At 38.8% G+C, this 66593-nt stretch overlaps 2 protein-coding genes across 2 annotated transcripts; both read right to left on the bottom strand.

Annotated features, from left to right (window-relative positions):
* Positions 1-26446: 26446 nt before the first annotated feature.
* Positions 26447-36832, bottom strand: LOC114669555 (extracellular calcium-sensing receptor-like). Its single transcript, XM_028825745.2, has 6 exons — positions 36625-36832; positions 36199-36490; positions 35198-36016; positions 31638-31862; positions 27833-27956; positions 26447-27410 (listed from the first exon to the last, which is right to left on the bottom strand). Exons 1-6 carry the CDS (start codon positions 36711-36713, stop codon positions 26500-26502), a joined length of 2460 nt encoding a protein of 819 aa, XP_028681578.1. The 5' UTR covers positions 36714-36832; the 3' UTR covers positions 26447-26499.
* A 14147-nt stretch (positions 36833-50979) lies between these two features.
* On the bottom strand, positions 50980-60162 carry LOC114669609 (extracellular calcium-sensing receptor-like). Its single transcript, XM_028825790.2, has 6 exons — positions 59952-60162; positions 59228-59519; positions 57275-58105; positions 54587-54814; positions 53126-53249; positions 50980-52112 (listed from the first exon to the last, which is right to left on the bottom strand). The coding sequence occupies exons 1-6, from the start codon at positions 60155-60157 to the stop codon at positions 51202-51204; spliced, it is 2592 nt and encodes an 863-aa protein (XP_028681623.2). The 5' UTR covers positions 60158-60162; the 3' UTR covers positions 50980-51201.
* Positions 60163-66593: the final 6431 nt, after the last annotated feature.

Here is a 66593-nt window from a genome sequence, read left to right as displayed (position 1 = left end):
CAGCATTAAAACACTTTCTTCGCCTTTGCTTCTCTCTCTTGTTACTCCTTCTCTCTTGTCCTTCACCTACACTACTCCTTCAGTAAGCTTTGTCTCACTCACCTCCAACTCTGGCTCCCAGAGTAGTGCCACCTCTTTCCTTTTGTAGAGCACCCAGAAGTGCTCCAGGTGTCCCATGATCTCCTTCAGGCAGCACTTCCATTTCCACAGCCTCCATGGAGTAATCCACAGAACCCAGCAGGGTTGTAGTGGACTCCAACACCCAGCATGCCCTATGGGAATCCATGGAGCCAAAGCAACCCAGGGGACCTACCCTCTAATGTCCCAGGGGAGATAATGGCCTAACCACGCTCTCTCCCCTGGTCGTTCCATCCAGCTGGCACCCTGGCCGGAACAGGCCTCTGGCCATACATGACACTATCTACTTTTATTTAAAGTAACTCACTGGACCAAGTTCAATTCCAATCATTGATACAAATCAGTTATCAGTATGAAAAATAATTATCAATCCACCACACACTAAACAAAAATAATATCGTCTGTGGGGCTCTTATAAAAACCATGTATCACATACTAGATGTATATAGCAAAACCAAAGTTGAATTATTTCTTTTACACCAATTGAAAAAGAGAGCGTCATGGACCCCAACAGCAATGGGTCACATCAGAAATGCAGCCTGAAATCAATAATCCTTCTTTGATCATAAACAGACAGAACCACATACACTTCCTTTGAAGCAATCAACCATAAAACATGTCTTTCAACTTTAGTAGAAAATCCTTCCAAATTTGAGGTAGACATGTCTCTACACAGAACACATTCCAGGCTGAAAGTTAATAAATGTCTGCATATAATGTACAATCTGTACTAATAAAAGGCAAAGCCCTGACTGACTGACTGACTGACTGACTGACTGACTGACTGACTGACTCACTCACTCACTCACTCACTCACTCACTCACTCACTCACTCACTCACTCACTCATCACTAATTCTCCAACTTCCTGTGTAGGTAGAAGGCTGAAATTTGGCAGGCTCATTCCTTACAGCTTACTTACAAAAGTTAGGCAGGTTTCATTTCGAAATTCTACGCGTAATGGTCATAACTGGAACCTCTTTTTTGTCCATATACTGTAATGGAAGGCAGCAAGATGGCCGTAGGAGACGGAGTTGCGTGTCGCGTCATCATGCCTCCCACGTAATTACGTGAACTGACTGTGAACTCAGTACGTAGAAAAGAAGGAGGAGCCCCAAAGAGCACTGAAGAAAACATTCATTACACAATTGACAAGGCAGCGAAACAATAAGAAGCGAGTGAGTGACGCATACAAGCATCTTCATAAGACACGAGGTATAAAAAAGCACGGTGTAAACCGTAAGTTTAAATTAAGTTTATAGAAACGCTCCCGCTGCCGTTTGCAATACCATATTCGCGAGATACAAGTTTAATGAGAAGACACGAGTTATAAAAAAGCACGTTGTAAACCGTAACCTTAAATTAACTTTATAGAAACGCTCCCGCTGCCGTTTGCAATGCCATATTCGCGAGATACAAGTTTAATGAGAAGACACGAGGTATAAACGAGAGTTTGGATCACTTTGTAACAGAGTTAAAATTGCTGTAGCGAGAAACTTTTAACTGCCGGGCACGGTGTAAACCGTAAGTTTAAATTACCTTTATACAAACGCTCACGCTGCCGTTTGCAATGCCATATTCGCGAGATACAAGTTTAATGAGAAGACACGAGGTATAAACGAGAGTTTGGATCACTTTGTAACAGAGTTAAAATTGCCGTAGCGAGAAACGTTTAACTGCCGGGTCTTAGCTAACATTAAATAAACCTGTGGACATCGCAACATCACACAAGAGAGCGGCTCACGTGAAGTGACTGAACGCAGCAGGAGTGATCATTTCGATGAATCAAACCTGTTCAAAAAACACATTACACAATTGATAAGGTAGGAAAAGAATATGAAACAAAGCACGGTATAAACCGTAACTTTAAATTAAGTTTATAGAAACGCTCCCGCTGCCGTTTGCAATACCATATTCGCCCCTGCGAAGCGCGGGGATTTTGCTATATATATTAAACTATTTCAACCATTCTATGATCTGCTTCTCGCAACTGAAAGAGGGCACCGTGGCAGAAGTTAGCCGACTTGCTGACCAAACACAAGCGTTACCTGGTAGGTAACCACCCATACAATCAGATTGTGAATCAGACTATGAATGCCTGCAATGTAATTACCCCGATCTACATGCTGTCAAATGAACGAACCACACGCCGTGGCACAACGTTAGGGGCTTCGCCTCGAGCGCTGACGTCTGAGGTTCGATTCCCGTAAGGGAGTGCAATGAGTGTGTACGCCTGATGAGCCCACAATTACGGCGAAACATGTGTCGCGTACTATGCATCTTCAAAGCACGGTGTAAACCGTAAGTTTAAATTGAGTTTATAGAAACGCTCCCGCTGCCGTTTGCAATACCATATTCGCGAGATACAAGTTTAATGAGAAGACACAAGGTATAAACGAGACTCTGGATGACTTTGTAACAGAGTTAAAATTGCTGGAGCGAGAAACTGCCGGGTCATGTCGCGTGTTCTCGGGTAGGTACACCAAAAAATATATACATTTATGCATGTAATGGGCAAATAAAAAATGTACTATACCCGAAAGCACTGCAGTAGTACTCAATGTATCTTTACTTCTTAAATGTTAATGTTTTACTGTTTAATAATTTATACGCTTCTTATATGTTGTTCAAATTCTTTTATCAAAATACCAGTAACAGCGCACTGCACGATAACGTGGAGTGAATACACTTGACATGAGCATTCATGTTATTTATCCTCTTTCTCTGTACGTTTACCATTCGTTTGCTCAGAGGTTGATGCGCTTGCTGCTTAATGAGCAGCTCTTCACCCTAGCGTCACGTTGCTTCTCTTCTTTCGTCGGCATCTTTTCCCGTTAAAACTGATTAAGTTAGTTTTTGTGTTGCGATAACTTAGTTTGTTTTCTTTAATTTTTCAGTTAAGCTGGCACTTAAGTCTTCAATCTGCCTGAAGAATGAATAGCAAAGGTAGTAGGGAATGAAAACGGCACCAGTACGCATCCGCCACGGCCGCACTGGTGCGCGCAGCTATGAGTTGATTCTACAATAAAATAAAATAAAGATAAAAAGAGTAATAAAATCATCACCCCGAAAGCGAATAGTAGACGTGACGTAGTATATGTGTACCAAAGTTCCACCTGTTCTAAATGGTAACATTTAATAACAAAACAGTGTTATAGTGAGATGTTTTTCAGTAAAATTAGACTGACAACTTAATGCATGCAATTTTAAATTTAGGAGAAGCATATTTTTTATAAACAGACTGAAAATAAGTATACATCAATCCAATAATTTTCTCAAATAATAACCCTGCTTTTCGTCTACAGTGTTGCAGAAAATAAGAACCTCTGCCAATGGCAACAGGCACAGGAAGCCAGTCATGGATGGGCACACTCATACAACCAGTGGCAGTTAGTTTCACCATGCCAATTTAAAGTCATTAAGTAACTTCGCATATGCTACATATCTGGAGATAAGAGAGGAAAATGGAATACCTCGAAAAAACAATAAATATACAAAAACATGAAATCTTCATACAGAGAGTGAGCTGGTCTAAAAAAAATACTTAAATTTGGCCCACTTTCAAAAACTGGTATGTTTACTCAATCTTCAAGGAAAACCACACTTTAAGAGGTCTTTGGTAGTTTCGCTTATAATTTATTTCATAAATGTACTGTTTTCAATCTAGTCACAAACTGGTGGTGCTTCTTCCTCACAGCTCACACAGAGTTTGAATCTTAGACAAATCTGTCTACGCTGTTCTATGTTGAATTTGCACATTCTCCCTCTAAGCAGATCTGAAAATTCATAACCATATGTTTTATTTATTTACTGCCTAGATACAATACAATTCCTGATTCTGAAGAAAACCCAACAATGACTTTTACTGTTGATTGCTTAATTGTCTTAACTATTTGGATTACCTTCAACTTTTCATTTACTTTGGGGATCGTTTCTGAAAAAAAAATGCAGCCAAATTTCTTTACTTCCTCATCGAATGTTTTAATAGCATACTGCCCATAGTCGTCATCAATTGCTATCGCACCTATCCAAGTCCATCTGCAATGTTTAATTATTTCAATCATAGCTTTTACTTGGAAGTTGTCACTAGGGATTGTTCGAAAAAATGATGGATACTCCTTTCTGTTACTTAAATAGGAACATGAGGCATAATAGCTTACCTGAAAAAAGCAAAATGATAAATATTAGATAGATAGATAGATAGATAGATAGATAGATAGATAGATAGATAGATAGATAGATAGATAGATAGATAGATAGATAGATAGATAGATAGATAGATAGATAGATAGATAGATAGAACCGGGCAGTAAATTAATACATTTAAGAGTAATAATAGAGTCCACCTTATGCAAATGCTTGACATCTTAAAAGATTGGTAACATCCACACAAGTTTATTCTGATTAATAAGCAATCAAATAAATTGAAAAGAGGAGAATCAAGTTTTAAAACGTGCAATATGTAATGTTATTTTTGATTTCACTCTAGGGGTGCAAACGACAGTTTGAACATTCTGTATATCTTATCCAATGCTGCACTTATCCAACCATTTCTTAAACCTCTAGGAACCCAGACACTGAGTATTCTGTCAGTGATGGCAAGAACCAGTTTAACAGCAGGGGCCTCATGTATAACACCATGCGTAGAACTCACACTATAACATGGCGTAAGCACAAAAGCGGGAATGTGCGTACGCACAGAAAAATCCAGATGCAGGAATCTGTACGTATGTAAACTTCCACGTTCTTCCGCTACATAAATCCCGATCAGCGTGAAATGTAATGCACGTGCACGTGCCTTCTGTCCCTCCCCAACTCCTCCCAGAATTACGCCTCTTTGAATATGCAAATCAATATAAATACCCCTTAAACTCAGCCTTGTGTGAAAAGACAATGGTAAAAGCACGGGGGAAAATAAAAGAATTTCAGTGAATACCAAGTGGAGGCAAAGGAACAACGTACTATTTGTTGGTTTAAACAGTGATATAAATAACAAAAGGAAGTTGACTAAGTGACAGAGTGTCGGAGAAACTCGAAAGCTCAAGTTCACAAAGTCGCACAGTGCCTGAAATAAAAAAAGAAGTCACATATCAAAGTCGCTGTGAAAAGGCGTGTCGTAGCCCACTGTCTGAGTGTCAGATGAAAGCTTATTAGGTTACAGACAAAAAAAATAGGCACACAGTGGGAAAAAAGCACGAAATGTCAACTTTAATCTCGAAATTTCCACTTTAATCACGTAGTTTATTTTGCCATTAAAGTAGAACATCATAAAGTTCATCTTAAAATCGTTTAATTTACTAGTTTCTCAAATCCCATCGTAACTAAAGTAGCACGTTAAATGCTTTGTTCCGTATTTGATCTTCTATGTGCTCTGTGTGTGTGAATGACTACCTGCTTCTTAAACGGGCTTTCTCTTTCTCCGACAGGACACATAATCCATTGCATTCGTGATATTACAGCTCTCTGAATAATTAAAATACTGAGATGTATACATGATATCTTGTTCATGATGATAGGAATTAAAGCATGTTATTAAACATGGGAACACGGTGGCACAGTGCTTGTTCATGTCTCACGCAAGAGGCTTTCTGCGCCATGCGCGACCTTCAATGAAATAATTTATTACAGAAGTACTGTCTCTTTCAAACGTACTAACCTCCAATTCATGTCCTTACTTTTCTTTCTCCAAATACCCAATCGCCACACAGTCAGCTCTGTAATAGACGTGAAGCCATCTGTAAACTTAGAACGCCGATTCTTCAAAACTTTTAAGGAACATTGAAATATCTTCGTAGTATGTGTTTAATTATTCTATCCGTCTATCCTTCCAGTGTCGCGTCAGCACCAGCAAGAATACAACACAAAGCAGGAACAATCCCTGAACTAGCTAGCGCTGCGGCACTGTGTCCTCACATGTTTAATTATTAACAATATAGATTATTTAAATGAAGTTAAAGTTTTATCTGTATAATATAATCAACATATTTTGCTGCATTTCATCTTAAAAATGATATCGTCATCATATGTAAATATGCACTTTATAAAGTGGTGCAGGTTGTGCAATATTATAACTGTAGTGCAAGTTTACAGTGGGGTAACTGTACTTATAAATACAAACAGTACTACAAGGAGCACTAAATGGACTGATTGAGTGCATTTATAGTTCTTGGGATGAAACTGTTTCTGAACCACGAGGTCCGTACAGGAAAGTCTCTGAAGCATTTTGCCATGGCTGAGGCAGTGTCTGCTTCATGCTGTATACCGATAATTCTCTTTCCAATCAGCTGCTGCTGTGATTCCCCAATCAGATACAGTGATATAAATACTCCGAGTGGTGCAGTGAGAGTAATATGGAAAAAGATGATCTGCTGTGGCAACCCTTAACGGGAGCAGCTGAAAGAAGAAGAAGATGCAATGAGAGTAACAACGCTAAAGCAGTTATGGTATTTGGAATACTATGGCTATTCCCTGGACCATTATATTGCTGCAGGTTAATTACAATCAGATGCATTACACTAATAAACAATATGCAGTTAGTTTCAGTGTATTTATAAAGCTGCGTCAGGAATGTGGAGCTAAGAAAGAAAGGGTAACCACACAGGAACAGTAGCACTGCTTTGACGCTGGGTGCCGCCAGTCTGCAAAACCGAGCGGAGAAATTGCGTACACCAGGGTATGAGGTACCGTGGAAATGTGCATGGCTTTACGCCAAGTTTAGGTTTTATACATCGCGATTTGAGCATGGAAACGTTCGTATGCAACATTTCTGTGCGTACGCATCGTTTATACATGAGGCCCCAGGTCTTTGGGATGTGGCAAGAAAATTCAATTTCAAACACACACAGAACAAATAAACTAAAAAACAAAGTGCACCCTTGCCAGTAATTAAATCAGATTACAACCTCTGTGGGGCAAGCTCACTGAGTAAATTATACAACTGTTATTATGAGCATTAAATTATTATTATTTCATATCATGCATTTATTATTATGTCTGTTTGATTTAAAAGACATGGCAGATCATTACATATTATATATTCCTGGATGGGTGTTACATGTAATATGCGATTTACTTGTACTTTCTTTAAGCACAATTGCAAAAAATTGAACAGTACCACATAAAATACTAAAATAAAAAATAGGCCTCTAATTAGTCACATTTTAATTTTTTCCAATTCCAGTGTATAACATTTTTGTAAATTTATCTTAATGTATTAATTTAGAAAATTAACAATTGTCTATTTTAATAAATAATATTAAGTTGTTACTTGTTTTATATTATTAAGAAACTTCCAATATCCTTATTACATATAATTATGCTGTTTTTGATGATACTTTTATAAAATCCACTGCATCTTTAAATTTTATGCATGTTAAAAGGTTTATATATTTAGTCAATAAGCAGAGTTGTAAACCAACAAATTAGAAATGGCACCTGCTAGTTAGGAGTTACAGTGGTCGAAATGGGATGTAAAAAAAAGCATAGTAAAGTTTCAAAGCATTAGAAAAATAGAGGAATGAGTAAACAGGAAGTAAGAAAGTTTCTTAATGTGGTTTATGTGGGTACAGTAAGAACAGGAGGAATCAAAAATGGCACCAATATTTCTAGCAGAAGTAGAAGGCCTGATAATATCATCACCCAGGGTGACTGAGAAGGATCTCATGTTCTTAAACTGAGCTTTAGTTCCAATTAGAATGACTTTGGTTTTGTTGCATTTTAAATTTAAAGAGTTATATTCAATTCAGGTTTTAATTTCACTGATGCAAGTTGTGAGCTGAGAAAGCTGTGCAGAACTTTTTACTTTTAACAATGAAATATGTCTAAGTATCATTTACGTAGAAGTTAAAATCCAGTCAAAAGCTACAAATAATACGGCCAAGGGAAGGTATGTAGATACAGAGCAGCAAAGGGCCGAGGACAAAGCCCTGAGGAATTCCTTGTGTGACCAATGTTTAGCTGGGCCTGCAGATTCCAAGTGTAATAAACTCTTGCCTATCAGTCAGATAGGACTTAAACCATTTGTCACACATGTGTGCAAGGGAGGCAGCTTAACTGTAAATATCCACAAGACCTGGGATTTGCACTGTCATCTAATACTTTCTCCTTTTCTCCCTCTGCAGGCTCACAGAAGGAACTTCCACCTGATGACCTCACTTCCAGTTCTGGTTTCCCTGGACCCGCCCCTTCCTGTCTCGCCTCTGTATAACCGCCATTTTGAAAAGTCTATTCAGTTCATTCATGAGCTCCATATGTAAAGACATAGCTGCTAATTTGCCGTTTTTTTTACTTATTCTCAAGTATACAGAGATGTAGGAGACGGCATCCCGGCCAGGAAAAAGGATGGTTTATTACCTGGATGGGAGGCTTGGACGGAGCAAACGTTGAATTGGACAGAAAGATGCCTCCGTGACCAGCCAGTATAAAATAATGGATGGACCATCAGAATCTGGAGTTGGTTTGTGTTCCGTACCTGGAAGAGACAACCATAATGTGGAAGGCCAGGGGAGAGCAGTAATTCCTGCCTATTGTCTCTCCCTGTACTCTAGATGGCAGCAACCCTGGATATTGTTACCCGTTCGGACACCCGCAGAGAATGTCGGGAATTATAGTCTGGTATTTCAGTCCTGCTGGGGTCTGGAGGTGCCGCCAGGGGGTTCTGCCTATTATTTGAGGTTTCTGTATAATCCAAAAGTGCTTCCAAGAGGCGAAGCCCTGACACCAGAAGTACTCCTGTGTCCTCAATAAAAGGGACCACACTGCCTTATCCTGTCGAGCCGGAGCTGAGAGCAGAGATAGGCAACACTCAATTGGAGGGGAGCAGTATGGTGTAGAGAAATAGAGGGAAGAAGAAGAAAGAAGAAACAACCTATTTATTGTTTATATGAGGTATTATGTAATAAGCATCGAGGAGTCATGTGGCCACCTAGTGTGATGTGGTGGAGGCTGCATCGTCACAGTCAGAAGTAACATCGGTCAATGCTGCACTGTCCTGGTTGGAAACTATGCCCATTGAGGTCGACCCTGATCATCTCTATGTTACATTTTCAATTTAGGTGAACTTAGGCTTCCTGTAAATGGGAACAATGGAGCAATGATTGCCTCAACTTCACCAAAAATGCAGTTCTTCTGGAAAATGCCAGGGCATACAACATCTCATGCCACAAGAGCCACAATTTGTCTTAAACAATGATCTCCTTTATCAGGTAGAAGAACATGAGGGGGAGGTGAGGTCATTGCTGCTTGTACCTCAGCCTTTCAGGCAGCAGGTCTGTGAGCTAGCTCATGCCCACCTCCTAGGTGCCCACTTGGGAGCTGACAAGACGTTTAAGAGCATTAAGATCTAATTTTATTGGTCAGGGATCAACGAGCTGGTTTGTCACTTTTGTTGTTCTTGCCCAGATTGTCAATTATGACCTCCTCTGATTCCCATTCCCATTCCCCTAGTTGACATCCCCTTCTAGTACATAGGGGTAGGTATCGACACCTTGATCCCTCAGCTAAGTACATATTAGTCCTGGTTGATTGTGCTACCTGTTATCCAGCCACCTCTGAAAATATTGCACAGGAGTTAGTTGGGCTCTTTGTGAGAGTTGGCATTCCCAAAGAAGTCTTAACAGACCAGGGGAAGCCTGTGTTGTGCTGAATGGCCTGTTCTCGTCTAGATTATTTAAATGTGTGCTGAAGAAGTTGAAACATGAAGCAGAAATTTGAATTTTTTTTTATGCTTACTTAGCTTTGAGTCTCAGAGAATTAACTTTGAGCTTCTGATAACAATGTAAGAAACATAATGTCTATATGCTCTGTTGCCAGTACGAGTTTGCTCATTTTTTAGGCAAGAGGAGGATGAGTTAATGCTATTATAAAAGATGACATTTTTCAGAGGAGCCCACCCTGTTCCCACTATATCTTTCCTTTCTCTAAGAACATGTAATATGCCAGAGTAGAAGACACATGGTAATGGAATTGTCATCAGCATCTTATTTCAACTACTTTCATTGAATGAAGAGTTACAACACCCAGTGTGTATGATTCTTTGTATGAATATAGTTTTTGCTGTTAATGATTTTGATGCAAACATTGTTTTCAAGTAAAACCTTAAAGGACAATGCCTTCTGTCTTACAACAATGAAACAAGTAATGAGGTACACCCAAGCATAAAAAATGTAATGGAAGGATGGATTCAGGTCTAAAATTTTTGATGAGAAAACTAACTTTACAATAATGCTGAGAGACATATTTGTCGAACTGCCAGGTGAATGCATGTATGTGTCTCTCCATTTTCACATCCATTTTATACCTGTCAAAGCAACACGTGAATAAACTCAGGGCTGGGTACACTCAAATACAACCACAAATAAATGCCATTAAGGATAATGTGGTATGTTTAATCATAACAGAGGAAACCGGGGTCCTTAGAGGAAACCCAAGAGAAAAAGGAGATAGGCTAATGGCAATGCCACTTTTTGGAAAGTACAGATTGTCTGTCTTTATATAGAGTGGCTTGGATGAAGATGCTGAAATATTTTTATAACCCAAGCATGGCTTCTTGGATGCAACATATGCAACTAATTAGACAATTACAACCTACAATCTATGTGTTTTTATATTGCAGGAAAACATAGCATTAAAACCCCTTTTTTGTAAAATTTGTAAGAATGAAAATATAAAATGAAATGGAGAAAAGAAACAAAATATAGAACAATGCAAATTACACATTTTTATTTGCAGTATACTATGTAAATTAATTTTAACAGATTTATTTGTCTGCAGTTCCTTTTCCCATTAATGCTTTCTTAGTATTGAGTTCAGGCTTAAATAAAATAACAATGCATTTCAGAGCAAATATCGCAAAGAGGAGGCCAAAGCTGGCAGCTAAAATTGCAAATACCTCCACAGCCACTGTGTGTTTCCCTGGAGAACTGATATAAGCTGGTATAAATGTTATCCAAACAGCACAAAAGATCAACATGCTAAAAGTGATGAATTTTGCCTCATTAAAAGTGTCTGGTAGGTTCCTTGCAAGAAAAGCAATCGCAAAGCAAACACAGGCCAGAAAGCCAATGTAGCCCAACAGACAAGTAAATCCTGCTGTTGAACCAATATCACACTCAAATATAATTTTTCCATTTTGATATTTACTGTTTTTATTTGGAACAGGGGGAGACAAACTTAACCAAATTAAACATATTATGGCTTGAATTACAGTAAACAAGAACACAGTAGTTCTCTGCTGTGCAACACCAAACCATTTCATGATATTATTTCCAGGCAGCGTAGCTTTGAATGCCATTATTACAACAAAAGTCTTTACAAGAATACATGGAATAGCCAGAACAAAACTGATTCCAAACACCACATGCCTTAACCCCTTAACCGCCCTCTGCCGGATATATCCGGCACCGTTGTTTTATTGCTAACGCCATACTGCCGGAATTATCCGGCACATTTGCCTGTGGTTATATGAATGCCTGGCAAGTAGTATAACTGACGGTTTGGCGTGGGTATTATTACTACGTTGTATTTCGACAAGTCTGTGGTTGTTTTGGCCGGTCATGTGACATGATTCGCATGTAACAGCTGTGAATATGGCGAAACGTAAACTGACTTCAAGTGAGGCTTTGCAGGCGATTTTGGACAGTTCTGATCATGATTGTAGCAGTTCTGAAGAAGATTTTAGTGACAGTGATGAGCAGCAACGTGCGCTGCATGATACTGTGAATGAAGACGCATCGGATGACGCCGCTGAGTGGGTGTATCCCCAGCATCTCAGCTGGGCTGCTGCCCGTGGTGAACTACCTTTTCTGCATTCGTTTGAGGGAACGTGTGGCTTTATTGTTGATGTAAACAATTACACTGCTGAGCAGTTTTATGAGTTGTTTGTGTCACCTGATTTGATCAGACATTTTGTTCATCAGACAAATCTGTATGCAGCACAGTTTATTGAGAAAAATCCCAATTTACCTCCACATTCCCGTGTTCGTGCTTGGTTTGACACTGATGAAAACGAAATGAAAAAATTCATTGGGATTTTGATGTTGATGGGAATAATCAGAAAACCAGATATTGAGATGTACTGGTCTACAGATCCTATGTATGCAACACCTATTTTTGCAGCTGTCATGACACGTAACCGATTCTCTTTGCTGCTGAAATTCTTTCATTTGAATGACAACAGAAACGAGCCAGATAAGAAAGATCCAAACCGCGACCACTTGTTCAAGCTACGTCCTTTGATTGATCATTTATTCGAAGCATTTCAGTTGCCCTACATGCCAGGACCGTCAGTTGCAGTTGATGAAAGTTTATTGTCGTGGAAGGGCCGCTTACAGTTTCGACAGTATCTACCATTGAAAAGGGCACGGTTTGGTATCAAGATGTTTTGCTTAGCTGAGAATTCAGGTTACATTTATAGATTTCGTATATACACTGGCAAAGAGGATCCTATGAGTAGTATTTCAGCAGTGTTGCCAGATGAATGTAAGGACTTTGGACTTTCAGAAAAACGCTGTCATGTCTGTTCAAAGAAGGGTCAGCGTAGAGACGTCAAGACCTTCTGCTCAAAGTGTCCCAGCAATCCAGGACTTTGTGCAGTTCCCTGCTTTGGCCTGTGGCACAGCAAACTCAAATACTGAGAATGAAACTATGATTGACTGAACTACTTTTGACTTTTGAATTACTTTTGACTGTTCCGTTTTTGTAGTTGACAATAAATCCAGAAGCCTGAGAAAAGGTACATTTTGTGTTTTATTATGTGTTTGCCCATTTCTAGAACTTGCACAACATTTAGTGGTCAATACTGCTTGAATAAATGTAAAAAATGTAAAAAAAAATGTAAAAAAGTAAAAAAACGAAAATTGTTCAGATTTTGCCTGGCGTGGGGAATATTTAGGGAGTTGGCGGTTAAAGGGTTAACATGCAGTTCAAAGATGTAGGCTTTCCAGTAAAACACAGAGAACAAAGGAAGCACAGGGCTAAAGATACCAGCAAAAGAAAGCTCAGCTCAGAGTTGTTAGCCTTTACAACTGGCGTGTTTGTATAATGGAAGAAAACAATAAATATGATAAAAGATAAAGCTGATCCAGATAAAGCTGTTGTAGACAATGTAATTCCCATTACATTTTCTTATGATAAAAACTAAATGTCTTTCAAAATGCATTGATTCCTTGGTGAATTAGACCAGAAATCAGATGGACACTTTAGACATTCAATGGAATCCTCAAAAATAAAAACAAAGATTAAAATATAAATGTATACACAAACATATAAATTGTATGATATACAGTATATAATCAATAAATCACAGAAAGTCTCAAATTAGTTACAGGCATGACTAGAAATGATTGTTTTTCACTTCTGACATGCAGTTTGTGACATGATCAACTTCTCATAATATGTGCAGCGATTGTTGAAATTTAAATAGACAACACAATCTTCTCATTCAGTGGAATTAGAGAGTATTCAGATCCCCTTCACTTTTTCACATTTTATTATGTTGCAGCCTTGTGCTGAAATCATTTTAATTAATTTTTCCCCCATCAAGCAACACTCAAATTCTTCAGAATAACAAAGCAAATACAAGGTTTTAGAAATTTTTGAAAATGTATTAAAAATTAAACACGGAAAGAGCACATTGACACAAGAATTCAGACCATTTGCTTTGACACTTGAAATTTGGCTCAGGTGCAACCCATTCTACTGACCTTCATTGTGATAGTTCTAACCCTTATTTCGAGTCCAGATATGATCGATTCAATTGATTGGACGTGACTAGGAAAGGCATACACCTGTCCATATCAGGTCCCACAGTTGACAATGTGTATCAGAGCAAATACCAAGCCATGAAGTCAAAGAAATTGCCTGCAGAGCTTAGAGACAGGATTGTGTTAAGGCACAGATCTGGGAATAGCTACCAAAAATTCCTTAAGCACAGAATGTTTCCAAGAGCACAAATACCTAAATAATTCTTAAATGGAAGAAGCTTGGAACAATCACAACACAAAGTGCGTGGATTTACGCCAAGTGTAGGTTTTATACATCGCGATTTGAACGTGGAAACGTTCTTATGCAACATTTCTGTGCATACGCAACGTTTATACATGAGGCCCCAGGACTCTAAAGACTTGGACCTTTGTCCTTTTGCATAGATATCGGGAGTGCCACACACCCCTTTCCAGCGACCTCATGACCGCCCCCCCCCCCCCCCCCCCCCCCCCCCCCCCCCCCCATGCTCTCCCAATCCATCTACTGACTTCATAGGAAGAGTCACCAGAAACATGAATGTCACTGCCAAGGTAAGTAAACCTCTTGACAAGGTCGACACTCCTTCCGCAAACAGACACACTGCTGATGGCTGTGCCCAAGAGGTCATTAAAGGCCTGGATCTTGGTTTTTATCCAGGACACTCACAAGCCCAGACAATCAGACTCCTCGCTCAGTCTCTCAAGCGCTCCGATAAGATCCTCCATTGACTCCGCGAAGATCACAGCATCGTCAGCAAAGTCAAGATCCGTGAACCTTTCTTCACCAACAGATGCCGGACCCCACGACCTTGCCCAACACCCAGTCCATACAAGCATTGAACAGAGTAGGAGCAAGAACACACCCCTGATGAATCCCAGAATCAACTGGGAAAACAGAGGTTCTGCCTCCACTCTGCACAGAACATTTACAGTACCAGTGTACAGGCCGGCCATGATATCCAGCAACCTCGAGAAAATTCTGCGAACTCACAGGATGTCCCACAGGGCAACTCAATCAACTGAGTTGAACGCTTTACGAAAATCGACAAAGGTTGCAAAGAAACTCTGCCGATATTTGCGTTTGCGCTCCATGAGAACCCTCAAGGCCAAGATGTGGTCGATGGTAGATTTCTTAGGCGTAAAACCAGACTGTTCCGGTCACTGGTAGGTGAGCAAGTGATCACGGATCCTATTGAGGATGACCCTAGCAAGGACCTTACCTGGCACCAAGAGCAGTGTTAAACCCCTGTAGTTGCTGCAATCCAGGCGATCACCCTTCCCTTTCCAGATAGGGGCGACAAGTCCCATTTTCCAGTAAGTTGGGATGATGCCAGTCTCCCAAATGGAAGCAACGATTGCTTGCAATGCCAGGAGGACAGCCTTACCACCAGGTTGGAGAAGTAAACTCTGGTTTCCACAGATCCCTGCAGCCTTTCCTCCCCTCAGCTGGTTCACCACCTGTGCAATCTCAGTGAGATTGGGAGGTTCACAGCTAATTGGAGGATCAGCCTCAAGAACTGTGGACCCAGAGATACCCAACGTCCTAGCCGGAGGATCAGCTTTGAACAACTGCTCAAAGCAGCCAGCCCACAGGGTCACAACTGCAGTGTCATCCGTAAGAACCGCTCCATCAGCCATCCTGACTGCGACTCTCCGAGGAACAGATTCGGATGTGCGTAATGCTTCGATTCCTCTGTAAGCAGGACATGGGTCACTAGACCACAGATGGTGTGTGACCTGCTCAGATTCCTCTAACATATGCCAGTTTATCTGTTCTCAGAGCCCTCGCAGCCATCCTTCTCAGTTCCTGGTACAGACCAGTGTTGTCATTGAGCCATGCGCTGCGACTCCTCTTGATGATATCCAGGGTGCCCTGCGAGATGAAACACCTCCTTTTGGGAACATTGTTCATTACTGTCATGTGTGCTGACAGTTCACAAAATCCATTGAAGACTCGATCATCTGTCCACTTCTATGGTGGTTGCTTGAGAAGCAACTAGGACCTTTCTTTGCCTTTTTCCATAAGGACATTAGAGAAGGATGTTGTTCTTTCTGTTGCTGTATCATCCAACTTCAGTTTTTCAGATTCATTTATCAGTTTAAGAAGTCTAGGAATGTCTGGTAAAGGTGGCCACTGCACACTTTGCACTATCTTGTCCTTTGTTACTGCTGAGACTCTGTCATCAAAAAGGACTTAAATACAGTAGAAACTTACTATTAGAATGTACCAGCAAACCCGCGATTCTCGAAAGAATCGCAAATCCAAGAATGGCAATCACTTTCTGTTCCCTGCGATATTTGGAGGGAAGAAAAATCATGGAGGGTGGGTGCGTCTTGGGAAAGTTTTAATTTAATTAAATAAATATATTTGTACTAAAGTGGTTTCTTTTTGGAGCCATGACTCATCTGGTTCTGGTGTTTCAGAAGCATGTTGTAGGCAAATGTGTTCATTGTTTTTATCGATGCTGTCTCGTTTTTGTTTTTCTATGGCTGTGTCGTTAGCTAGAAGTCGTTTGCTGACGGCAGCGGATTCGTGTGCTAAAGTGACCATGGCGGCATATCCGGGCTTACTAAACGAAGGTGGTATATGCGGTGGTGTGCGCGGTCGCATTCGGGTGGAGGTTGTACTGTGTACGGCTTGCTTGTGGCCTCTGGCATCTGTGCAAATATACAACCTGGCGTGCATGCTTTACCTCAAGTTTAGTTTACAGGTCGTGTTGTGTTGTTTGGGTGCCACCTACTGACTCTGGGAAGCCGCTGGGTTTGATTCTGGGGCCCTGAGGCGCAGTGCGGGTGCGCTTTCGGTGCTTCTTCCTTGCATATATACAAACATCACTAAACGAAGGTTGTATATGCGGTGGTGTTTGCGTTCGGGCGGCGGTTGTATTGTGACGTGAAGTTTAGTTTACAGGTTGTGTTGTGTTGTTTGGGTGCCACCTACTGACTCTGGCAAGCCACTGGGGTGATTCTGGGACACTGAGGCGCAGTGCGCGTGCACGTGCGCTGTCGGTGCTTCTGGCCTCTGCAATCTTTCCATATATACAAACATTACTAAATGAAGGTTGTATATGCGGTGGTGTGCGCGTTCGTGTTCGGGCGGCGGTTGTATTGTGACCTGAAGTTTAGTTTACAGGTTGTGTTGTGTTGTTTGGGTGCCACCTACTGACTCTGGCAAGCCGCTGGGTTTGACTCTGGGGCGCTGAGGCGCAGTGCGCATGCGCTTATGGTGCGTCTGGCATCCGTGCATATATACAACCTTTGTTTAGTAATATAGATTATGACCTCCACCTTAGTACTAGAAAGTTATCCGTTTCATTTTTTTTAATTGTTTACTAGGCATTTAGCCAGTTAAAAACCATGTGCAAGAGTATGTATGTAGTGACCATACTAATAAATGTTTCAAATGGAGCCACCTCTAAATGTCTCACAATCAGGCTGAAATTTCACAGGTAAGCTATCCCTAAAGGACAAAAATAAGGCTTATATAGAAATGATTTTACTATCATCAACCCTAAATATATAAGCATACAAAGTATTGTGCCAAAGTCTTAAAATATTCTGTAAAGCAAAAGATGCTTTCAAAAATATGGAAATTATTTTAAATATCAATTTAATTTAAAGAGCAGTAAACAATAAAAGTCTAAATTAAATTAATATTGGGTGGGACCAGCCACCACTTACCTTATATGCACTTTTGTTTAGTTTTCTAAGAAAAAATATGCTGCTGTATAGTTCAAAACATCCTGACCATCTAGCCGTAGTCCTTCTGCAGATTTTGGCTGTCCTGATGGTATTAGATAATGCATGAGAGTCTGCTTGCACTTCTCAGTACTGAGGATTCCATTAATTCTGACCACAATACCTACTACATTTGTAGAAATAAAGAACCAAACATGGAAGGAACTTCTGCAGTGCTTCACTGTTGGCTGCAAACATTCATCCATGGTGTGCTCTACAGCTCTTCTATGAATGAACTGATTAATTTTTGAGTCATAAACTTCAAAATGTGACTTGATAGTGCAGATGACTTCCTGCTATTGTTCTGAACCCCAGCCTTCGTATTTTTGGGCACAAGGTAACTTTCTTTCACTTTGGAGGAATGACTTTTTGGGAGCATTCCATGAAGACCAATCCTGACAAGACCTTTCTCTGGTCAGCAGAGGGTTGTACATGGGTTATAGTGCTTTCTTTGAGTTCAGAACTGATTTTGAAGGGATGTCAGTTTGATGTATTTCTTGTTTCCGTACACTCAGTTTCCATTGTTGACCACTGCATTTCTAGTCCTCATTCCCCATTGCCCATTTCCTTGTGCTTCTTCAGAAAAGTGTGAGCAACGCATCTTGAAACTCTTGTCTGGTTTAAAATTTCTGCTATGTAAATAAATTTGAAGGTGTTAGAAAGAACAAAACACCTCTGTGAATCATTTATAGTTTTCTAGATTCCTGTTAATGTAATATGACTTTATTTACATCATAGTTAAATCTAATTAAAGAAGCAGCATATACACTATTGTATGATCATTTAATATATTGTATAAGAGCCATATCTTTTAAGTTAATGTTAATGGTAAATATATAGGTTTTTGCCTAGTTTATATTTGAATAGAAATAATAAAAAATACTGAAAGATTTCTTTTACCCCATATAAACTATAAATGAATGAAATGTTCTTAATGTTTAGCTCAGTATGACAACAGAATGCATGCAGATTATAGTTAGACAGCCAAAAAGAAACATGAACTGTTAGACAGAGAGGCATTGGGGGCAAACAGTTTTTGGCCGTTATGAAAAGGTGCTATATAGGCGCCCGACCTAACACAGACTGGACACAGAGGCACACGTAAAATAAGTAAACTATTTATTTTTCTTTGCCTGTGGGCGCACGTCTTCCCCGTGTCCCACAGGCAGTACACAGTCCCAAGCACAAACACACAAAGTAAAACACAAAGCAAAGCACACTCTTCTTCCTCCAGCACTCCTCCCAGGCAACCTTGTCCTCCTCCTCCCGATTCTGGCTCCTTTTATCAGGCACCTGGAAGGATCTAGCAGGAGTACTTGGCATTGCCCGGGAATCTATAACTGGTGAATTTCCCAAATGAAAGAAACAGAACATAGAAATAGAACAGTTTTCTGGTTTACATTTTATTGTAAGTTCCTCCATTTTGGATTGTGTCTGCTGTGGCGTTTGAGACGCCTTTGAAATAGACTTTTCTCTGGCATCTGAAGTGAACCGTGGAATTGTACGTCTTTTTTTCGGTGGCATGGGTATATTCGCGTAAAGCAGGAGAATTATAATGTGTTACATGGTATTAGTACGGAATATGCACCACAGTGAGATGAATTTAATTTATTTACACTACGTCGGAAAGCGAACAAATCATAGACATATATGGATAGACGCCGCATTCACTGTGTTGTCCAGTCAACAAGATACGTCAGCGCGTCCGCCCTATTGCGAGTGGTAAAAGTGCCATTTAAACTAATACATGTAGACGTGGAAACTGGGTTTTCTGATGAAAAAACAATAACGTTTAAAACAGTATCGTTTACATACAATGGATTTTGGCGAACCGTTTAAATGTAATTATTTATATCCATTTATACACTAATAAAGGCAATTATTAAATACTAATAATCATAATAATAATAATAATAATTATTATTATTAAATAATTCCTCCCATATAAGTAACATTTCGCGGACTGCCTTCTTCTATCTCCGAAACAGTACTGAAGTACTGATTAATGCCCGAGTCACCTCACATATAGATTACTGTAATGCTATTCTGTCATCCCAAAAAAACTTATTCATCGCTTACAACTTCTTCAAAATTCTGCTGTCAGGATAATAACCTGCTGTTCTAAATCCACTGAACATATTACACCAATTCTCTCTGAGCTTCCCTGGCTCCCTGTTAACTACAGAATACAATACAAAAACCAACCGAACTTACTGTTATCTGCTCGAACCAACACCGACTTACTATACTCGGCCGTCCAGCGGCATCACAGTAGCATTGGAACATTCTTAGCCAATCATGCAATACTGCGTCCGCGTTTGCCACGTTATGTTCTAGCTACAGAGGCCATTTGCATGGTTCTAACTTGTATTGACTCGAGGTATTGACGCGAACACCGTACATACGGGGTATTGACGCGAACACCATACATACAGATACTATCAAATTATATATAAGGATAATTATGCTGTTTCAATAGCACTTTTATAAAATCTACTACATCTTTAAACTATATATATATAAGAAAATGTTTACATTTTTAATCAATAACCAATTTCTTATTATCTGTGAACATTTGTCAGCTTTAGAAGGTACACTCATGAAATAACCTATAAAAAGAGTACACATCATAGTCAACTTTAAAAAACTTTACCATTGGAACATGGAAATGGCTTAATATTCTTGACATTGTGATGGAATGTGTTGACACAGGATATCCAACAATTGCAATGACAGGTGGAAGCCCTTTACAGCTTAAATCTGTTACAGTCTCATCATCTCCACTGATCAAAGAGGTTGTTGCTCTGAGGCCAATAAGTAAATTATTGCAATTATGATATAGCCTGTAGCCCAGTGTTATATTAGGAAGAAGATTTGTATTTCTGTTTATATCCTTGATTGCAAACACCATTGTCTGAGCCCTGTGAAATATTGAGATCTCAAAACTGTAGGGAAGAACAATTTCAGTGAGTTTTGACGTATGCTGTACAAACTAGAACAGATCATTTCTCTCTCTGTCTTTCTCTGATCCCTAGCTGGTGTCTGGAGGAGGCAGTTGGCCACGCAACCGGTACACCACTGTGGGTGCCTCAGGATTTCGGACTTACCCCATGATGTGTTTCCATGTTTTAGTATACAGTATAACTATACTGTAAATGTATCACTGCAATTTAATTTAGTTCATCTTTAGTTCATCATTTTCATATATAACTTATAACTAGATGAATCAATTTACATTTTCATTTAAATTTTCATCATATAGGTGAACAAAATTAAATATATTCGGTACCCACTTTAACACACAAATAAATATGTAATACTCACCCATCACATCTCCACTGATCAGGTTTTAAATTGAAAGAAAGATCTGGAGCTATTGTTTTGAAGTTGACTATAAAAATTCCACCTAACATAATGTCTCCTTTCTTATATAATCCATTAAGTTGAAATTTTTCTTGTATTTTGCATATTAGTTGCACAAAAGAACGAAAAAGAACAGCTAAGCTCAGGAGGGCTGCAACATATTTCATTTGTGTCATGGTTAGAGAATACAAAACTTATAATGCAATGATTTATGAACCTCCCTTATATAGACATCACCTGATTCTTCAGAGATGAGAGAGAAAACAAAGGGATGTAAAACTTTGGCACTGACTTACTCAAATATAGACAATGGCAGGGTTGGCTTCAGTTAATAGACATGTTTCAAAATGTACTGAGAGCAACAGAACTGTTAATAATGCATTTCTTTCTATCCATCCATTTTCCAATCCTAATTAAATTCACCACTAAATTCTCTTTTGCAGATATAGTACCAATTATTTCATATTCAGAATAGACAAAGACAATAAATAATACAGGGGATATTCCATCTACTGCAAATATTTCAATAACTTTTGATTCTGTAATTTCAGAGTTTAAATATGTAGCATGAGATAAAGCTCATGACCTAGACTGAGTTACTTGTTAAAACTTCTAGTGCAGACTATTTAGTGTACCATTACAAAGGCAGTCTAAATAGCAAACAGATAATGAAGTAGTAATTTGGATTGTTCCAATGCCCCAAAACAGTAGATTAAGTACTTCCTGATCTACTTCAGGTTTCTTTAATTTCAGTGCCACTAAAGTGTCTTGACAAGATTTAATTAAAGCACATTCACCCAGAGTTTACACACTTTATGTTTTGTTTGTGCTAGAATTGTTAAAAAAAATGTATATTTGCTGGCCATTAAAAGTGCAACAATGGGAAAATTGTGGCATATTGGTCCAAAACTTGCAGGATTGGTAAACTATGGTAGAGTATGAAAATGATTACAAACAGCACATATACAAGTGATGTGTGTGAGTTATGCCCCCTGAATTTTCCCACATTGGGTATAAAAGGTGTCTGACAAGGGAAGCTCACTGAGTGACTTCTGGCAGTTAATGTACTCGTAGGCAGCAAGCACGCCCCAGTGAAAAGACATACAGTATGTTCAGCACTTTGAGTGAAGGAAAGTTATGAGAGTGTGGGAAGGCAGATGATCTTTCTCTGACATCAGCATTTATATTAGATGGAATGTGAGTACAATGACAGGAGTATAGCATCAGTTGGTAGAGGACAGCCTGACTCTATGAAGTGAGAGATCTACAGCATCGTGACACAAAACAAATGGGAGGACAAACATCTCATGTGCATAGCAGGGATGGATCAAACAGCTATATTACGGACCCAAGCCCAAAAGCTGGGATTTGCCACATGTCGACGGGTGTCCACATGCACTGTTCAGTTCTATTTGCAACAGTAGGATTTTCTCAATCACCACCATTTGCTTTGGATATCCTTGACCCGCAACCAAAGGCATCTGAGGTTGCAATGGTGCCAAGAACACCACCAATGGAAGGATGACTGTCATCACATTGTGTAAGTCCCAGTTTAATTTAATGCAGCTTTATGGACAGACCACTGTGTGAAGCTACCACAGTGAAACGTTCTCGAAGGCTTGCATTTTGCAGAACCATATGAAACCCAGCACCAGGTATTATTGTGTGAGGTGACATTCCACTTCCAATCCTCACTCATGCACATTGCCAGTATCTTGACCAGTCAGCAGCACATCACAGAGCACTATATTCCAATAGGACAGTGCTTGACCACATGTGGCATGAATACAGTAGTTTTTCAGTCCCTGTATGATCACCACGTGCCGTTTCTTCCCTGGCCTGCACAGTCACCGGATTTGTCACCCACTGACCATGTCTGAATGTAGTCAGACGATGACTGATGTCCCAATGACTTCCAGCAGTTACCATGAATAAACTTGAGTATGTATAGAGGCTGCAGGTCATACCATTCCACAAACTTACATCCAACATCTGTTCCTTTCCATGCCAAACCGTGTACAAATGGTTATTTAGACCCATGGTGGATACACAAAGTACCGATTATTAAGTGTTCTGCATGTGTGACCAAGTATCATGGCCTTTCTTGGTGTTGCAATATCATCTGCCAGTAATGTATGTTAATGGATTTCCTGATGATCTGTTTTTATACATTTTCTTGGATGATTTTTGCAAGGAATAGTACTCTACATTACTGGTTACTTGATAGCTTGCAGCTATTTCAAGCGTGAGTTGTCATGCCGCAGACATAAAAGATGCAAGCTGTTTTCTGTTGTTTTAATGTACTTGCACCACATTCACCAGCAGATGGCATTTAGGAGCTCAAGTAATATAAAACTTAAACAAAACACTACATCACATTGGGTAGTGTGTGCGCAAAAGTGTAATGTGCATTGTAAGTGCACATTCTGTAAGACGCTGACTGTTTAAATTAACCAGATCATCCAGAAGTAGCCTGCGGTGACATACAGCGATCTTTTGGGGGGCAATGGCACAAATGGAAGAGGAACACTTTCCAGGTAATAGTTTGTTACATTAGATTAAGGCTTAGCAGACACAAGTTTGCTTGTGCACTATATCCATTTTTTTAAATAGTTTGGATGCAACCTTAGAGCCTGGACCATAGAAAGCATCTTCAGTGGGAGAGGGAGAGGGGATATGGGATAACAAAGCCCACAGTGTTTTTGATTCATAAAAAATATGTATGATAGTGCATAAGCAAATACCCAGAACACCACAGGTTTGCACTCTAAGTAGCCAAACATGGGTTGCACTGATCAAACATGCTTAGCAAGGCTCACGTACACAAAAAACCAATAAGCAGTGCTGAATACACAGGAATATTAAGGAATATTAAACTGTAATCGCAATTCTTTATGAGACATGACTTGAATGTAAGGTTACAAACACTTTTAAGTGGTTACAGACCACAGAGAAGAACAGTGAAAAAGTACCATGGTAACGGTGATATATGGCTCTTTACATCCCAAATTGCAATAAATGATTTCTGGACACAATATGTTACATCATCCATTAAAGTGCACACATAATTACACAAAACACTACGACATGTTGGGCAGTGTGGGTGCAAAAGTATAACGTACATTGTAAGTGCATATTCTGTAAGTCACCAACTGTTTTAATACACCAGTTAGTCCAAAAGTAGCACACAGTGACATGCAGAGATCTTTTAGTGGCGAGTAACTAAAAACGGTGAAGGGAAACCACCTTTCATTACATTAAAGCATCAAGGAAACATCTGTCCCAGCTTGTACTGCAAATCCAATTTTTTAAGAAAGTTTGGATGTCAGAGAAGGTGTGAACTGCACAATAAAATGTAAATAGTAGTGCTGCTTATCTCATATGTATATACAACTTTCTCTCGCACACAAGATACTGATAAATGAGCAATACTATGCAATTCAGGGCTACTTAATTTTGTCACATATATGACTTTGCAAGAGTTGGGGAGACCTCATTTCTTCGTCACTTCTGTCTTAATCAACACATTAAGGAAGTGTGCCATTCCGTTTGGGTGTTTCTAGCTTAAATACAAGTATTCACTGTTAATGTGGACTGTATTGCAAAGTCACCTTCTCTCACATTGTTTCAAAAAAGCCACCTGTCATGTCATTACTCACATGTTTATTGAATTAGTCCGCAAAATGCAGTTCATTGAGGGACATGGCTTAGCTGCAGGCTACAAACCAACCCTGGAAGGGGAGCCAGCCCTTCATTGGACACAAGCACAAATTCACAAGAGGCCAGTTTAAAGTCACCAGTTAAATTATCTGGCACCAGTGATGCATATGGGTCAGGTTTTTTTTTTTTTTTTTTAATCACCTCATTGTTGAGGTTGGCTGGACCAGGCCAAGGGGACAACCACTTAACACCTGGCTGTGGCAGATAGATGGTCATTTCCGGAGGGTGGGACTGGACCACATGTCTGCCTGGGGAGTTGACAATCAGGATCCACAGCTGTGTTGTCGTGTGATGGGTGCAGCAGCCCGCTGTACCAGTGCATAATCCCCAACCTGACATGATCTGACCATCCCATGATTATGAGAAATGAACCTATACCCGCCCAATCAGAAATAAAACTATAAAACATAATGCAATGGTGACCTTAAGAATCACCCTGTAGTTGCATTTTTCTGGTTGAAGCACCTGGTATTGACACTTAAACAGGCTGAGTTATCAGTTTCAGGCAGCTGTTTCACATACCTCTATTTAACATCACTTACCCTGCTCAACTCTTCATTGAAACCCCTAAGCTGACATCCCCAGTCACCACCTGAACCAGAGACCAGGAAAATTTAAGAATCTAGACCAAATGAATATTCAAAGAGTTTATCTTATTTATTTACACACAAAAATAAAATACAAGGATAAAAGATTAAATGCAAAATGTAAGTAATAATACAACAATTCGGCAACAATGACACAGATTCAGACCTTTCTATTTCAAGATGATCTGTGTGTCTTTCAAATCTCTTTAAGCCTATATCAAAAGTTTTTGTCTAGAAATGTTCAGTAACTCCTACTTCCTAATTTCTGTCTGGCCCTGGAACTTCCCCTTCTAGGATGGTGTAATATTTTTTAAAGTGAACAGTACCCATAACACATAATTAAAATATACATTGCATTGCACAATTGATATGTACTTAGTTCTAATTTTATTTCTGCTTACATGCATTATAGGCTTCACATTTACAAATATCTCAAAAGCATTATTTGGATTAAATAAGCTGTTAATTATTTCAAAGTGTAATACCCGAGTAATAAAACAGACTTTTCTTCTTCTTTGGAGCAAATCTTGATAGAAAAAAATTAAAAACTGCTTACTCCAAACTTTCAAATCTTTAAGCAGTTAGTTCAAAAGATCATATCTTCTAACAGATTTTGACAGGAAAATTTAAAAACTGCTTTTAGCTCAAAAGTTCAGATGTTAAAGCAGATCTTGATAAGAAAAATGTTTTTTTTAATCCTCATGTCCAGTTTATTGCTTAAGTTTCAAATTTTCTAAAATAACACCAACATTTTCACAAGCCAATCTCAATAATTTTGCGCACTAGGCCTCTCATTGTGTTTCTAGCCCAATTGAGTTTTTAAGCCGAGCTTTTGCAAGTGAATTAAGATGATTTTGACTTGATTTTCATGATTGTACATATCCATCCATCCATCCATTTTCCAACCCGCTGAATCCAAACAGGGTCACGGGGGTCCGCTGGAGCCAATCCCAGCCAACACAGGGCACAAGGCAGGGAACCAATCCCAGGCAGGGTGCCAACCCACCGCAGTGATTGTACATATATTTATACTATATTTAAATAAACACAAAAACAGATTTTTGTAGAACATTCATTTTGAAAATAAAATAAGACTGCCCTTTAGCTTTCCCAAAAGAATCTGCAGATTTGTAAGTCTGATCCATTTGCACTAAAACAAACACTATATTTTCATTTATTTTAAAAATAATCAAGCCATACAGGTGGAGTAATTATTCACATATTTTGACCTGCTCTTCCCATCAACGCTTTCTTTGTATTTAGTTCCGGTCTAAGGAGAATGATATAGCATTTGGGAGCAAAGATTGAAAACAGAAGACCAAAGCTTGAGGCCAAGATTGCAAATATCTCTACTGCTACGGTATGTTTTCCAGGAGAGCTGATATAAGCAGGTACAAACGTTATCCAGACCGCACAGAAGATGAGCATGCTGAATGTGATGAATTTGGCTTCATTGAAGGTATCTGGTAGGTTTCTAGCAAGGAAAGCTAACAGAAAACAAATGCAAGCCAGTAAACCAATATATCCCAAAAGGCAACTAAAACCAATCAAAGATCCTACATGACATTCAAATATTATTTTGGAATTTTGGTATTTTGTATTTTTATTTGGAACAGGGGGAGCAGTCGTTAGCCATACTAAACATATAATGCACTGAATGAAGGCTGTGAAAAACACAGTGCCTCTCTGTTGAGAAGTACCAAACCATTTGACCATATTATTGCCAGGAAGTGTAGCCTTAAAGGCCATAATTACAACAATAGTTTTGACAAGAATGCAAGATATACACACAGCAAAGCTAAGGCCAAACACCACATGTCTTATTGTGCATGTTATATCTGAAGGTTTTCCAATAAAACACAAAACACAGAGGAAGCAAAGTGTGAGTGACACCAGCAACAGGAAACTGAGCTCAGAGTTGTTGGCTTTGACTACTGGGGTGTGTCTGTGGTGGATGAAAATTGCAAGCACACTTAGTGATAGACAGGCCCCAAGTGCTGAAGTTGCCGTTAGTGTTATTCCCATGGCATCATCATATGAAAGAAATTCAATTTCTTTTTGAATGCATTCACTTCTTTCATGGTTTGACCAATACTCAGGTGGACAGGTAAAACATTCTGTGGAATCTAAGAAAAATAAATTATTTATTTCAGAATGCTATTCAGTAATGTTAAGAAAGACGTATGTCAGATAATTTTAACTTGCAAAGATCAGTGTTTTTCATTTATTTATTAAAAAAGCATTATTTATGTTATACATATACATATATATTCACCTATGATGGCCAGTTCTCTACTTGGGTTTAGGAGCAGAATTAAAAAAAGACCATTTTCATTTCAAGCATATAAGCTATAAAAAGTGACATTTCTGTAGTCAAAACTTAAATTAAAAGACCAATCAAAAAGAAAGTGTTATGCTATGCTAGGTTTTAGATGTTTTTTTTCCTCTGGCATTATTAAACACAGAGTAATCATTGTAAGTATGCTAGCTATTTAACACGGGAATGATACTTTAGAATAATGAATTAAGATCAGCTGGTTAACTGTACCATTCTGACTGCTGATTTCTCCATCTGCACATGGAATGCAATCAAAACAACAAATTGGTTCCCCTTTGCGGGTAGCTTTCCTTGTACCTGGCAGGCAGCTTTTGCTGCAAACGGATTCTGGAACCTGGAAAAGAAAAGAATACAACTGTTTAATATATGATGTATATGTATTTAATTAATACTGGAATCAGAATCAGAACTTGCAGTGATATTATTATTAGCAGCTGTAGTTAATGATTCTTATGCTAACCATCAGGGACACTTACAGAGCAAATCAGGTTCAGACAAGACCCAAGACTAAATTAATATGATTCAGGCAAGAGGTTTGATTTCTCCAATCCATGAGGAGAAAGGATGTCATACGCTTTCAGAGCTATTGGTTTTGACAACCAGTCTGGTTCTCCCTAGTGCAACAATATGACAGTGTGAACACGTAGGTACAACTGTTGCCACTAGAGGGATCTCGATATAGTCAGTATTAGAACTTTTTAAGTGTGTAGTGGTAGGATGTTCTACCATGTTAGCCATTATGGATGCAATGAGAAGTTAAGCAAAATGACACCTTTTATTGGCTAACCGAACAGATTACAATAGGCAAGCTTTTGAGGTAACTCAGGCCCCTACGTCAGGCAGTTTGTAATTGTGATTTCAATCATATAAGCTTGCCTATTGTAATCTGTTCAATTAGCCAACTTATTATGTGGTAACTGGTAAATCTGGAAATGCATGTGATGAAATAATAGAGGGCCCAGACTTAAATGTTCTTCCAACCAGAGAAACATTGAGCATGGAATAGGAAGTTAGAGACAAGTGCTCAACTGGCTGGAGAAATTAAGGCTAGCATAAGAGAAGGAGATTGTGAATTAATTTTGGGAAAGTGGACTAGCTAACCTCTGGTATAGTCAGGAGCTTCTTTTATATAGTTAGGCATTGTGTCTCATGTATTGCTCCTTTTTACCAAGTGTAATTATTGTTTCTTTTGTTAATGCACCCCATTTTTATTTTGGTAGTTTTATCATCTGTGTCCTACTTGACTCTGGGGTCAGGCTGCAATTGTCTCAAAAGCCAATAGAGTGAACACATTCCACTATACTTTAATAATTAATGTGTGATGACTCATACAACGTAGTAATTTGTCATGCACGTACATCTGGGGATCACCTTCCTGGCTCTGATGAGTTAAGCAGCACCACTCTGAGACACAAGGGGGCACTGTCGCTAACTGTATCATCTCTCCCAGCCGCAGTTCCAAGAAGACAACAAAGGATGAAGCCTAGCCCTACTTTTTGCGCCCAGAGCAGGCAGACACCATAAAAATGAGTGGCCCCAGAATGATGTCATCTCATTATGACTGGACCTTCACAGAGGACAGAGCTTCTATGTGATGGAATCCTTTACTCCAGACCAGAGAGTCTTTTGTTTTTGGGCCTTTATGGCACGTATTTACATTGAGCCTTAGGGCACTCTTTTTTTATCTAAAAATTAAAATAGGTTTAATTTTGCCTCCTTTTTGGCAATTCGTGCTCTGTCTACATGGTCACACATGGCATAGTTGGCAGGGTAAGTGATGTGTTGCCATGTTTGCCCTCCACTATAACATTAGGCAGACACCGGGCACAGAGAAAAAGTGACAATGACCTGCTGCACCATTATCACGCCTGGGAGCAAATCCTGGCCATGGACAGTACCCCATTGCCTGAAGGTAATTCCTCAACATGCAAAAGAGTAGGTAAGGGCAATTTCCACATGGTAGATGCCACCACTGCAGTCATAGAGACGGCATACCCACCAGTGACAAGAGAATCGCCCTTGGGGTCTGTGGTGGATGCCAAGCCGGACTGGACTACGCTGATCGTTCATGATATGCCCAGCCAGAGGTCATAGTTAACGAGCAGCTGTATTGCCTCCCAGAGGCAAAAAAGGCAGAGACTGAGTTGGAAATTAAATGCATCATTGTGGAAAGTAATAGTCCCCGATGAAGTTCTATCATTGTTTCCCCAGTCCGACAGGAGTTGGTGCTTTTGCATTGATTTCTGTCTGCCTTTCCTGGTCTCCCACTTCAATACAAGGCTGAACGACCTTCTGGAACGCCTAGGTAGTGCTTGGTTCCTATTGACCCCGGATATGATGAAGAGCTATTGGAAGATCAACCGATTGACTAAGTGAAAAAAAGACTGCATTTAGCACTCCCAGTGGACACTGGGAGTACCATGTCCTACCCTGTGGGCTGCATGGGGTCACAGCCACCTTCCAATGTCTGTTGGACAGACTGCTCAGTCCTCACATTGCTTATAGTATTGGTTACCTCAATGACGTGGTCATCTATTTCAGCACCTGGGAGAAGCACATATAGCATGTCTTGGCCATCGTCCACACCATCAGTGATGCACTCTCTGCGAATCAACTCAAAAAAGTGTCATTTTGGGCTGACCAAGATTAAGTATTTAGGCTATGTGGTTGGTGTAGGACGTGACAAGCCATTGTGCTCCAAGGTTGCTGCCATTCAGACAAATGCAGGCCTTTCTGGATCTTTCCAGGTACTATCAGAGGTTTGTACTGAGCTTCTCGAAAATGAATGCTTCTTGAAAGACCTCGCATGAATTTAGCCTCTAATATAAGAGGCATGAAATCCTCAGACAGAAGAAACATTCTGTGACCTAAAAATGACCGTTATGTTGATTTCAATATTAATTAGCCTAACTTTGTTCTGCCTTTTCTCCTCCAGACCCATGCTTCAGACACTAGCTTGGGTGTTGTGTTCAGGTAGGTCATCAACGGAGCCAAACACCCTCAGTTGGACACTGTTAGACCAAGAGACAAAATATGCAGTATTTGAGCGAGAGTTCCTTGCCATCAAATGAGCTGTAACCCATGTAATGTATTACCTTTTGGAGAAGAAGTTTGTCTTGGTGACCATCCACTCCTCTCGGCATTGGCTGTGTTCCCAAAATAACTCCAAACCCTGGGTTACCCATCATTTTCTAAACCTACAGCCACAAAAATACATGATTTAGTTTGGATGTGGCGCACTCCATGCCAACGCTGATGCTCTCCCTTGGACACACTACCTCTCATCTTGGATTTCCTGACCCTCAAGGTTGAGTAAAGGGTGGCCTGTGTCAGACATGTGCACCTTGGGATCACCTTCCTGGCTCTTCTGAAGTAAGTGGAACCACTCTGGGGCAAAATGAGGCACTGTTGCTACACTGTATCACCTTTCTCACCGGCAGTTCTGTGAAGACACCCAAGGAAGAATCCTAACCCTGCCCATGGACCCCAGAGCAGGCTCCACCCCTTTCATTGTTACGCCAGTAAAAGAAATGGTTGTGTCTTAATATGACTTGACACTCAAAAGGGACAGCGCACCAGTGTGATGGAACCCTTTACTCCATATAAGAGAGTCTTGTTCTTGGGGTGTTCAAGTCATTTTTAAGTTTGTGCCATAATGTGCCATTTGTTTTTTGATCCCAGTATTAAGTGGTGTGGCCCGGATTGTGCCTCAATACTACTTTGTAGCAATTTGTAGTCTGCCTACCCAGTCACTGCATTATAAAAAAAAAACTATAATTTGATTACATTAAATTATGCACATAATGTATGTTTAAAGTAAATTGTTGGAATGTTCCTTTACTCTTGAGATAGTTTTTATTTAAGAAAATGGAATGGTTTTCAATAATACATGTTGGTACAGTATTCATTAGGGACACAGTTTATATTGTACAGTTATATAACAATTGGTACTTTTAACACAAGTGAAATCTGGGAAACTTACTAAAAAATTTGAAAGTAAAGAAATTTAGCCTACCCTTCCAGTAGCAGAGTTCCAGAAAATATCTTTTTCATTAAGTGAGAGCTCTTTTCCACTCTGTGATTCATCAAAAAGGCCAACAATTTTGAAATCCACTGATTCATCATTGCTTAGCTGCCAATTGACTATATCATAAATTGCAGAAGGATCTCCATTTTCATCAAAAGTTACTCTTTCCCCAAGATGGTTTACAAAATTAACTTTTTTCAAGTAATACAGAAGCTACAGACAAGGGAAAGAGTATTTGTTAAATATGAATGAATATACTGTATCTATAGTCTCTCATACATACTGTATATACTTAAACATATATTCATAAATGTTTTAAGCATATATGAAAAAACAGTTTACAGTTACACTTTATTCTTATTTATACACTAATATCGTTCATTTTCAGTCACAGATAGCTTTTTTCATTCAGATAGCTATTCATTTTTTTTTTGCATTTGTGAAATGGTCAAGTTTGCCAGTGACATAATAAAGGTGTGGGCCTTATTTTTATGGACCACATGAGTATGCATTTATTTGACAATGACAGTGGCAGTAGGTTTAGGAAGTGAGGTGTACATATAAAGCAAATTAGAAAGAAAAATGTTCATCATTAATTTAGGAAGTTTTCATGGCATCCTTTGCAAATATGATGGATTTAAGCTAGTCCCAAGAGCAGTGGTAATCAGTTCTACATCTAAGCCATTGTGATGTGGAGGGTTCTTTCTGTTCACCAGAATTATATTGCAACCTATTGAAATACCGTAACAACTAAAATGGGCTAACCTTTCTGGATGGATGTTCTGTCTAGGATGACTCACTCAATAGTAATAAATGAATGCTGACACTACAGGGAATCTAATAGAACAGCAAAACTATTATAGACATTCAAAATAATCAGTGGCAATGGCAAAGTATAGTCTTAACTATGGCACCTTTAGAGTGTGATCTGCCTTGATTAGCACATTTTTATTTTATTTTATATTTAAAATTTTGAAAATATATTGGTATTTTTGTAAATGATTTGGGTAAAATGTAATGAAGTATAAGCTAACATCCATCCATCCATCCATTTTCCAACCCGCTGAATCCGAACACAGGGTCACAGGGGTCTGCTGGAGCCAATCCCAGCCAACACAGGGCACAAGGCAGGGAACCAATCCTGGGCAGGGTGCCAACCCACCACAGATAAGCTAACATGATTAAAAAAATTTCAGGTTGAAATTTTGCACATTAAAACTGCCAAGGCTATAACATCTTAGTGATTTCCCCATCTGAATGTGTGTGTCAGGAGCTGTAGTACATGAATAATAAAACTTGTACAAAAGCTGCATGGTCTTCTAATTTAGAAAATATACAAATTATACCTACCTTTAAGTTTACATTTTACTGAAGTATTATTTGTTGCACACTTATATTTTTTTAATTCTAAACAGCAAGATGAAGTGTGGTATGCACTGTGGCTGAGGGTAAATGCTTTGTATGCTAAACCTCTGGCTCACAGAAACTGTAGTGGTGTAATGAAATTATAGTTCATTAGAGTAAAGTAATATACAGTTTTCTTTATAAGGTTTTATAGCCCATATTATCTTTTTATTTTAGCATAATTGTTTTAGCAAAATAGGGTATAACAACATATTCACTGACTTCTATGCGAAGGGCGCTTAAAGCTCAGTACATTTTATTTTCATTAGCATATACAGTAGATCAGGATGGACATCCAGGTAGTCCATTTAATTGTATCTTGCACACAGTATGTTTACCACCATAACTCACATTCTGAAACACGTGTAATTCACTTCAGATTCATGGAGGGGCTAAAGCTTATCCGACAGCACTGGACTCAAGGCAGAAACCTTGAAATCTTGGAAATGCTCACTTTAAATTAACTATTTGAAAGAGTAGATAAATGCAGTCTCATCCTTTAGCTGCGCATAAAAAGGCATTGGCTGAAATAACACAGATACAAAAAAAGTACTTTGATTTTTTCATGTGACCTTTATATATTTTTGGGCATTGAATTCAAATAAAAATCATTTTTCTCCATCATGTAATATTTTTTTTAAAAAACATATATTTTTGCTGTCATTTATACTGTAGGTGTTTTTACTGTTTTTTTACTATATCAATATTAATATTTTATTTGAATTGTAATTTGTTTCGATTTCATATTTTCAAACATTAAAATTGGTGGTTAAAACAAAAGACTTATTTCATTCAATAATAAGGTTCATATGTGGTGGAGACCTTAAAGTTCTGCATATCACTCTGGGTCAGTAGTCAGGGCATGCAAACTTTGAATATTTTCTCTGTGAATAGGACAGCAGAGCCAAACATTTACATTGGGCTCAGAAGGAATGGCTAGTTAGAAAAAAGCTACAGCTTGGAGCCAAACACATCATCAGACCTAGCTAGGTGGATCCAGAAAAAGTGCTGCTACCACTGCTTCCTATTAAGCTTGGTTTACTGAAGCAGCCATGTCAAAAGATGGAGTCTGTTTGATGTATTTATGTGAAAAGTTTTCAGGTTTGTCTGAGGCTAAATTAAAAGAGGGCATTGAGTTGCAACACAAGTCTTAAAGTTTACTTTTTGGATTCGCTTTTGGAAATTTTTCATGAAAATCTTGGAGCGGAAAGTGAAGAGCAGAGAGAACGATTCTATCAGGATATCAAGGACACGGAAAGAAGGCACCCGGGATGTTGAGGTGTCAGTAAGATGGCATCTGCTGGATGATTCATAAGGAAAAAGTGTACAAACAAAGTTTTGATCAAAAAAATTAGAAAGTGACAAAAAACTAGATCAGTTATATGTAAGTTAATGAATATGTATTGATGTTTTCTTTACATATGTTTAAAAATATTAGATCGACCAAATATGTTGATTTAGAACGATATTGCGTACATAAATAAATTGTATTAAATATGATAAGATTAAAACATTCTAATCATATTTTTTATTGTGTTTACAAAACCAAAAAGAAATAACTACTCACAATTAGAAAAACGTTTTATGAGTTTAATTCTTAGGCCTTTGTAACGTTCCGCTAGAAGCATTTAGTTAACTAGAGAACCGATACAGTATTGAGATACTAAAAGTCACATTCAACAGGCATTTATTATAATTTATTTTAGTTTTAATGGCATTATTAAGTAAAATACATAATAAAATGATTTCAACTGTCATTGAACTAACTTAATTCTGTTCAGGATAAAGAGGACTGGAGCTTATCCGTGCAATAAAAAGTATAAATTAGAAACTGAATCTGAACAGGCTGGCAGCTCATCAGTGGGCACACTCAGTCACAGAGGGCACGGTTAGAGTCACAATCTCCACATATAAAGTGGCTGGGCCCAAAATCAGACCCAAGATTCTACATCTGTGATGCAGCAGTGGCAACTGCATAATAAACTTCTACACCTATTATAACTAGTTTATACATGAATAGAAAAATGCACAGCAATCATCTTGAGGATGTTTTATCATCAATATAACAAAAAACATTAGAAATTTGATATTTGTAAGAGTCAAAGTTGAATGGCATTTGTTAATTTACTTATATTTTGCCTTACCTGCCACGGTTGAACATTTCGGATGTTGGCACAGGAGTTGTTAAGAAATGGCCCCTCACCAGTTTTACATGCCATCAGGTCATGAAGTGAATGTGCTATGGCATATACTGCTTTGTACACGGTATACGGCAGCCTTAAATCAGTTACATCACTATAGGCTGTTTTTGTTGTTTTGATATCCTCTGATCCTGTGCACACTTTTGAAGAAAAGTTACTTTGATTTGTGGCATTCATAAATTTACATTGAAATAAAGACTCCCAAAATTGAACCATTAGATTGTTTTGTGAATTTAAATCAGGATTACTTTGCTGGAGAAATTCTTTAAAACCTGGAATTTCTCCTTTGCGAATCGCAATGCCTATTGTGCCACCAAAGGAAACAAAGTTCTCCTTGACAGCTAGGACTGCTGATGTACTCCATGATTCACTTGCAATCCATTGCCTTCCTGTAATATTTTGCTGCACAACTTCCTTAACCAAAGCGCTTAATTCTTCTTCAGATGAAAACACAACAATGACATTTGCACTTGATTTTTTAATAGTAGAGACAATCTTAAGAAATGTTACCTTCTCGTTAACAATTGGGATAGTTTCTGTGAATTCAATACAGGCAATCGTTTGTATTTCTTTAATGAAATCCTTGAGAGCATTCTGTCCGTAATCATCATCTGTTGCAATAGCGCCAATCCAAGTCCATCTGTAATGTTTAATTATTTGAACAATAGCTTTTACTTGGAATCTATCACTTGGAATTGTCCTGAAGAATGTTGGATAATCTTGTTTATTGCTTAAGCAGGAACATGTAGCAGAAAAGCTGACCTGAAAAAGAACATTTTTACATATGTTTTTAGTATTGGTAGCAGTCTGTAGTACTTCAGCTATATTAGGTTTTTGCAAAAGAACAGCTTTCATTTCTGAACGGTTAATATCTTCCATTTTTCTGTCCACCATGTGACATGCATTGCACCACTGCCCTTCAGTTTTATTTGGTATTAACCTACCATGGGAATCTGAAAAACACTTAAGATCCTTGATGTGGCTATGGAATGTGAAGACAATGGATCTCCAACAATTGCCAGAACAGGAGGATATTCCTTGCAGTTATAATTAGTGATGTCATCTTCAAGGCCACCAGTCAGCTCTATGGTAGCTCTAAGGCCCACTTGCACATTATTACAATCATCATATAATCTGTAGCCTAATGTTATGTTTGGTAAAAACGTCTGGTTTTTGTTAATTTCTTCAATTGCAAAGATCATTGCCTGTGCCCGTTGGAAAACAGAAATCTCAAAACTGTTGAAAATAATGTACATGAGTTATTTTAGATATTAACAAATATTCTGCTCTGGGTTTTCTGATTTAAAGAGTAGTGTCAAACTTAGGTTGTCTGACAAAAACATGAAAAATAATACATTTGAAGAACTTACCCATCACATTCCCAATTATCAGGTTTAGAAGTAAAGGTTAAGTCTGGCGGTATTGTTTTAAAGTTTAAAATGAACGTTCCACCTAACATAATATCTCCTTTTTTATATAAGCTATTCAACTGAAACCTTTCCCATATTTTGCATTTGGTTTCCTGAAGACAAAAAACCGGGAAACCCAGTATTCCACTTGCAAGTAAAAAGTGTATCATTATCACACAAGCCTAAGATATGCTGCTGCTCCATATCAAGGAACGAAATTTATATTACAAACACTAAAATTCTCAAGAGGTATTCTGTGTTGACAAATATATTGATGTTTAAATTTAACAAATCATAAGCTTCAGTACTTACTGTATGAAATAAACAATACCACATAAAAAATGCTGAGGAGGACTCAGTACAGCACTGGATTATGAAGGGTGACTTGTAATGGTCTATGAGTGCTTTAAGACCAGACCATGTTGTGCCTCTGACACTTACCTTTTTATAAACAACAAAATGTAGTAATGACATATGCTTTCTTGTATGCAGTGGGACTGGATATTAGCTTTTTCTTTAATATTATTTTTAAATCTACTCTATATATTGCAATAATACAAATGTAAAAGAAATGGTAATTAGATTAAAATGGATTTTATTGCTAAATTTGTATTAATGCCAAGTAGAATTTTATATTACCAAAATAACAATCATTTTTTGAAAGCATGTTTTCTTTCTACTTACACGAATCCTTGGAGATTTTATACTTGAAGCTTTAGGTGCACACACTGGTAGAGACAAAAACCTATTCACTAGAGTAAATGATTTATTTTCCCCGAGTCTCTAGGCATTTATCAGTATTAGTATTCTTTCTAGTTTATTTTTGTTAATAGTAATATGAATTAAAAACATTAATATAATGTCACAGCATTTTATATATATCAATTACAGGTTAATTTAACTGTTTTATGCTTTCCTCCATTATTCACAGGGAGACACCGGAAAAAATGGATTTAGAAAAATATTGAATACATTTATTATATTTTAATTAAATTTCTTTCCAATTTTGTACTTAAATGTGACGTGATGGAAACATTCAAGTTATATTAATTTGTAATTATAATCATGAATGCAAATAAAGTTAACTATATACGGATTAAGTCGTCAATGTTCAAATTTGGCTTTTAATAGTTGGTTCCATGAACTTATTGCCATTAAAGTTTGTGCAAAAATAATCAAGAGTCATTAAATATGTTTGTCTTTATATATTATAAACTAATTATTATTAGAAGGAAAAATAAAAAAGAGAAAGAATTTAGACCAGGGTAAGAAATCCCTGAATAAAGGAGTGTCATTTCGTTTGTGTGGCTAGGCCAGAAAAATTTTATTTCAGGTAATTTGCATTAAAATACTAACACTAGTGAGTAGGAATCTTTATATATATAGACATCATCTTGTAGTTGTTAAAATCATGGGTCTGCTCTGTTGTTGAGGTAGTGGGATTGTTGTGGAAAGCTAGAAAACTCCCCTTGGGATACTAAATGTATGTATTGAATCCTAAAGGAAAATTTCAGGCCTCTTAGCAGTTACCTGGCTATTCCAATGGCTATTGGTACTCTTGAGAATAGGGACTTGTGCTGCCCACTAAGGGGAGATGTGGCCTTATGGCTCCATCATTAACACTAGAATTACCAAAGCCTACGAAAAAACTCATAGTCCCGGCCCACCTTAAATCTCTTTGTACCTCTCTGCCAGCGTCTTTTGTCTTGTAAATGTGTTGATCAACACAAGCAGCCCATCCTCTCACCCACCGCCGCAGCTCAATTTGCAAAGAACGTTCTCAGTGCTCAGTGTTTATCTTGGAATGAAGTGCTGGAGTTGTAGAGGGTAAATAATATATTGTCATTTGGAATACATACATTTCATGTGTGTTCCATGTCTACAGAAATCTATGTAAACACATTGTTAAAACAGAAATGTTTTTCATGTTTTAGTAATAAATGACAAAATGTAGACATGAACTCTATACTTTGTGAAGCTTGAAGTCCAAATATCAAATAAGCACTTTCACAAAAGTTGCAAGTGTAATGTGACAGCTTCCATGGTGCAGAAGAACTGTTGACTTGTAATCAAGAGGTCTCCGAATCAATCCTGGCTGCCTCCCAAATTTACCGTTTTGAGTAGGGAGTTGCTCTTACTATTAATATTATACAATAAAAACATATATTTGATTTGCATCTGTAACAGCCGGTGTAAATTTATAGTGCTTGTAAAAGTTAGCATTTTTTTTTTCACTTTTATTCTCTCAGTCTCAATCACGATACAGAAACTTATGTTCCATGATGTCAAAGCTGCACTGACAAAAAAACATAGATAGGTATATATGATATTTGGAATAATTCATTTTATAACCTGTATAGTACATTTCGGAAAACATTGTGGCACTGATGCAGCATTGTTCATATTATTGATATTCATTTGCATACCTTCTTGCGGTTGTAATCAGTGGCCGCAGTTTTTTTTTTTCCGATCTTGTCCAATCTCCAAATTTTGGTGCATGGAAAGAATAGTACAGAGAGGTCAGTTTCGCACTATATGCAATCATCAACTGTTTACAGTTTCCACACACCCAAGGACCGTCCTTCCTACATTTACGACATGTGTACCTGTTGCAATGTACACATGTCTCTCTATGCTGTGGTTCCTATTACATTGAAGGGGCACCTGAAACTGACTGAGTTTGCTTTCCGGGGTAAAGAGACGGTCTTGGAACAGAAGCTTGTCGATGTTGCATCCCCTTTTTCTTTTTCCATCGCATTTTCTTGTAAGAAGCGATGACAAAGTTCCTCTGCAAGGTGAGCAAAGAACACTCTTCTTTTCTCAGTGGACCCTGTGCATGCCTTACACAGTACATGTGCATTCATCGCCACCAGGTCAAGCATGTTGTAGCACACAGCAACCGGCCACCTGCATGTTTCTGTTCGCACTGAATAAGCTCACACCTTCTGGTCAATGATGTCAACGCAGCATGGGGGAAAAAAACAAAGAGACAAATAAATGTGTCATTTTGAAGAAATAATTTTATGACCTGAATAGTACCAATCAGAAAACATAATCACAATAATGCAATATTATTTTGAAAATGAACAACATCAGATTGGGTGTAAATTTATGGTACTTGTAAAAGTTAGCTTTTTTTCAGTTTTATTCTCTCAGTCACGTTCATGCTCTCCCTCCCACCCCTCCTGATCAGACCCTAACTAACAGCTAACCTAACTAATATGCTACTGTGGGTGTCCGTTTGTCTGTCCAGGATTTTAAATCACCTGTAACTCGCAAACCATTTGACCTATTGACCTGAAATTTGGTACACATATACTACATGAACTCTACTGTCTGCTTTCGGGGTGAGGATTTTTATTACTCTTTTTATTTTTATTTTATTGTAGAATCAACTCTCAGCAGCGCTCAACAAGGTGGCCATGCGGAGTATGCATATGGGTGCCATTCTCATCCCTACCACCTGCGCTGTCACTTCCTCTACCTCTTCATATCTTAAATCATTCTTGAGGCAGATTGAACACTTAATTGCCAGCTTAAGTGAAAAATTAAGAAATTTCAACACGAAAACTGACTGAATCAGTTTTAATGCAAAAAGATGCCAACGGAAGAAGAGAAGAAGCGGGCCATTAGAGTGGAGAAAACAAGAGCTGCTCACAAAGCAGCAAGCGCATCAGCCTCTGGGCAAATGAATGCTAAACGTACAGAGAAAGAGTATGAAAACTATAAGTTAAGTGTATTCACTGTACGTTACAGTGCAGTATGCCGTTACTGGTGTCAGTATAATAGCTAAAGTAACAGCAACTCTTTTCTCTCGATTGTCTTGAGTGCTGATGCAATAGATATATTTTTACTAGTAATAAGCACAGTCAATATGGACAGACAAGAGAGGAAGCAATAGGACAACTTTCATGTGTGCTGTAAGTTCTATCAAGCAGAAAGATATTATCACCTTAAAGGCAAAGGAAGAGGAGCAAAGAATAACAAGACTCCTATTCACTTACTACAATAACATTTATTTCTATAGCATGTTTTCATACAAAGAATTTAGTTCAAAGTGCTATTTAAGAAAAGAAAGGCAAATAGGAAAGAGAAGGGATGAATAAATACCATACCAAAATTAATAAATAAGAATAAATCAATATTCACTTACATAACACAAACACGCAAGTGACAAATAAACTAGACGTTATTCATAGATTTGTTTTCAAGTGTCTAATGATAAGTCTGATGCTACGGTTACATGGCCAGGGAGGACAGAAAATAATTAGAAAAAAAGGCCTGGAGCACAATGGTGTAGGAAAAAAAATCTGAAGGGGTTACAAAGCCAAAACACTGCACAGCCACCAATGAATAGTCTACCAGACATACATATTCCTAAGTGTAGAAGGTCTGGTTGACAGGTGAAGTATCTGCTTTCATTCAGACATTACAGGCAGTGCAACTGGTGGTGGAACAACCACGGAAAACTGGCCAAGAAAGCAGAGAAAAGTAGAGATTACCGTATTTTCAGAAATATACCTTCTGTATACAAATATATCCCACACACCTGAATAACCTGCACATTTCATTTTTCACATTAAAAAAAGTTCAACAAACAAAAAATCAATGCCTAATGCAAATGGCATTTTGTAATAAATTATATTCCCCATCTAACTAATATTTTGTCACAGCTGATGAATGTTGTTCCGTCATGTTCAAAGCTCAGCAATGCCCGCTGCAAACCAATTGCAAAAAGGCAAACTTCATATTACTAACCAGCCACCTTATCCACATACTAAAATGCCGTGTTTCAGGTTGCAATGTAATTCCCCACGTCTTCTTCTACAGCACTATCTTTGACTGTTGCCATATTATTACATGCACCTACTGGCAGTAACTTTAAGTCCAATTTGGATACTGTTATGGTCAAAGGCGCTGAACTTCATTCAGCCACCTAAAACACCTGCTCCCAAAAGGAGACACTATAATGCTTTCAAGCAGCATTAAGTACTTGCCTTTCTGTGACATAAGGCTGATTTGATAGGGTGGCATTTCTATGTTAGATTTGTGTACCCCATCCTGCTCCACTGAATAGAATACCAGCATGAAGTGACAGGAAGAAATTTCTCTAATGAAAAAATGAACTATCAAGTTTACAAATTCAATCATTTGATCTCTGGCAAAGGCTCTCGATCGACTGCCTTCTGTGCACCACACTGATAAACCAAAGAGATCACTAGATCCATTGGCATTCGTGTTTAGGAAAGAGCAGACATTTTTGTTATAACGACACTTCTAAATACAGCTGGAAATAAAAAAAAAAAAACTCGACGAACAAATGAATTTAGACTTTTCAAAAATTGCTATCTTACTCACTTAAGGAGCCTGATGCAACAATTACTGTACATATAGACTATGTATATCTACTAAGGTTGTCAAGTCGAATGTCACTCTTTGAATAATTTGAATATATTACAAAAAAAAATCTTACTCAAATGCCCAAACTGATAACAGAATATAAGCATATTGATGATAGTTTTTTCTTTGCAGTAATTGCATTGTATCAAGTGTGATAAGCTGCCCGGACACAGACAGACGGACACCATGTTAAAGTCCACCACACGTTTATTATACATAATTACAGTCCAATAAAGTGCACAACCCTGTGCCTCAAGCACCAAACTCCCCCAAAGTCCAGGCCTCTCTCAGTCTCTGCCTGCTCTTCAGGTCGCCTCCACTCTCCTGCACACAAACCTTGTCCACTCCTCACCCGACTCCAGTCCTCCTTTGCAGGGAGGCGGCCCCTTTTATAAGTACCCAGACGGGCTCCAAGTGATCCCCGACACTCCCTAGACACTCCCCTGTGTGGCAGAAGTGCCGGCTGTGTTCCCGGAAGCCCTCTGGGTGTTCCCAGTCTTCTTCCCCCCAGCACTTCCTGGTGTGGCGGAAGTGTTGGGGTTCCGGGTCCTTCAGGCATGGGGGTGCCCCCTGGCGGAGACCACGGGCCCCTACAGGGTTGGGCTTCCAAGCCCTGCACCCGTGGCCCCCAAAGGAACCAGGGTGGTCGCCCCCTCGTGGTCTGGAGGAGGCATGCGCCCTCCTCCTGTCTTCCTGGGCGTCCCGGCTGGGTGTCACAACGAGCCGCGTGACACACATGATAGTCACTCAATGCTTTTTGGCACATCCCTTCCAAAACAAATATCAGCCTATTCACATTTCTGAGTGGTTTGTAGTGTCAGTCATCAATGAAACAATAACTAAGATTCTGAGTAAGCAATAAAAGATTGTGGACTTGTACAACATAAAATGGAATCCTGTATACATCATCTGGTAATCTTTCATTGCAGACAGAGCAAGAATTGTGCTTACAAATATTTAGCTAAAAGCAGAATTAACATACTGCAATGACACAACAATTTAAAAAATAGGTTTTTAGCAGTTATTTAAAATATTCTATGGAATTAGCCTAGCGTATCTCTATCAGTAATGTATTCCAAATATATGGTGCATAAGGGCAAATCCCTTATTTTATGCTTATTTCTTGAAATAATAAGCAAACCACTATTAGAAGATCTAATGTTATGACTGGGAATGTTAGAGGACAGACACTCCAAAATATAAAAAGGTCTGTTTAAAGCTTTATATACCATTAATATTATTTTAAAATCAATTTTAAAGGAAAGATTCTTATTGCTGCATTCTGAACTGGGGATATACTTAACCCTACGTGACTCATATGCTTGAGGATGCTACTGCTACCCAAGCAGTGTACTGTCTATGCTTGAAGTAAATCTGGAGGATTCCACCAGGTGGCATTGCTAGACATCATCATGGTGAGAAAACAACGTTAGGTTTCGTTGTGTTGTAAGTTGAGGGACAAAGACGTTAAAAATAAAAATTCTTTGCATTCTCATGCCATTGTGAAGGTGGAAAAAGAAAAAAAAAATGGCAACAGCCATATAAATGGTGTGTGAGACCTATAAGCAACGCTTGTATTGCCTATGTAAGAAAGATGAAGAAAAGCACATTCGCATGTCAGCATTTAAGTTTGATGATATGCTTCACTGCATCAAACCATTAATCAAACATCAAAGCACACAGATTGATCCTTTTGGAACTGCAGTGTGGCTTGCTGTTACATGTTGCTAGTAAGCAACGATGGTGACATCACTCACTAAAACATGAACACACACGCATCCCCTAATTTTGCTGGTGCTGCAACCAGCGCACATGTCATTTTAATTTCTGATGACATGCTCAGAGGATGTATCAAAACAATGCTGGGAACGTGTGGCAGCCATGATGCATGCACGTAAGCGTTGTGACCATGAAGTATAAACCAGCCCTTAATCTTGTGAACTAAAAGCAAGAGTGTGAATTCATTTCTCAGCATCTTGCAAAAGTTAAAGGAGGATTAAGTTTTGCAATGTTCTTTAATTAAAAAATGCAGTCCTATTAATATGATTAAAGTGCAACTTAAAGTTTAGATCAGAGTCCTTGATTACACCTAAATTCTTTACTTTTTCCTTGATTTTTAATGCACAGGGATTATTATTTCTAAATCTCTCAATATTTACTTTTTGCCAACAACTAACATTTATATTTTTTTCATTTTTAAGCATAAATAAATTACTGCTTGTCCATTCAGAAACACAGAATAGACATTGGAGCAGAGGTCTCAAGTTTCAGGGTCATCAGTTGCTATAGATAAGTAAAGCTGCGTGTCATCTGCATAATTGTGGTAGTCCACCTTGTGTTTTGAGATAATCTGGTCTATGGGGAGCATGTACAGTAGATTGAAAATAATAGTAGACACAGAATAGTTCCTTGTGGTGCCTAATATATAGTATAATATAATTGATCCCTGAACTACAGCTAAGAATTTTCAACCAGTTAAATAGGACTGAAACCAATTTCAGACACTACCAGAGAGACCCACCAATTGTCTAAGGTAGCAGTTCCCAACCTAGGGTACTCACCAGGATGTTCAGGGGGTATATGGAAAAAAGGACTAAAAAGGTAAATAGACAAAAGTTGTGAAATTAATTCAATGCTATGGTGCGGGGTGGTGCAATTTTTTCCACGCCTATTGAAACATTACAATGTGGCATTGTGCTTGTCGTCAGCAAACAAAAATAACAGAAATGCAGTTAAAACCTCATACTGTAATAGATATTGTATTCCTAAATTTTGTACAAAATCATATTGTAGTTAAGAATTTAATTTCTCCTTGAAGATGCCGGTCTGTGTATGCTCAGGAACATGTTTGAAAGATGAACACTATCCATCTTTTGAAAAATACAATTTCACCAAGAATTCAGGATATGTCCTATGATATTAAGATGACAGTAATAGATAGAATGAAAAATAGCTAACATTTGCTATTCAAGTTCACGAAAGCAGAGATGTTACTAATTTTTACTGCTTTGCTTGTTATTGTGAGGTATTTGAAAGACAATAAAATTGAAGAAAACCTTTTGCTTTGTTCTCTTCTGTCAGAGTGCACAAGAGGTGAGGATATATTTATTGATATTGACTTTTATTTTTTAAAAAAAGAAAATTAATTAGTCTAATTGTTCTGAACTGTGCAATGCCAGAGACAAGTCTATGTCACGTTGTTACTCTGGTCTTCACACTAACTTCATGAAGTAGTCCCCAGTGTAACCTGGAACCACTGTTGTATCCACAGGTAAAGCTTTGCATCAATGCTCTTACCTGGTGAATCAAAAGTCACTCTTGATGAAGCTGTGAAAGTGGCTAATTTTATAAAGTCAAAGTCCACAACAACAAGGCCTTTCAAAGCATTGTGTGAAGAGATGATGAGTCTTCATTCTACAAAAATTAGGTGGCTCTCTCATGTTGAAATCCTTACCTATCTGTTCAGATTTAGACATGGGGTCCACCTTTTTTTGAAAACCATCCATTCCTACTTGGTTTCAAGTTGCATGACTCTGATTGACTTCAGAGTCCTGCATAGTTATCAAATATGTTCCTACTATTAACCTAAATTTGGCACTTTGGCAACCAATCAAGTCATTGGTGGTGGTGGGGAACAATGGAAGATGATGTCTGGAGTTTTAATGCAAGTAATAATGTAAGTATTTGAAAACAGTTTCTGCTTTGAATTAAATTGGACTTTTGCAATGCATTCAAATCTTAGATTTGCATCATTTTGCAGTTTTAATCTTTTAATTTTATTTTGCTGTTTGTGTTACTTATTTTAGTCCAGTTTGGGGATAATTATTCCAATTATTATTACTATTATGACTATTATTTTTGTTGTTATTGTAGCATTATTATTTATGATGTAGCCTGTAATTTTTACAACCCCCGCCATGAAGACTCTTTATCTTGATATTCTGACCTAAAACCTGCTCTCTGCCAGAAAGTTTAAGAACAAAATGAACTTTTTAGCATGACAACAATCTGAAGTACATGGCAAGGTCAGCTAAGGGATAGGTAAAAAATAGAAGATCAGTCTCCACTATTGGTCTATTCATGGCCTGGACCTCTGCCAACTAAAAAGAGATTAGAATGGACTTACCCATTAATAATCCCATTATTGGACCATTTACTTCCAGTTACACCTTGTCACATACATGCGATTAGGAGACAACTAAAGGGCCTGAATAATGGTCATTCCATGCCTGACCAGGGGGCAGCAGGGTGCACTAATTCTCTCTCTCAATTCCTTACAGACCATTCTTGAAAAATCCCGCCCGGTTCTGGGGCAGCCAATGATGTCACTTCCAGTTTCCATCGCTGCCGACGACGTCACTTCTGGTTCTGGCCCTGATGACATCACTTCCTATCCTTGCATTTAAAGGCCGCCATTTTAAGGCAGCAAATCAGTTCTCTTTTGGACTCAGTCGTGTGAACATGTCTGTACTGATTAATCAATTTTGTAGCCAGGAAATATTATACGGGTGGCTGCCCTAAACCTTTCCAATGATTCTTTGTCGTTCTTGTGACAACCTATAAATTTTAATTAACAGCAACTATCTGAATTGCAAACATTTTGCTAATATCAAGGGTAAAATTTATTTAAATGGGCTGCTAAGCAGTACGCAATTGAAAAGGTTGGGTGCCGCTGGTCCTAGGCAATGTATGAGAATACTGCCTTCAAGTGGTGACAGAGATTCTACTGTCCTAAAAAGGCAAAGGCAGCATGACACATTAACAGCTACTCATGGTCACCAGTGTCTGCAAGAGTGTGCTTCAACATTGTGGGCCTGGAACTTTAGATGACTACCTTAACCCCAGAAATAACCCAAGGATGGAGTTTAAAAGCTACCTACTGGAGCAGTAAGCAGAGAGTCAGTATTGGAGGTAGGATGAAGAGATGACATAATCTGGAGTGAAGTGCCATTGGTGGTGGAAATGTGGCAAGGCCAATATATTAGACAGTCAGGTTCAAAGATACAGGTGTGCACCAGGCTTTTCCATATCTGTCATCTAGCATCTTTGTTTATGCTACTTTATATTCTTCCTGTTATTTTCCTGCTGTCATGTGGTTTAACTGTTACATTTACCATTTGAGACACTTACCTAAATAATAAAGATACCAAGGAATATTTACCTGTTACTGTACATTTACCACCCACACTGGTATTAGTGTTAGCATATCATTTTCTATGTGAATGAAAGAAGTCTTTTCTTCCATTGTTTCGGACTTTTTGTCCAAATCACTCCTAAGGTGGTTCTTTGTGCTCCATTAATCATGCTATTCAGGGTCACTTCAACACTAGTTGTTCTCTTTAATTTTATATCTAATGTTCAGTTAATTCTTCTAATGACTTTTTGTACTCTCTATTCTGATGCAGTGCTGTTTCCTAATTTGTACTGCCCATCAGATCCTACACTCTTAAAAATAAAGGTGCCAGAATGGTTTTTCCGAGTGATGCCATAGGGCAGGGGTAGGCAATGTCGGTCCTGGTGAGCCGCAGTGGCTACAGGTTTTCATTCCAACCCAATTGCTTAATTAGAAACCAATCATTGCCAATCTCAGACCTTATTTAATTTTATGGCTTGTTAGTCTGTGCAATGTAAGGCACTTATATCGTAGATTTTTTTCCTTTCCAAGGATATCATCCAAATGATTTGAAGCCTAAAACAGATCATTTTCAGTCTGTCACATTATTCTATTAAGTGTTTTATTAAATCAAACAGTGCATGATGAACACACACAGATGTAATTGGAAAAAAGCTAGCTGGAGAACTGCTGGATGCTTTGTCTTTTACATCTTATTGCTCATAAGGATCAATTAAAACACTGAATGCAGCAGTTTAAGATTGAAATAAGCAATTAAGGTTGGAGAACCTTAACAAGCGAGACCAATAAAATGAAGCATCAGAATGTTACTTTAGCAATATGTGCTTCATCAGCAATAATTGAGTTCTCGTTAAGGAACTAGGTTGGAACAAAAACCTGCACATACTGCGGCTCACCAGGTCCAACATTGCCTACCCCTGCCATAGGGGAACCACTTTTGGTTCCCAAAAGACCCATCTGCATAAAGGTTCCAGAAAGAAACCTTTATTTATTTAGATTCAGACTTCTTACAGTGAATGACCATGAATAGATGGTAACAGATTTGTGAAATAGCAGTAAGTTATGATTATAACGTGATTCTTCCTGCATACAGTAACACAGGCTAAATCCAGATTTTCTTAATCTATTACGGCCCTAATAGTTGGCCTACCATACTTTTAAAGATTTCTATTTGTTTTAGGACTTTTTCAAAGCACCAAAAAACCCAACTTCATACGCATCGCAAACTTCCCAGAATGGAATGGTGCCTTGTCTAGTTCAAAGAGGAACTGCACAACCCAGTAATCGGCAATAAAATGCCATTAAAGAACCATTACTTTTAAGAGTGTAGGTACGATATACTTGGTTTTAATTAATCTGATATGTTGCTGGGCGGCACGGTGGTGCAGTGGTAGCGCTGCTGCCTCGCAGTTAGGAGACCTGGGTTCGCTTCCTGGGTCCTCCCTGCGTGGAGTTTGCATGTTCTCCCCGTGGGTTTCCTCCGGGCGCTCCGGTTTCCTCCCACAGTCCAAAGACATGCAGGTTAGGTGGATTGGCAATTCTAAATTGGCCCTAGTGTGTGCTTGGTGTGTGGGTGTGTTTGTGTGTGTCCTGCAGTGGGTTGGCACCCTACCCAGGATTGGTTCCTGCCCTGTGTTGGCTGGGATTGGCTCCAGCAGACCCCCGTGACCCTGTGTTCGGATTCAGCGGGTTGGAAAATGGATGGATGGATGATATGTTGCCAGTAACTTTAAGGCCTCTATGCTCAATTACATTTTGCCCCAATATTTCAGCCTCAGTTTGAAAGATTTTGTCATCTCCCTTGTAGTCTGGTTTCAAGGTTGTGTTCTTATTCATTTATTTGTGAAGATTATGATGAGGTACAAGTTGGTGATTTCTGTTTGCTTTTTTTTCCATTCATTTTATTTTATTCAAATGGGTATTCAGTGTAACATTGATAAGACCACTAGTAAGCAGAAACAATAAAGTTATAACATATTTTAATAGCAAATTTGTATATACAGTATAGTATAGTATAGTATAGTATAGTATAAGTAGTTACAAAACATGGCAAAATGCAGCATTATAATATAGTGGTTTTTATTTTTGCTGTTTCAATAGACAGAATAAACAAAGACTAAAAGATTAATTTGATGATGGACAAGAATTTAAGGTATGAACTTTAATCAATAAATAAAGGCTAAGTCAAATCACTGTACATTTACTTTATATTCCAGGTTATGTTTCTTCACATAAAATTGGTGGTATTAGTAGAATGTTATCTGGGGTGGGTGTTTAGACATGTAGGAAGGGCAAATAAATGCCACATTAAAAAAATATATACTGTTAGTGATTTTTCATTGGGTGGGAACTGACCACCTATCCAACCCCATAGGCCTGCATTAAACTTATCATCCACCTAGATATCCATTAACAGAAGAAATACTTGACATTTGTAAATAACAATGTTATGTTCCACGAAGAGGAAAGGTGATTTTTAAATCTTTCTAAACGTCTTTCAAATATTAAAGCTATTCCCATTGTAGATAAATCAATTTGCTGTCTAGTTATTTCATATTCTGTCAGTTTGATTTTTAATTTCCTCATATATATTTGGAAGTATTTGTCATTTTAATATTTGAAAGTCTGAAGTTTAGATGATAATAATGACATACAATTGGAAATGCCCAGTGATGCAGTGGTTGGTGATGCTGCCTCCCCACACTATCTGCGGGAAGTTTCCAGATTCTTTCTAGGAGTATGTATGTGGGTTTTCTTCAGGTATTATGGTTTCTTCAAAAATTCAAACATTTTGCATGTCATGTTAATTAGCATGTGTGAATTGGCCCGATAATGTGTAGTTTAGTTGCATGCCTGGGAAAAGGGGAAAACAAATCAACAGGTGCAAACTCTGTCGTCATGTTGGTGCAGACAAAGCCAGATAATAGTTAAGTGTGGAGAAACAGTTAGTTTCAACGTTAGTATATGAGGAGTATTAACAGTGGTAAGGACAGCAGATCAGGACAGTGAATGTTAAGAGGTTATGGTGATCCTTTATGAGTCCATTGCTTTTTACTATAGTTATGGAGGCACTTAGCAGAGAGGTGCATGAATGATTGCTTTGGGGGCTACTTTGGAAATGAAAGGCCTTAAAACAAATAGTAAATGCAAGTAAAGACTAAGTGATAGTTGTAGGTGGCAGGGCAGGAATAAGTGGGTGCATTGGTGTAATGGAAGGAACGTTGGAATTGTGTGCATGTAGTGTTGTGAAGGGCAGGTGGCATATTGAACCATTTTTTATAGAAGGTGCATGGAACAATTTCTGAGAACCATCCCTAATTCTTACCTCCAAAAAAGTCTCTCTGGCAAATAAGGAAAATGATTATGAAAGCTGTGAGAGTAGAAGTTAGCTCTGTGGAAGTGAAATGTGGACAATGAAGGCTAAATTTGAAGTAAACTTGGAAAGAAAAGAGATGAGAATGATCAGATGAATGTGTGGAGTGTCACAGAGAGAGGCGAAGATAAATGCTGAGTTAATGAAAAAGATTAGATGTTGTGCTCAATGGAAACAGACTAAGCTGATTTGAGCAAATAGAATTAAAGGCAGATGATGACTGAGGGAAAAAGGTACACAGAGGTGGAGGTGGAGGGGATGAGGCCCAGAAGGAGATTGCTGTTAGATGTGATGTTGGATGATATGAAAAGGAAAGGTATCATCCCAAATGATGCCAAGGACTGCAAAAAGTAGAGGAAAGAGATTTGTGGAGCAAACAACTAACCTGGATAAACACACAAATCCTTTCCGGTGGTGGTGATGATAATGATAATAATGATGACGACATTGGTTCTGAATGTGTTTGTGGGTGAGTGTGCCTTACAAGTACCTACAGCAGCAGAGTTGGTTCCTGCCTAACTTCTGATACTGCTGGAGTAGATTTTGGCTCCGCACAACACTATAGTGGAACAAGAGTATCATAAAATTGACAGAATTTTAATCAGTATTTTTACATAGCAGTTGTATTTTGCTATTTGTCTGGAGCTCCTCTGTTCATTAGGGCCTTCTTTGTGTTTAACTCTGGTTTAATCAAAATGATATAACATTTTGGAGCAAATATTGCAATAAGAACACCAAAGCTTGAAGCCAAAATGGCAAATATTTCCACAGCTACTGTATGTTTCCCTGGAGAGCTTATATAGGCGGGTATGAAAGTTATCCAGACAGCACAAAAAATTAACATGCTAAAAGTGATAAACTTGGCTTCGTTAAAATTATCTGGAAGATTTCTTGCTAAAAAGGCAATCATGAAACAAATGACAGCAAGCAAGCCAATATATCCTAAAAGGCAGCTGAATCCTGTTACTGATCCCAGGTCACATTCAAATATAACTTTTGAATTTTGATATTTAATGTTTTTAGTGGGAAATGGTGGGGCTGTTGTCAGCCACATTAGACATATTAGTGCTTGAATAAAAGCCAAGATAAAAACTGTACCCCTCTGTTGAGCTACACCAAACCATTTCATCAAATTATTACCAGGCAACGTAGCTTTAAATGCAATTATGACTACAATGGTTTTTACAAGAATACAAGAAATACAAAGAGCAAAGCTGACCCCAAACACAACATGTCTCAACATGCAAGTCACATAGGTGGGTTCTCCAATAAAACATAAAGCACAGAGGAAGCACAAAGTTAAAGACACCAGCAAAAGAAAGCTCAGCTCAGAATTGTTTGCTTTTACCACTGGAGTGTTCCTGTAATGCAAAAAAACTGACAGGACACCAAGTGATAGACAAGCTCCAAAACATGCAGTAGCTGTTAAAGTGATTCCCATGTCATCATCATAAGAGAGAAATTCAATTTCCTTCAGCACACACTGACTCCTATCCCGATTAGACCAGAACTCTGGTAAACATCTGATACATTCTATAGCATCTGTAAGAATAAGCAGTGACATTTCTATTATAACAGTATTTTTATTGTTATTAATAAATATAAATGACACTTAAAGCAGTCAATGTTTTTGGCATACAAGCACTAAATATGTCATTCATTAGAAAACTTAAACATTTGTGCAATTTCATCATATCTTGGTATTGCACTATAAACATTGTGGCAGCTGGAGTTGTCACTGACCCCCAAATAACACCCAGACACAGCCACTTTTATTCCAGAAAATATCTTCACTTAGTCATTTATTCCTCCAAACTAAAAACAATTGCGATTCTAATATCGACTCTATTGTTCACTCCTCCGAAGTGAGCTTTGCATTCCTCCTTTCCCAACTCTGACTTCCTGGAAATAATTCCAATCCCAAACCACTGTTTCCAGGAAGTACTTCCTGGTCAGGTGAAACCACCCAGGGACAGGAGATTCATCCCCTAATACCTCCCCCAGGCTGCACCCACTGTATCCAACTAAACAAAAATTCCAATTCTACCCTGGGGTGTCCAAATGAGCAGCTACCCTGTGTGCTGGGGGGGTGACAAGAACATTGGAGGCAGGCTTCCACTGTCCCTCAGTAATTCTGGCTTCAGTAACTGGGAAGGGGAACACTAACAATCTCGAGATTCTCCATCTGTTAAACTGTCCTCCCTGCTGGGTAGAACGCCAGGCTCACTGACTCATCTGCCACACTGGTTGTCCATACAAACCTCCCAAATGGGACAGAGAATGCCGTACCTCTCTTCCAAACCACCCACCTATTATGGAGACCTCCCAGCCAGGTAAGGGAACAATGGCCATCTCAGCTGGGATACTACTCCATTCATGAAAACAATTACACTATGTATCATTACCAGGCTGGGCATGAACACAGAAATGAAAAGCAGGGTTTTATACCCCTCTTTGACATTGCATCTTTACATAAGAAAGTGTTATTTCCCCATTCCTGGACCTGTGTATGGGTATACAGTATGCTGTGTTTATCACTAGTAAATGATCTTTACCTGTTTGGTTGCTAATTTCTCCCTCTGCGCATGGTATACAATCAAAACAGCAGATTGGCTGTCCCTTTTTGGTGGCTTTTCTTGTACCAGGTTGACAACTTTTACTGCATTCAGATTCCGGAATCTGAAAGAAGCCAAGAAATACAGTTTATAAAGTAAATGAAAAGAGCAACAACTTGAACATTGATTATACTTATTCAAAGGTAACTGAAATTCTGAATTTTTTAAACTGTAGTACAATATTATATAACTTTAAGGCAAAAATTATTTAAAAAATTAGTATTCATTAATCAATTTTTTAAAACCCCACATTGTTAATTATAGTCAGGGTCCCATTGAGCCACAGTCTATTCTAGTAGCATCCTAGGTACAAGATAGAAAACTGTTTTTTTTTATAACTTTTGTGACCTGCAGGAGGCTCAACAGCCACCCAAACCCACAAGCAGACAGCAGGCACAAGTTTCACAACACAACACATATTGATCACTGTGGGGAAGCGCTTCTCCCTCGCTCCCAACAGCAGCACAGTACACTAAATACAGTACACAGCACTAAAACACTTTCTTCGCCTTTGCTTCTCTCTCTTGTTACTCCTTCTCTCTTGTCCTTCACCTACACTCTTCCTTCAGCAAGCTTTGTCTCACTCACCTCCAACTCTGGCTCCCAGAGTAGTGCAACCTCTTTCCTTTTGTACAGCATTCGGAAGTGCTTCAGGTGTCCCATGATCTCCTTCAGGCAGCACTTCCATTTCCACAGCCTCCATGAAGTAATCCACAGAACCCAGCAGGGTTGTAGTGGACTCCAACTCCCAGAATGCCCTATGGGAATCCATGGAGCCAAAGCAACCCAGGGGAGCTGCCCTCTAATGTCCCAGGGGATATAATGACCTAACCACGCTCTCTCCCCTGGTCGTTCCATCCAGCTGGCACCCTGGCCAGAACAGGCCTCTGGCTGTACATGACACTATCTACTTTTATTTAAAGTAACTCACCGGACCAAGTTCAATTCCAATCATTGATACAAATCAGTTATCAGTATGAAAAATAATTATCAATCCACCACACACCAAACAAAATTAATATTGTCTGTGGGGCTCTTATAAAAACCATGTATCATATACTAGATGTATATAGCAAAACCAAAGTTAAATTATTTCTTTTACACCAATTGAAATAGAGGGCAACATGGACCCCAACAGCAATGGGTCACATCAGAAATGCACCCTGAAATCAATAATCCTTCTTTGATCATAAACAGACAGAACCACGTACACTTCCTATGAAGCAATCAACCATAAAACGTGTCTTTCAATTTTAGTAGAAAATCCTTCCAAATTTGAGGTAGACATGTCTCTACACAGAAAACATTCCAGGCTAAAAGTTAACAAATGTCTGCATATAATGTACAATATTTAATAACTTCCAAACAAAACACATATAAATTATTCTTGATTGAACTCACTTCTGCAGTCCCAGAATTCCAATAAATTTCTTGTGTATTAAGAGTAAGTTCTTTTCCTGGCCCAGCTGACTCATCAAAAATTCCAATGCTTTTAACTTTAACACTTCCATCTTCAGCCGGTTGCCAGTTTACTATGTCATAAAGTGCAGGAGGCTCTCCATTTTCATTAAATGACACTCTTTCTCCTAAATGATTGATAAAGTTTACTCTTTTCAGGTAATGAAGAAGCTAAAAAAAAAGGTCAAATATACCTCACTTTTACAAAAATTGAGTACATGGTTTAATATTACATTACATGTAGTTGGTAATAGAACTTACTTTGGTTCCACCTGTTCTAAATGGTAACATTTAATAACAAAACAGTGTTATAGTGAGATGTTTTTCAGTAAAATTAGACTGACAACTTAATGCATGCAATTTTAAATTTAGGAGAAGCATATTTTTTATAAACAGACTGAAAATAAGTATACATCAATCCAATAATTTTCTCAAATAATAACCCTGCTTTTCGTCTACAGTGTTGCAGAAAATAAGAACAGGACAGGCACAGGAAACCAGTCATGGATGGTGTGACAAATAGAGGCACTGTCGACCCCTTGAACCCTCGGACCACACATCAGACACCAGATAAAAGTCCAAAATGACTTTATTTTTATAAATAAGTGCATAAAGCACCCTCCACTCCACAATACTCAATAAACAATAATCCAACAATAAATCAATAATCCTCCACACTCCCAGACACGTTGCAACCCTTCCACCCAGCTCAGCTCAACGCTCTGGTGTTTCACTGTCCTTTTTATAGTCCTTGACCCGGAAGCGTTTCACCCTCTCTGTCCATGTGACCTGGAACACTTCCGGGTCAGATAAAAATCCTTCTTTTCTTCACCCAGGAAGCACATTGTTCCCTTTGTCCACATGACTCTGATGTACTTCCTGGGCATAAGGCAAATAGTCTGTGCCTCCCTGCAGTGTCATCTAGCGGGCCCCAAGGTATCCAACAGGGCTGGGAATAAAAACTACATTGTCCAGTATTCCCTGCTGGCATTCGGAGCACCTCCATGCTGCAGGAAGGGCTTCACCTATCGGCCTTGGGGTATTGGCCGGGATGAAAGGCCGGCCACATATCACAATGGGCACACTCATACAACCAGTGGCAGTTAGTTACACCATGCCAGTTTAAAGTCATTAAGTAACTTAGCATCTGCTACGTATCTGGAGATGAGAGAGGAAAATGGAGTACCTCGAAAAAACAATAAATATACAAAAACATGAAATCTTCACACAGAGAGTGAGCTGGTCTAAAAAAAATACTTAAATTTGGCCCGCTTTCAAAAACTGGTATGTTTAAGCAGAATCAATCTTTAAGGAAAACCACACTTTAAGAGGTCTTTGGTAGTTTCGCTTATAATTTATTCATAAATGTACTGTTTTCAATCTAGTCACAAGCTGGTGGTGCTTCTTCCTCACAGCTCACACAGAGTTTGAATCTTAAACAAATTTGTCTACGCTGTTCTATGTTGAATTTGCACATTCTCCCAGTGTCCGTGTGGGTATTACTCTAGTACTTAGATTAGTGTTTGTTCAGTCTCTGATCTTGTGCAATTGTAAATTGGCCTAAGCAGATCTGAAAATTCATAACCATATTTTTTATTTATTTACTGCCTAGATACAATACAATATTTGTATCTGTTCTTTTCTACCGTGCTTAACATGCCTTTTTGCCTGTTTAACATACACTTTCCATCCATCCATTTTCCAACCTGCTGAATCCGAACACAGGGTCACGGGAGTGTGCTGGAGCCAATCCCAGCCAACACAGGGTGCAAGGCAGAGAACCAATCCTGGGCAGGGCGCCAACCCTCCGCATTAACATACACTTTGTCCTTAGAAAGTGAAATGGTAACAAAATATAAGAAAATATTGAGCAAATTCTAATTTGGAGCCATAACAGATTAATGTCTTGTTATGTCCTAATTTGCTTTTTAAGTGTAACACAGGGCGGCATGGTGGCACAGTGGGTAGCGCTGCTGCCTTGCAGTTAGGAGACCCGGGTTCGTTTCCCGGGTCCTCCCTGCATGGTGTTTGCATGTTCTCCCCGTGTCTGCGTGGGTTTCCTCCCACAGTCCAAAGACATGCAGGTTAGGTGCACTGACGACTCTAAATTGTCCCTAGTGTGTGCTGGGTGTGTGTGGGTGTGTGCCCTGCGGTGGGCTGGTGCCCTGTCTGGGGTTTGTTCCTGCCTTGTGCCCTGTGTTGGCTGGGATTGGCTCCAGCACACCCCCATGATAATGGATGAATTATAACACAAATGCTGCAGCTTTTTAAAGTGAACAAGGCAAATATCACATGCTATTCAGACTGCCATTTCTTAAGTAAGATATGAGCATTTTCATGAATCTTACTGATACTATTAAAATAATCAATTTATTTATCATAACAAGCTTTCTCATTTTCCCCTAATATCCATCAAACTTTGTTATATAGTAAAGTAGCACTTTTCATAAACATCACTATGTGCATTACAAGCAAAGCAGAATAGAATGCAGTCTAAAATACTGTAAGATAACTTCAAGTGTTGCCTTATTATATACTGTGTTCAAAATCAGCATTTTAACTTCAGTGAAATCTTCCCTTTCTGTCCACTTGAAGCAGTTATTAAGGTGTAACGTTAAATTTGTCTCTTACCTGCCATGGTTGAACAGTTTTGATATCTGCACAGCTGTTATTTTCAAAAGGTCCTTGTCCATTTTTGCAAGATATAACATCATGAAGGGAATGTGCAATGGCATATACTGCTTTGTAAATGTTGTAAGCAGCCCTAAAACTTGCAATTTCACTGTATGCAGTTTGTGTGTCTTTTAGATTTTCTTGCCCAGTGCATTGTTTAATATAAAGTGCAGAGGTCTCATTGTTTTGATTGATATTCTCCTGTAATTTACAGCCAAACATTTTTTCCCAGAAGAGGTTCAACAAACTGTTATTGGGGTCAGAGTTAGGATGAACTTGGAGGAGAAAAGGCTTCAGCCCTGGAATTTCTCCACTTCGAATTGCAATGCCTATTGTGCCCCCAAAAGAATGAAAGTTCTCCTTGACAGCAAACACTGCAGAAGTGCTCCACGTTTCACTCGCAATCCACTGCCTGCCAGTGACATTTTGATTAACAATTTCTTTTATTAAGGAGGGCAATCCTGATTCTGAAGAAAACACAACAATGACTTTTGCTGTTGATTGCTTAATTGTCTTAACTATTTGAATTACCTTCAACTTTTCATTTACTTTGGGGATCGTTTCTGAAAAAGAAATGCAACCAAATTTCTTTACTTCCTCATTGAATGTTTTAATAGCATACTGCCCATAGTCATCATCAATTGCTATCGCACCTATCCAAGTCCATCTGTAATGTTTAATTATTTCAATCATAGCTTTTACTTGGAAGTTGTCACTAGGGATTGTCCTAAAAAATGATGGATACTCCTTTCTGTTACTTAAACAGGAACATGAGGCATAATAGCTTACCTGAAAAAAAGCAAAATGACAAATATTAGATAGATAGATAGATAGAGAGAGAGAGAGAGAGAGAGAGAGAGAGAGAGAACCGGTCAGTAAATTAATACATTTAAGAGTAATAATAGAGTCCACCTTATGCAAATGCTTGACATCTTAAAGGATTGGTAACATCTGCACAAGTTCATTCTGATTAAGATGCAATCAAATAAATTGAAAAGAGGAGAATCAAGTTTTAAAATGTGCATTATGTAATGTTATTTTTGATTTCACTCTAGAGGTGTTAACTCTTTTTTTTCAAAAGACAGTTTTGAACATTCTGCATGTCTTAACCAATGCTGCACTTATCCATCCATTTCTTAAACTTCTAGGAACCCAGACACTGAGTATTCTGTCAGTGATGGCAAGAACCAGTTTAACAGCAGGTCTTTGGGATGTAGCAAGAAAGCCTTTCAGACACACACAGAACAAATAAATTCCAAACAAAGTGCACCCTTGCCAGTAATTAAATCAGATTACAACCTCTGTGGGGCAAGGTCACTGAGTAAATTATACAACTGTTACTATGAGCATAAAATTATTATTATTTCATATCATGCATTTATTATTATATCTGTTTGATTTAAAAGACATGGCAGATCATTACATATTATACATTCCTGGAAGAGTGTTACATGTAATATGCGATTTACTTGTACTTTCTTTAAGCACAATTGCAAAATTGAACAGTACCACATAAGATACTAAAATAAAAAATAGGCCTTTAATTAGTCACATTTTAATTTTTTCCAATTCCAGTGTATAACATTTTTGTAAATTTATCTTAATGTATTAATTTAGAAAATTAACAATTGTCTATTTTAATAAATAATATTAAGTTATTAATTGTTTTATATTATTAAGAAACTTATACTAAATTTTTTCCCATGTCCTTATTACATATAATTATACTATTTCTGATGACACTTTTTTTAAAATCCACTGCATCCTTAAATTTTAAGCATGTTAAAAGGTTTATATATTTAGTCAATAAGCTGTGTCTTCCTATATGTGAACATTCATCAGCTTAAAAAAGTACTCATAGAGATAGCTTTTTAAAAAAGTACACTTTATAGTTCATTTTAAAAATGTTACCATGGGAACACGATAAAGACTTAGTATTCTTGACATTGCGATGGAATGTGATGACATTGGATCTCCAACAATTGCAATGACAGGTGGAAGCCCTTTACAGCTTAAATCTGTTACAGTCTCATCATCTCCACTGATCAAAGAGGTTGTTGCTCTGAGGCCAGATGGCAAGTTATTGCAATTATCATATAGCCTGTAGCCCAGTGTTATATTAGGAAGAAGATTTGGATTTCTGTTTATTTCCTCGATTGCAAATGCCATTGTCTGAGGCCAGTGGAATCTTGAGATCTCAAAACTGTAGGGGAAGCACAATTTTAGTGCTCTTGGGCATATTTTGTACAGACTAGAACAGATCATATTATATTAGATTAGATCTGATAAACTCTATTAATCCCATGGGGAAATTCAAATGCATACAGCAGCAGAAACATAAAAAACAAGAATACAGACTAACAGGGAAGATAAAACATACAATCAATTGATAAATAAATACTGTAAATATACAGTATATTTACAAATACATCACTGCAATTCATTTTAGTTCATCTTTTTCAGGTATTATATATAACCAGTGAAAACAATTCCCTTTTGAAAATAGTTAAATCAAATTTCTTTTCCATTTTCATATTAATCATTTCATTTTCATATTAATTTTTATCATATAATTGAACAAAATTAAATATATTCTGTACCCACTTTAACACACAAATGAATGTGTAATACTTACCCATCACATCTCCACTGATCAGGCTTCATTTTGAAAGAAAGGTCTGGAGCTATTGTTTTGAAATTGACAATAAAAAGTCCACCTAACATAATGTCTCCTTTTTGATATAACCCATTAAATTTAAAATTTTCTTGTATTTTGCATATTAGCTCCACAGAAGAACCAAAGAGAACAGTTAAACTCAGGAAGACTGCAATGTATTTCATATGTGTCATAGTTAGGGAAAACAGAACTTATAATGCTGTGATTTAGAAACTTCCTTTATATAGAGAACATCTTATTCCCCAGAGATAAGAGAAAAAACAAAGGAATGCAAATGTTTAGCATTGAGTTACTCACATATAGACAATGGAAGGGTTAGCTTCAGTTTATAGAAGCAACACAACTGTTAATAACAGATTTCCATCCATCCATCTATTTTTTGAATCCTCTTAATTAAATTGACCGAAGTATTCTCAATTGCAAATATAATCCCATAATAAGCAGACACACCCAATAATTTTCAAAGCTTGTTTACATAGTTCTATTAAACGTAAGTGATCCTAAACAGCCACTATAATTGGTTATATTCAAAATAATCCTGGCGCTTTAGCCCCAGTACCAGAACACATACACCAGAGAGCATCAGTTAGCAGTGGTAGGCAAACTCAACTCCTCCCAAACTTCAATTGAACATTTTCATTAACAACAACTCTTAAAACAAGCCATTTTAAACTGAACATTAAAAAAAATCACATCCCTGCAGTGCACAGTAAAATCCTTGTGTCAATGTGAAAATCCTCAAGCAAAAGGTCTCTGGGTTTGGTGTTGTCAAGGGGATTGATGGAACATCTGGTATTCTGTGTTTGAAAGTCGATTTTGGTAGAATACTATTATTTTGCCCATCCTATGTACCACCTCAGAACATGATAAGTCTTCCCAGTGACTGACAAGCTTTGGGCATAGCCCCTTTTTGTGCCTGGGTTAAACACCCATACCTCCAATATTGATAAGCACTCTTCTGGCAGGCCCAGACAGATGCCTAGCGAATTTGTGGATTGTTTCTAAATAGTCCTTGAGCTGAGTCAAATATCCAGACCAGAAGCATCAGGAATTTCTTCCTTTGGGGGGGCCATCCAAAGATGATGTAAGTGTGGTACAAAGCTTATAGTCAAATATCAGGGCTGGTAGGGTGCATCAACTTGAATGGTCAAGTGGTAAGCCCCTAAAATGAGTGGTAGAAGGCAGTGGTAGCATTCCACTAATCCATCATGTAGGGGATTGGTTTGGTTTCAGAGTTTCTTGCTCAGTCACTGTGGAGTTTTGGTACCTTAAAGTGGCAGTACTTTTCAGTGTGAGATATGGCCGGCCATTCATCCTGGACAATAACCCCAGGGCGCCAGATGGAGCCCTCCCTGCAGCATGAAGGTGCCCCGAATGCCAGCAGGGAATTATGGACAACGGAGTTTTTATGCACAGCCCTGCTGGCTACCATGGGGGCCGTCAGGAGTCACTGCAGGGAGGCCCAAGAATGTGTATTTCCCCTATAACCCGGAATTACGTCTTAGTCACAGCGACAGAGGAAATGACGTACTTCCGGGATGAAAAAGAAGAGTTTTGATCTGACCCGGAAGTGCTAAGAAGTCACATGGACTGAGGGTTCAGAAGCACTTCCGGGTCAAGGACTATAAAGGACTCTGGGAAATCCCAGACGGTCGAGCTGAGTTGGGAGGCAGGGTGGCTAAGCGTCTGGGAGTGAAGAATTGTTTATTGTGTATTGTTTATTAGAGTATTGTGGAGTGGTGGTGCTTTGTGCACAGTATTATTATAATAAATAATTATTGGACTTTTTACCTGGTGTCTGACGTATCCTTTGGGTTCAAGGGAGCGAGATCGCCCCCTATCTGTCACATCAGGTACCAGCTTTTCAGCTGTTGTGGTGTCACTCTGGTCAGGGACAGCAAAGCCTCTGGTCACTTAGCAAAGTAATCTATGGCAACTAGTACAAAACAATTTCCATCATCAGTGTGTGGTGACGTGCCAAGGATGTCTACATCAATCCTCTCCAGGGAGGATGCCCCTACCTGGTAATGTTGCAAAGGCACACAAGAGCAATCTACAGACATCTTAAAGGTAGTACAAGTGGTGCATATCCCCACATACAGCTCTTTGTCCCTCTGGTAGGCAGTCCAATAAAAATTGGCACACAGAGGTTGGAGGGTCTTTGAAACTCTGATGTGTACTGCCTCCACCAGGCTGTAAACTGCCTAGAGTGCTATTTTCTGCAGTGCAGGAGGAACCATGAGCTGGCTACCTGTGAAGGCTCCAACCACCTGCACTATAGGGTACCATTGTGTAGTGTGAGGCTGTTAATCTCAAACCATTTGCCTTTGCCATGGGACCTATTTGGGATATTTCTTTGTGGACTGATGGGCTACTAGACTCAACACACTGCTGAATACTTGAGGATATGACATACAAGTACCTCAGTTTTGTTTAAGACTACCAGTATGGATTCCTCATCAGGCTGCAGACATGGTGTAAGGGCAAGAAGTGATTCACCGCCTTCTAACCATGCGCAGTGGCAGCAGTCAGTGTCTTCACAAGGGCAGCAAGATAGGCATTGGCAGGCTGGGTTCTAGTTCTTTGCTGAAATTGTAAATTAAACTCTTGGAGCTTCTCAAGCTACCTGGGCATCTGGCCCTTAGGTTGCTTAAAGCTGAGCAGCCAGGTTGATGAAACATGGTCAAAGTGTTACAGTAACCAACCCTTCAACCCATTTTTGTACCACTTATGTGATCCAGGTTGTGTGGAGAGAAGCCCAGATATCCCTTTTACCTACAATCTCCTCCAATTACTTCAGAGGATACTGAGATGTTTTCAGGCCAGCTGGGAGATGCAGTCTCTCCAGCATGTCCTAGGTCTTCCCTGAGGTCTCCTCCTGGTTGAACATGCCTGAAAAACCTTTGCAGGAAGGCATTCAGGAGGCATCCTAATCAGATAACTGAAATACCTAAGTTTGATGTGGAGGAGCACCAACACAACTCTCAGCTCCTCCCTAATGTCTGTACTCCTCACCCTATGTCTTAGATGGAGTCCAGGCACCCTACAGTGGAAGCTCATTTCCATTGCTTGTATCCACAATCTGGTTCTTTTGGCCGGTATGGCCATAGGTAAGGGTAGGAACATAGATTGACAGGTATATCAAGAGATTTGGACTTTAGCTCCTTGTCTCTTCACCACAATTGACCAGCACTCCATCTGCATTAACTGCTGACAACGCTCTGATCCACCTGTGAATTTCTTGCTCCCTTCTTCCCTCACTCATAAACAAGGCACCTTGTCCCCAACCTGGAGGCAGCACTCCACCCTTTTCGGGCTGAGAACTGTGACCTCAGATTTGGAGGTGCTTATCCTCATCCTAAACATGTTACACTTGGCCACAAACCACCCCAGAGTTCAGCTTAGGTCATGCACCTTAGGCTCAGATGTAATTTTCTCTTGCTGATTTTTACTTTGGTGGAATTTATTACTAATTGCAATTTTAACTCTCACTTTAAAGAGCACTGGTTTTTATTGAAGATTATTTGTGCATTTATTCATTTGAAGAATTCTGCACTGCACTTTTGCTGTGAACACTGAGTTGTTTGTAAAATATTAGCAGTGCACACTTTTCAGTTCTTAAATGCCTTCCTGAACAAATGAGTTTTAAGTTGTTTTTTGAAGAAATGAATTGAGTCAGCTGATCTTATTAATTTCGGCAGGTTGTTACAAAGTGTGGGCATTATACAGCTTAAGATCTTGTCTCCCACAGAGTGCAGGTTAGTTGAGGGTACAACAAGATTTTCATAATCAGTGGACCTTAGTAAGCGAAGAAGAGAACAGTGATGGAGGAGGTCACTAAAATAGTCTGGTGGAAGGCCATGTAAAGCATTATAAGTTTTAATAGAATTTTTTATTACATTCTGAAAGGCAAAGAGAGATAGTGGAAGTGGAGCAGGATGGGTGCTATGTGCTCAGTGTTGTGGGTATTAATAAGGACTTTTGCAGCAGAGTTGTAAACCAACAGATTAGAAATGGCACCTGCTAGTTAGGAGTTAAAGTAGTTGAAATGGGATGTAAAAAAAAAGCATAGTAAAGTTTCACAGCATTAGAAAAATAGAGGAATGAGTAAACAGGAAGTAAGAAAGTTTCTTAATGTGGTTTATGTGGGTAGAGTAAGAACAGGAGGAATCAAAAATGGCACCAATATTTCTAGCAGAAGTAGAAGGCCTGATAATATCATCACCAAGGGTGGCTGAGAAGGATCTCATGTTCTTAAACTGAGCTTTAGTTCCAGTTAGAATGACTTTGGTTTTGTTGCATTTTAAATTTAAAGAGTTATATTCAATCCAGGTTTTAATTTCACCGATGCAAGTTGTGAGCTGAGAAAGCTGTGCATAACTTTTTACTTTTAACTATGAAATATGTCTAAGTATCGTTTACGTAGAAATTAAAATCCAGTCAAAAGCTACAAAATAATACGGCCAAGGGAAGGTATGTAGATATAGAGCAGCAAAGGGCCGAGGACAAAGCCCTGAGGAATTCCTTGTGTGACCAACATTTAGCTGGACCTGCAGTTTCCAAGTGTAATAAACTCTTGCCTATCAGTCAGATAGGACTTAAACCACTTGTCACACGTGTGCAAGGGAGGCAGCTTACGGGCTTAGATACAGTAACTGTAAATATCCACCAGACTTGGGATTTGCACTGTCATCTAATACTTTCTCCTTTTCTCCCTCTGCAGGCCCACAGAAGGAACTTCCACCTGATGACCTCACTTCCAGTTCTGGTTTCCCTGGACCCGCCCCTTCCTGTCTCACCTCTGTATAACTGCCATTTTGAATAGTCTATTCAGTTAATTCATGAGCTCCATCTGTAAAGACATATCTTCATATTTGCTGTTTTTTTTACTTATTCTCAAGTATACAGGGATGTAGGAGATGGTCTGGCATCCCGGCCGGGAAAAAGGATGGTTTATTACCTGGATGGGAGGCTAGGATGGAACAAACATTGAATTGTACAGAAAGATGCCTCCGTGACCAGCCAGTATAAAATAATGGATGGACCATCGGAAGCTGGAGTTGGTTTGTGTTCTGTACCTGGATGAGACATCCATAATGTGGAAGGCCAGGGGAGAGCAGTAATTCGTGCCTATTGTCTCCCCCTGTTCACTAGATGCCAGCAACCCTGGATATTGCTACCCGTTCAGACACCTGCAGAGAATGTCGGGAATTATAGTCTGGTATTTCAGTCCTGCTGGGGTCTGGAGGTGCCGCCAGGGGGTTCTGCCTATTATTTGGGGTTTCTGTATAATCCAAAAGTGCTTCCAAGAGGCAAAGCCCTGACACCAGAAGTACTCCTGTGTCCTCAATAAAAGGGAACACACTGCCTTATCCTGTCGAGCCGAAGCTGAGAGCAGAGACAGGCAACACTCGATTGGAGGGCAGCAGTATGGTGTAGAGAACGAGAGGGAAGAAGAAGAAAAAAGAAACACCCTGTTTATTGTTTATATGAGGTATTGTGTAATAAACATCCCATTTTTTGAACCCAGGACTGTGTTTGTGTGTTCATGCTTGGGGTTTGGCACTCACTAGTGCCCCCCTGCCTTCCCGGTGGGTACCTCTTGGGATTCCCCAACTCTTTATCATGGTCTGTTTCTGTTTATTCCAAAGTTGGTGCAGTTGGCAGAATTTCTGCAGAAATAATGTCTGAAGAGCAAGACTCTGTGGATGTGGAACTCCAGAATCTCCAGGTTCAGGTGGGAGAGTATCGGACGCAGCTTGCTGAACATACCACTGCCTAGCACCTCTAGGCCAACATACTACATGTTTCTAAAGGGCAAAGCACAGCAAACTTATTATGACTTTGGGGAGGAGGCCGCCACTAATTATGACACACTCAAGGCTGAGTTAATAAAAAGTTATGGCATTTCACCGGACCAGCAGGTATAGATATGCAGGGAATGGAGGTTTTCACCCCATCCTCATGCATTTGAAATTTGGGGAAAAACAATGTGATGGTTAATGATGCAAAAAAAAAAAAAAAAATTGTGGAGCTTCTAACCTACTAGTAAACTCCCTTTCTGAATTCCTCACCCAGCTGGTTCGAAGACAAACATACAAAAACACAGAGGCCTTGATCGATACCTTGAGCGCCGTAGGGTAGCCTCACAGTGTGTAGTGCTCAGAACAGACGTGTTGCCCACCGTTTGACCTTCCACAGTGGAACAGTACCTGTACCAAGGCCCAAGGAGAAGTGCATGTTCACTCTGCGCTGTTTCAGGTGTGGGGAGGCAGGGCACACCATCCTCAACTGCCCTGTACTCGACAAGCCTATGGACTCCAGCTGAACGATAGGAGGAAGTTACTGTGAAGTTGCTAACCCCTTGTCTTTTCCCTGTATAGGAATGGTGCTTGTAAAGGACCACAAGGTTACAACATTTATTGATTCCGGCAGCAGCATTTGCTATTGCTGCAACAGTGGCTTAGAGGAATTACTAGTCTGACCTGTATTCACAGGGACACTCAGTGGTATGGGTCAGCTTCATGTATTATGCATATCAATTACAGAGATATATTAAGGGCACTTCGAGTAGCGCTCCTCCGGAATCCATCATATTCA

Source organism: Erpetoichthys calabaricus, chromosome 2 (genome assembly GCF_900747795.2).
Source record: "Erpetoichthys calabaricus chromosome 2, fErpCal1.3, whole genome shotgun sequence".
NCBI lineage: Eukaryota > Metazoa > Chordata > Cladistia > Polypteriformes > Polypteridae > Erpetoichthys > Erpetoichthys calabaricus.
This window is presented reverse-complemented; position numbering and strand designations above follow the sequence as displayed.

Coding starts and splice junctions, on each gene's coding strand:
- LOC114669609 (XM_028825790.2), bottom strand. CDS start 60,157: ATGAAATACATTGCAGTCTTCCTGAGTTTAACTGTTCTCTTTGGTTCT. Junction 59,520..59,951: donor GATCAGTGGAGATGTGATGG/GTAAGTATTACA, acceptor CTTCCCCTACAG/TTTTGAGATCTCAAGATTCC. Junction 54,815..57,274: donor AAACTGTTCAACCATGGCAG/GTAAGAGACAAA, acceptor CTTTTTTTTTAG/CTTCTTCATTACCTGAAAAG.
- LOC114669555 (XM_028825745.2), bottom strand. CDS start 36,713: ATGTTAGGTGGAACGTTCATTTTAAACTTTAAAACAATACCGCCAGAC. Junction 36,017..36,198: donor GTGTTTTTCAGATTCCCATG/GTAGGTTAATAC, acceptor GTTCTTTTTCAG/GTCAGCTTTTCTGCTACATG. Junction 31,863..35,197: donor GAAATGTTCAACCGTGGCAG/GTAAGGCAAAAT, acceptor CCTTGTCTGTAG/CTTCTGTATTACTTGAAAAA.